Below are 72,089 nucleotides of genomic sequence, written 5' to 3'. Positions count from 1 at the left end.
AATGCCCGAGCCAAATATGTACCTGGTTTGTTTGTATTCATGTAGAAATTGTGTTTGGAGCGTTTGAGGGATTTATCAACTGACTCAGTGAGAAATAGATTGTATTCCAATCTAGATTTTTCCAGATGAGATTTTGTACTCTGAGATGGATTATCTTGAAATGATATGTAGGCTGCATTAAAATTGAGTTCTAGTTTTTTTGCTAGATTTTTGCGTTCCCGTTTAAATAGTGCCATTTGTCTTTGTATTGTACCACGCAAGACAGGCTTATGAGCTTTCCACAGTGTTATTGGGGAGATGTCTGTTGTATTATTAATTGATATGTATTCCTTTAAAGCTTGTTCAATGGCCATCTGATGTAGTGGGTGTTTGAGCATTATGTCCGGTAAGTACCACGTTGGGTCATGCGCTTTTGGTATGGCTGAGGCTATAGTAGTGTATACTGCATTATGGTCAGACCACAGAATCGGAATTATATCTGATGCAATAATTTCTGGTATCATTCCTATTGTTAAAAAAATATGATCTATTCTGGTGAAGGTTTGATGAGGGTGCGAGAAATAAGTGAATTTCTTTTTCATTGGGTTAGTTTCTCTCCATGAATCTACCAGATTGTATTTGGAAAGAAGTTGAGAAAAAGGTAATCTAGAGGTTATTTTGGATGGTGTAAAAGGTGATTTATCTAGAAATGGGAGGAGGACCTGGTTCGAATCCCCACACATTATCACTGTTCCTATTTTGTGTGTATTAATCACTTGTAATATATGTGAGAGGAATGGTGTAGGTTGTTTGTTAGGAGCGTAGTAGGAAATCACCGTGATTGCTGTATCCATTATATAACCCATGAGTATCAGGTATCTACCTTCTGGGTCTTTAATTTCTGATGATAAGGTGAATGGTGTGGATCGGTGAAATGCAATTAGAGTTCCCCTTTGCTTGGTACAGGCAGAAGCCGTGTAAATTTGTTGATAAAAAGGAGAAATATATTTTGGAGTAGAATCTTTGGTGAAGTGTGTTTCTTGGAGGCATACTATGTGAGCCTTCTTGTTATGGAAAGTACGGAAGGCTTTGGTCCTTTTTTGAGGGACATTTATTCCCTGAACATTCAGGGAAAGTATATTCAGTGGTGCCATGGCAACAGATCAAATAGTTTTGACTTACTTTTTGTTATGCAGAGCTGACTGCGCAGATCAACCTGTGTGGACTGAAGAGATGAATAGATAGAAAAGAAACCAGTGAATTCTGGAGTAAAGAGTAAACAAAAAACATATGAGATTAGATGATACATTGTATAAATTATTTTTTGCAAGTAATCACAATTTACCCATGAAAGAGAATAAATATCTCTCTCAGGGGAATAAGTGCCTTCGTCACACTCCCACATAATATGGTTGGGAGAATGAGGAGGGCTAACGGGGGTACACGGATCTTCCGCTTACAGGAGAGAAGTGCTATGTCAAAAGACATCAAAATGATGTTTCATTAATTGGAGTGCAGAATATAGTTTTTGTTGAAATTATGGTTAGTCTTGCCCTAGGCTAAATAATTCAGTTAGAAAGGTACTGTTAATAACTTTGGTATTGATGAAGATAGTTTGAATTATTTTGGGATTTTAACCCTTTTAGAGTAAACAATTACATATTTTATTCATATGTAACTGTTTAGATATGTTAACTCATAAAATTGAGGTTGTATTGCTTCAGATTAGAATAAACAAAAACATAATTCTAGGAACTAGTTAGGTAATAATATATTTGTTTTAAGAAAAGAAAGAAAAAGCTTCCATTACTTCTGGATTATTGAACATATTTGTCCTAAAAAGTAATAAATCTATTGTTATTACCTGATAATATATAACTGAACATGAATTTCCTTAATTCACTTATATATTCTAAGGCTATATGAATCAGAAGTAATAAGAAATATAACTGGAATGTAACATGATCCCACACAGTGTGTGACTATCAGAATGCAGTTACATTCAGTTATAAATATAGATTTTTTATAGAGAACCATCTCTTAGTATAATAAATGAAGAGATATCAGGAATTAGGATGTCAGTCCATTGAATCTTCTTGGTCCATGGATGATGTGGCCTCTTTTGTGAGAATGATGATTCCCATTTTGTTCTGATATTTTCTGGGTGCTGCCTGAAGGTGAAGATGATGCCATTCTTCTGCGTGTGGGAGAGTTGCTGCTTGTGGGTTCTGTCAGATTTAATTTTAAAAGGGTTTGTTGTAGTTCATCTGCTGATCTGCTTCTGTAAATTGTACCTTGGTAGTTAAATCTGACTGAAAAGGGGAAGCCCCATTGATACATAATGTTGTGGCGTTGCAGTTCCATTAGTTGGGGTTTCATGGATCGTCTTTTAGTAATAGTAAGTTGGGATAGGTCAGCAAAAATGTGATAATTGTGTCCTTGAAAATTAAGTTCCTTTTTTTCTCTTGCAGCAATTAGTATTTGTTCTTTCGTTCTGTAATAATGAAATTTTGTGATTATATCACGTGGGGGTCCATCTTTCTTTTTGGCTGTGAGGGCTCTGTGTACTCTGTCCAGTTCTAAACGTTCAATAGGGATATCTGGCTTTAGTTCTTGTAATAGAGCAGTAATAGTAGATTGCAGGTCTGTCACAGTTTCAGGTATTCCCCTTATGCGCAAGTTTGAACGTCTGGCTCTATTTTCGTAATCTTCGAGCTTAGTTTGAAGTATTAAATTCTCTTTTTTTAATTGTTCCAATTCTGTTATATTTTCTTGGGTTGTAATTTCAATTTCATCCATTTTTATTTCTAAGGCTGCGGTGCGGTTTCCCAGCTCTCTTATTTCTTTGGTTAGGCTTTTTGTTATTTGGTCTGAGGTTTGTTTTAAAGCCTTATGAAGCATCTTTTCAAATTGTAATAATATTACTGGGGATACTGAGGAGGCTTGTGGAGAAGTTTGTGAGAGGATTTGTTCTGTATCTGACTCAAATGGAGAGTCTTGCTGTGACATTTTCTGTCTGTGAGAGCGCCCTGATGCTGTATCTTGTGAGGTGACTGGAGCTGCTTCAGCTGCAGTGAGTGCCTGTGAGCTCTTTGTGAGGTGATTTTTATTTCTGCCACGGTTTCCTCCCAGTACCATATTTCCTGCCCAAACTTTCACAGTTTGTTCCCTGGGGCAAAAAGGTTCAAATTGATACCTTTTGAGCCTGCAGGCTCCGCTTTGTCCTTCTCTTCTCTCCTCAGCGGTGTGGAGCTCTAACAATGCATGTCTGCTCTGCTAGGCTCCGCCTCCTGCCTCTCCTAACAAATCTTTCAAACCAATACGTTTGAAATTATCAAAAAATGTTTATACTTGTAATCCAGTTAAAATAGTCCATAAATTTCACTCACATCTCGCAACTTTATACAAGACAAACAATGAATTTAATCCTACAGAGGCTGAATCCTTCTTCTCAAAAATAACCTTACCTGAGTTGTCTCAGAATCAAAAAAGCAGTTTGGATGAGCCTATAACTATAGATGAAGTTGCTAACGCCATAAAAGACCTAAAACTTAACAAAAGACCAGGCCCAGACGGCTACTCGGCTTTATACTATAAAACATTCTCAGAAATACTCTCTCCCATTCTCACTGAAACTTTTAACAAACTTCTAGAAGGACATTCTTTTCGGCAAGAAACACTAATGGCAATTGTTTGTATGATCCCAAAACCCCTTTCTGATGATACTTCCTGTGTGAATTATCGGCCTCTCTGTTAAACCTTGATATTAAATTATTAGCAAAAATAATAGCAAAACGCCTCAATAGCATTATAGGAAAATTAATACATAGAGATCAAGTAGGCTTCATGCCAAATAGACAGGCAGGCGATAATATACGCAGGGCAGTGTTATTGGCACATATTGCTAAAAAACGGAAAATCCCTTTATGTTTTCTATCTCTCGATATTAAGAGGGCATTTGACACAGTATCCTGGCAATATATGCAATATTCATTACAAAAATGGGGTTTTGGACCCCACTTTTTAACATGGATCAAAGCATTATATAATAAACCCAAAGCCTATATAAAATATGCTGGATACAAATCTGAAGCCTTTAATATCGAAAGAGGTACCCGACAGGGTTGCCCATTATCTCCCTTATTATTTGCCCTTATACTCGAACCCATGGCCCAATACATCAGAACAAACCAAACTATAACTGGCATTGAAGTAGGAGGTATTACACACAAATTATGTATATTTGCAGATGATATATTACTTTTTCTATCATCACCACAGGTCTCTGGTCCTAACTTAATACCAGCTCTTGATGGATTTGCAGCCCTATCCGGCCTTATGATTAATCCTAAGAAATGCCTAGTGCTTAATATTTCACTCACAAACATGGAATTGATCCCGGCTAGGGCTGCACTCCCATTCACATGGGCAGAAAAATCAATCCCATATCTTGGAATTCATTTAACAGCATCTCATTCTGACTTATTCTCAACCAATTATCCTCCTGTATTAAGACAGATCACAAATCTAATAAAACAATGGTCGCAACTTCCTTTATCCTGGATAGGGAAGATTAATGCAATCAAAATGACTATTCTACCCAAATTGCTTTATCTATTCAGAGTCCTCCCTATTCCAATTCCTTCCTTTTTTTTTGAGAATAGTACAAAAAAGAGCAACTTCATTTATATGGGGCTCTTCTAAACCACATATACACACACTACATCTTCCCAAAAATAAAGGAGGCCTGGGATACCCTAATTTTACTAACTACTACAGAGCAGCACATTTGGCCAGTCTGTCCAAATACCATGCAAAACAGGAAATCCCATTATGGGTATTTATAGAGGCTTCAGAAAATGACCCTCTATTAATATCAAACTTGTTATGGCTTGATCCTAAAGACCGCTTTAAAATTCATAATCCCATAACTAAACACTTCTTATCTCTCTGGGATAAACTAAAAACCAAATATCAGTTACAATCTCCACACAATCCTCTCCTTTCTTTTATCAGAAATCCGTCCTTTTATCCGGCATGGATCTACCCAAATTCTTTTAAAGCTTGGACAACATCAGGCATTCAGACACTAAATGACTTCATAGCATCTAAATCATTCCTTTCATTCCCATCGCTTAGAGAAAAATATGATCTACCAAACTCTGAGATATTTAGATATCTCCAAATCAAAAATTTCTATACACCATTCCTAAAGGGGGATACACCATTATCCCAATTATCCATTTTTGAATCAATCTGTACAAAAGATCCATTTGCTAAAGGTACAATTTCATCACTTTATAATCAATTATATGGAGTAGTAAATCTTAATAGACCCTCTTACGTTCAGAGGTGGGAGGAGGACCTGGGACGAACTTTAGAAGACGCGGACTGGTCTAACATATGGCTCACATCTAAGTCATCCTCACCCAACATCCTAGCACTGGAGACAAATTATAAAGTCCTAACTCGCTGGTACCTTGTACCCGCTAGAGTGGCAAAATATTCACCTAATACCTCAGCTCTTTGTTTTCGAGGATGCCCAGAAATAGGCACACATTTACACATATGGTGGACGTGCCCAGTAATCCAAACCTTCTGGAAGGAAGTCTTCGTGATTGCATCTAAAATATTTAAAAAAATAATACAACCAGATCCATATATAACTTTACTTAATCTAAAACCGGAATGGTTAACACTCTCATAATTCAAACTTATGATCCAACTAATAACAGCTGCAAAACAAACAGTGGCCAAAGCATGGAAATCTCCTACGTTGGTACTAGCAGAAACAATTCACAGAATGAATAATACAATGTCCCATGCTAAGATGGTAGCCATCGATCAAAATCAAATTCCAAAATTTGAAAAACTTTGGCATCCTTGGATAAAACAACAGTTCCTGTCAAATTTCAATGACTCTGTCCTGTTGCCATGGTAACAGATTAAATGACTTACAGGGACACCCATTCTAAGCCTTCAAAGAGAACTAAAAAGAATAATAAACTGACGAGCAGGGCAACCTTGTGGACCATACCTCTGCCTTTCTACCCTTTTTCTTCTTTCTCTTTCCTTTTCTCCACCTTATGATTAAAGCTCATTATCAGAATTTATTTGACCTATATACACTCTACCTGTAAACAATATATATAGTAGGTATAAATCATTTAAATACCTACAAAAGTAACTAAGGAAATGATATATATCTTTAATTTAGGTTTACGTGAACCCAATGTTTAATATTTGAAATTTCATGATATTTACCTATATAATCCCTACTGTAAAACAATGAGCTTACTTTATAGATCCTTGTAAACTTATTTTTTGTATCTTTATAATATTGTATACTCAATAAACTTCTTTTGACAAGGAAACCTCCTTCTGCGCCACCTGACCCACAGGACTACTGGATCTGTGGCTGATAAAACCCCCAGATACTGCATGGATTCCTTCAGCATCATAGAAGGCCTGGCCATCACTGCTTTGTCTGAGACTGGATCCCCTGGACCTTCCTCTGAGGAAGAGAAACACGACCCCGATCCGTGTTGAATTGTACTCCCAAATACTCCAACGTTTGGGTCAGATGCATCGGGCTCTTCCAAAAGTTGACCAACCAACTGAAACGAGTTAATGTTTTGCAGGTGAATTCACATGAACTAGAAGGAGCCCATTTGACAGACCCAGAAGTAGCATGTCATCTAGATAATGAAATATTTGCACTCCCTTGACCGTGAGAGTTGCAACGACAGCAGACAGTAGCTTTAAAAAACGTTCCCAGAGTCGTGCAGAAACCGAATGGGAGAGATTAAAAATGAAAATGAAAGCTTTCCACGGAAGGCCTGAGAAAGCAATGGTGAGATGCGTCTATAGAGATATGAAGATACGCATCCGCCAGATCAATGGAAACCATCCGGTCTCCTGACTCCACAACCGAAACAATCGTTTCCAATTACTCCATTTTGAATGGTGGAACCTTCATGTAAGAATTCAGGACTTTGAGGTCAAAAACTGGTCCGAAACCCCCTGAAGCCTCTGGGACCAAAAACAGAGAGGGAACAAACTCTTTGACCCAATTCGTGCCTTGGAACCGGAAGGATGGCCCTTGCTGCCAATAGCTCCCCTATATATCCTTGCAAACATTGCCTCCGTTCCAAATCTGTAGGAAGTCCAGTTTCTATGAACAAGGTCTGAGGGGGCCTTGTTCTGAACTCGAGACGATAACGTGATCGAATGACGGCTACAATCCAGGCATCATGTCATTTGTCCACCCAAACCCCCCCTGAATTGGGCTAGTCTTGCTCCTACTTGAGAGGGTTAAGCAGAGACAGCTTCAGAAGGACTTATTTGAAGCCTTAGGCTCTGTCCCCACTACTGCGATTTGTTGTGCGAACTGACACAAGATAAGTCACATGACAAGTCAAAACCCATGTATTTCAATAGTCCAATTGGTGCGACTTAAGTCACCGCGACTCCCAAAAAAGTTTTTTTGCACTACTTTCTTCCCACATCTGTGCGATTTGTTCTAACATGGTTTTCACAGGTCGAATGATATCGCATCACAAATCGCACAGCAAAGTCACAGTGTAAATCGGGAGACTCTGGGGATTCAGCAGTGGAAACAGCCCCAGGAGTTTTGTTGGCCCTGGGCTTGGAAGGTTGAACCAGCTTCTCTCCACTGTCTGAAAAACTGTCTGTAAGCCCTGGCCTCTCTGAATCCTTCTTTGGATCTCTTGTTAAACCGAAAGGGCTTCTGTGTCTTAAAGATCCATTATCTTTGCTGTCATCTTGACCTGGTCGACAGCCACTACTCTACAGCAATCTGCAAGGAGAAGAACTGCCACTTCCCAGACTTTCATCCAAACATCCATCCACCAGTTCCGCTACCCACACTCTAAGGCTGGATTCACACCCATGCACTTCCAGCGCATTCCGCAGAACGTGTTCCATAGGAGACCATGATAAACGGACGGTAGCGCAAATATGCAAAACGCACCAAAAAACGCACAGGTGCAAACCCAGCCCAAGTGCTGCTGCCACAGGAGTGAGTGCCACCGCTGGTCTGCAGGCTGCTGTCCAAACTATATGACCTTTTAGGTCTGCGTTTACTTTGCGATCCATAGGATTCCTAAAAGAGACCAAATACTCCAGCGGAAGCGTAATGTGGTGGGCGAATATATGTAATGAAGCATCCACCTTAGGCGTAGTGTCCCAAGGGGTACAGCTTCGATACACCATTATGCACATTGAGCTTCTTCTCAGGCCCCCCCCCACTCATCGTCAATTACTTTTTTAATTTCAGAAATGAAATGGGAAGGAGGGTAACGATCTCTTTAAATATGGGTAGTATCTTTGCTGTTTATTTGGAAGCGAAAAGTCTTTCCTTAACAGCCTCCACCAAGGGGTGAACCAGTGCAAAAATCAAACGTATGCGATTCTGAGACCATCTCAGCCCAGATGGATCCAAATCGCTATCGACTTCAGAGTTAAAACGCACTGAAAACACATGATCTGAATCTGCAGATGGTGAAGATACAGCAGGATGAGCAGGATTCCTTGAAACACTCTTTAACCCTTCCTTGACTGTGTGCTTAATGTAGGATTTAACATGGCGTGCTTTCGCACCATTGTCCTGAGCCGTCTGATGTCTTGACCTCTCTTGGCTTGGGTCCAAGCGACTAAAGTGAGGTAAGAGCGAGGGAGATCTGGAATTCTGTGACAACAGGCATCTATCCAGCTGCATGCGACTCTGCGATTTGTCATGTCTAGTTCCTTCTTTACTCTTTTGAGGCTGGAATGCTGATTTGGAACCTCTTTGCGGGAGTTTATCTTGCAGTGGGCCCTTCTCTCTGTAAAACACAGAGGATGTGCTCTCTTTAAAAAAAAAAAAAAAAACTACAATTAAAATAAACTTCTCCATCCATATCTTCGGTGCTTAAGGCGGCTAGGCCGGCAGGCATAATTCCTCAGTCCTAGAAGGTACAGGATAATAAAAATACTCTGACAGACAAGTAAACACAGCAGAAAGTACCTGGAAGGAAGCTTACCAGAGCAGGGAAGCAGATTGACCAGCTGGAGGCTGAGATAGGAGGACAGAATTAGCAATCAGCAGTGAGCATTCTGGTGTTTGCTAGACAACCCAAAGAGGAAGCTACCTCTGACCTCACCTGCACAACTCTGAGCTTCCTGAAAGGAGTACGTGGAGGAGGTGAACTACAAGACCCAGCGAACCAAACCATGACACACAAAAACATGGAAGGAGAGAGTGCCAGCACCTGCCTAACGAAGGTATTTATAGTCATTTATACTGCCAGTGACCTTTGCCAATAATACACAGTCATTTATACTGTACCATACAATCCCAGCACCATGGGAACCCACCTCCTCAGGAGATTTACAGCCTATATGGGGGGGTCTTCTGAATCGGGAGAGGTTGAACCCAACAGGATGGATGGATGGAGAAGAGAAATAAATAAAATAAATAAAAATAAACTTTAAAAGGTGTCCGGAGCGAGGACGAAAAAAGAACACTGGTGTGGGCAGCCAGCCACCCTTTGTGGGCTAGAAAAGAGGTGGTCCTGGAGGGATCAGAGGGGGCGAAGCTGACCCATAGTAGGCTGACATGGGGAGGTCCAGGAAATGGAATATATGTTGTGTTGTCTAACTCTGAGGTCTGTTGTCTCCGATGTTGACAGCCCACCTAAATGACCCCCCTTCTTTCTGACCAGGTCAGTAAAAGTGCAAAGCGAATTGTATTGACATGCAAATTACCTGAGCCAAGATAATTATCTAATGCGGCGTACACACAAGCAGACTTTCTGGCAGACCAGGTCCGACGGTCTTCCCGACAGACTTCCGGCGGACTTACGACAGACTTTCCGAACAAACTTGCCTACACACGACCGAACTTTCCAGCAGACTAGGTCCACCGGTCTTCCCGGCGGACTTTTGACAGTTTTGAGTTACGGCGGATTTCCGATTGAATGGACTATAGAAGGAGCTGTGAGCCCCGAGCGCGTAGCCTGCATTATCTCCTATCTGTATCTGGACACTTCCTGTGCACCGCTGACATCACTTCCGCTTCCGGGTTCCAGGGTGGTTAGTGTGGAGCATCCACACACTGGACACCGCTGTCTAGCCTCTCTCAACCAGGAACCAACATCCCCTGAGATGAAGGATCACCAGTGAAGCCTGCACACCAGCACATCCCAGGACAATACAACCCCTGATGGACATCGCCACCCCATCTGAACTGACTTACCAGTAAGTGTATGTATTACACCTTCACCATATAACAGTGTCAGCAGAGTTGGCGCCTCCACACCCCCCTTCCCTTTTCAGTACTATGCTCACAGAGGCTATGGACACCCTCTGCTGCCTCCTCTCTCCCCCCCCTCCTTTTTTTGTTCTAACATTAATGTTCTATCAGAACCATCATTATACAATTCCATTCCTGACATCACAAAATCTGAGCGCCGGAAAACTTTTCTTCTTCAAACCTGTATTTGAAACCTGCTTCCTGCCCAGTGACACTGTTTTTACATGGCTATTTGTTACCAATTGTCTAATGTGTCTGTGGCGTATCTGTCACTAATATCTGTGTGTTTCAAGGGACACTGGTCGGCTTGTGTACCCGCTACTGTTCAGTGATCCCGGCGCCTCAGTGCTGCAAAGGATTTTTCTTTGCCCTTTGGCCAGTTGTGTTTGGTAGCAGAAGTTCCTCGAGTTGGATACACATTATGCAATTTTTGTTTTCCAATTTCCTTTAGATTTACCTTCAGATGTGTAGTACGAGGGCCTGCCTGATGGCATACAAGTTGAGAGTGTATGGGGCTGGCCTCGTATTGTATAGTTTTGGGTGAGTCTGGAGAAGAGTTGTGCAGGAAGATGGTGTGGGGTGTGATATAGAAATTTGGCTGCACACAGAGCACACAGCCAAATCTCCTGTTTCTAATCATAATAACAATTTCGTCTAATGATATAATACCATCTCACCTTTTGATCATAAGTCTCTCCTCTGGTGTATCTCATCATCTGGTGTGTGCCTCATGCTTACAAATAGAATCACAACCTCATGCTTCCGGTTCAACTTCCAAGATCCCACTGCCGACAGCCAGCCTCAGCTGTCTGAGTGAGCCACTTTATTAGCATATCAATAGGAGGTCCCGAAGCTCGAGGGTTCGGCCTCCAACAGCCAAACACACCTCTTACAAAGATTGTGACCTCACAGGATATCAATGACCATATACTACCTCCAGGTACAGGGGGCGTGGCTATGGGGACCAAATGTGCCCCCTCATACGCCAACCTGTACCTGGGGGGGTGGGAGAGAGAACTTTTTGACACGGCCCATCCCATTCCCCTCCTGTCCAAGGTAACAGCTTGGTACAGGTATATAGATGATATACTACTTCTGTGGTCAGGTACCAAAGAAGAATTGATGCTGTTTATGGATCATCTAACCCAGAACTCTTACAATCTCAAATTCACCATGGAGTGCAGTCAGTCTCAGATCCACTTTTTGGACCTTCAGATTAATCTGCACTCCAATGGTCAGATACACACCGCTTTATACCGTAAACCCTCCTCGGGAAACACTATTCTGCACGCCAGTAGTGCCCATCCCAAGTTTCTCCTCAAAAGTATCCCTTTTAGTCAGTATCTCAGACTCAAAAGAAACTGTACCCTTGAAAAAGATTTCTTTCAAGCTTCACAGGAACTATACAGCAGACTTATAGACAGAGGATACAGCCACTCTCTTCTAAAGAAAGCCTTCAACAAGGCCAAAAAACTAGACAGAAAGGATTTAGTCTTCTCTAAAAAAATCTTCAGACACTAGGCAGCCTGTACGTCTAATCACGCAATACTCAAAACAACATATCCAAATTAGACATATTCTAAATCAGTTCTGGCCCTTGCTAACTGCGGATCCTACAATTTCTAAATACGTTAAAGCCCACCCTGATATTACCTACCGTAGATCCCCTTCACTTCGAGATCGACTAATTAAAAGTCACCATTCGGTAGACACATTACATGGCTCCACGAGCACTGGAACCTACCAGTGCGGTAAATGTGATGTTTGTAATTTTGTAACCAATTCCAAGGAATTGGTTCTTCCTAACGGACAGACCCACAGTATTAGACATCGAGTTACTTGTGCGACCGTGGGAGTCGTCTACTTGGCTCAATGTCGATGTGGCTCATACTACATCGGCAAAACCAAGCGACCCTTCCAGGTCCGCATTCGAGACCATATTAGACCTCTATCCAAAAAAATTATCACTACAGCCATAAACAGGCATATTGCCACTCAACACAACTTTGATCCCCATGTTATCCAATTCTCCTCACTTGAACATGTTCCTTCACATGCCAGAGGCGGGAGCATTGATTACAGGTTATTACAGTTGGAGACCAAGTGGATCCACTCTTTACAGGCTACCAAATATCCTGGACTCAATGAACACATTAGCTTCAAACCTTTTCTGTGATATAATGTTATCTTCCAATTGCCCATTCCTTGTTATCGAATCCTTACAGCTATTTATCTATATAACTGTTTTTTGTTCTGTCTACTTACCCCATCTCCAGTTCCTTTTTCACTTCTCCTTTTTTCACTTCTCCTTTTTCTTTCCTCTCCCCCCCCCCCTTTCCCTCCTTCCTTCCCTTTCCCCTCCTTCCCCCCCCCTCGTCACTTCTCCCTTTCTTCATCCCTCCCCTTCCCTTTTTTTCTGTTTTTCTTTTCTCCTTACATTTCCTCTTCCCCCTCTCCATCATGGTATAATATTGTGTCTCTTCTACACTGTTTTAGTTATGTTATAAAAGAGAAGAAAACAACCATTTTTGCATTTATATACATTGACATCTGTCACTGATACATAATTTAATAAGTTTTTTTGTCATGTTGTATAATTTGATACCAACATATCTTGTGGTTGTGCTTTATGGTATATATGATTATATCACACTCATTGGTTCCTTTTTTGTATGTTTTGTTACATTATGTTTACACTGGGACCATGGTATTGTATATGTACTTGTGGATCTATGTGGCTGGACCACGTGGGCCGAGGCGCAGGGGCGTCCCCTCCCCCCCTATTGACCTATGGGGCGGCTGGGACGTTTGGGTACCAATCTTCCCTTTCCTGCGCCTCTCTCCACATTCTGTCTCCCAACCGGGGGCCTCCATCCCCGGATCTCGTCATTGCCTGTTTCCCTTTCTCTCCCCGGGGGGGCCAGACTTCGGTCCCCTGAGTTGGTGGGCGTGGCTAGCATTGTTGTTGTCTGTACGGACGCCAAGGGCAGTACATCTCTTGTCTGCCCAAGGCGTCAGCGCACTGCCTGTTCCATCCGTTCTCCAGCAATCCAACTGCCTAGGGAGCTTTGGGTCGCGCTGCCGGACTATCTCTGACGGCGCTCCCCACCTCCCATTGGCCACACTGGACCTCGGTGTTTGGAGCCTGCGCCTGCAGTGCATCCTGGACCTTGTAGGCCCCGTTGTGCTGCCGTGTGCGCATGCGCGGATGCCTTTACTCAGCGTCCGCACACCTGATCATCCTTTGATCGGGTGTGGGGGGGATATATAAGCTGGCCCGTCCTTGCATCCAGCTGGACATGACCGACACCTGCACAAGCCTGTACACACTGGCAAGGTAATTCTTAACTGCTTCTCATCTCTCAGCACCTCTAGATAACTCCCATCTGCATTCCTAACTAAGCTCTCACTTACCCTCTCCCAGGATCTTCTACTATAGACAAGTTTTCATCCATCATTTTTCACATACAACATGAGCAGCGATCCTCCACAGGCATTTGCCTCATAAATCATTTACAGGGTAAGCCCTCCTTCCATTACTACTTTTCATTCCTCTGGAGAAATGCTGTTCTCTTTTCAGGTCATATAGTTTATCTTCTACTTTCCTTTACTCTATGTGTATATTTTTTAGATTAGCATCCAACACCTTGTCAATCAGCCTAGCTTGTCTCTCAATCCCTCTTCAGGCGATTTGGTCCCATCAAACAATCTGTTTTTAAAACGTAAGTCTTTTTGAGGCCTTGTTGCCCTATGTATTTTACGTATGGTCGCTGACCCTATTTATATTTCGGATAATTGTGTGTTTTACACACATTTCTTGCTTGCATAGTCATTACACACTCCTAATCCATAATATATTTGATTGCCAGGTCTTGTATATGCCCCCTGCAGACATAGATACGGTGCGGCTTTGTTTCTCTTCGGCTGGGGTCCCTCCGTTGGGCCACCCCTGGGTGTCTGGCCTTCAGGTATGCTCTTGGTCCTGGTGTTGTGGGCCTCCCCTTGTGAGTCAGTCCAGCCATGTATCCTAATACTTATCAGTGTTTACACCTATGTATACGTTATATGGTTTAATTTTTTGTTTGTTTACATGATGTCCTTTTGTATTTCTACGCATAGATTCTTATATATTCAAACTAGCTCTCACCATTCCCTGAGGAAGCCAATGCTTTGGCGAAACATGTAGGAAACTGAGCTCTTGCTTTGAAGGCCGTCCACCCTTGGCCCACTCTACTGCATTTTGGTCATGTATTTTATATATGTCAATCTCAGCTAATGATTTTACGGTTTCCTGTATGTATCGAACTCTAAAATTTGTGAAATAAAGTATTTTTGTATTTTTACACCTGCTACCTTACTTTCTTATCTTGGCTTTCTCTGGCACCGTGATAATCCCTTGTTCTCCCTTTTTGATTAATTACCAATATAATTTGGGATGAGGTGCTGTATCCAATTTAACCTATCTAGCCATACCCTCATTTTCCATATAAGGATTTAACACAGGAAAATGCAACAACCAATGAACAATGACTACAGGAGTCTTATGGGTGTGTCTGAGCAGAGACAGGGTGCCTGTATGCTTTTAGAAGCCACATGGCTTTCAAACATTAACCCTGTCTCCAACCAGAGCCCAAAAGACTCCCGTATTTCCGTTGATAGAAATCCCTATTATACATTGTTCCAGAGAACAATGTATACCTGGATTATTCTACTGTCTTTGTGGACGAGAGATTATCGGCAGGCGTACACTCATTGGGCCACAAATGTGTTGATCAGGCACACAGGGGCAACACGAGAGCACACTCGTTAAACCGATAATGTCTTTGCAGAGCGAACACATCCCCACCAGACGATCGTTCTGTGCATCGCACAGGGGCCCTTAGCTGGTGGACACGTCCCCACTCCACAAACATTTCTCTACATCCCCAAAGAGCTTTTCACTACCAAACGGATCTCAACCATCGTTGGTCTGCCCCAGTTAGCTATTAGAGGGGGCTGTGATTGAACACACACTGGGAGACTTATGACAATACATTAATATAAAATTTTCGACAACAGGTGTTACCAGCTCGTGGCTGTTCCAAGGGCCCTCACTTTGGTTATATGTGTGGGCATGCTGTATTCTGCTCAGTTAATACCCATAGGTGTCCTTCCTGTCCTAGACTCCTTGCATACCTTAACTAGTGGTCTGTGTCCTGCATGCCAGGAAGACCAGTGCCCCATTGTTGCACTATGCCCCTGTCATTCATGTGAGTCCTGTCTGACTAGTGTAGACAGTTTATTTTGTAGGGGCGAAGGATAAAATGGTCTGATTACCGAATTGATAAAGGAGGGAGAAGGTGTGCAGCCTCTATAAGGAAACAAGTGTACCTGGTGGCAGGTGGTTTTCAATCTGGGTATTCAGACTATTTCAAATCCTTAGGAAAGAGAGGCTTAATGGACTGGCTCTGTCCAGCATCACTTTGCAAGGACAGGCAGGTGGGGGTAGTATCCAGGTTGCCTATGAGTCGTAATAGATTGGTGGATGACTCCGTTCCAGGATCGTCAAAAATCTAACTTGCACTGTTCTCATCCCTAATGGCAGGGATGGAACATTGTGCAGATATCACGGTCAATCTGGGTACTATCCTATCAGACTCTACTGTGTTACACCCTGGAGTCCATCTTGTTCTGATGGTTTGAGTCTGGACAGCCTCAGATGACTGGTACTGATGAGGGTTGGAGAAAGGAAGGTGTTGTGCTATGGGAAAAGGCAACAATGCTGGCACAGAGGGGGTCAAGTCTAATGGGTGCTGGGGTAGTGTCCCAACTGGTCCTAAATAAAGTTAAAAATACTTGAGACCTGAGACCAGGGTACTGGTGCTGGTATCAAACTTCCAGTGATGCCCTATATTCTGCATACGGGTTGAACTGTACTCAGCGTGGTACGCTACCTCAGGGAGTCTACTGCACATTTTTCCCTGTCCTTGGAATAGATATAGCAGGGACACAAGGGCGGACCCCTATTACCCCAGAGAAAAGGCTTGATATCAAACCTGATACCCCCATACATTTACAGAAACCTCCTCTGGGATTTGGGGCTGAGTTAAAAGTTAGGTAGTTGGGTAGTTTGGGCAACAGGTATAGTGCCAACAGTTTGTGCAGGGCATGAAGAGAAGGGCCCGGTTTATGAGGGTGGGAGGAGGGTGGTACAAAAATAATAGCGGCTGGGAATATGGAGCTGGCTGAGGTAACATTTTAGGTGGAGACGGGGTAGGCTTTCCAGAATAAAAGTTTTTTAGAGATCACCTAGGTGTGAAGAGGGTAGGGCCTGGCTGGATATATTGGGGTGGGGAGTTCCAGAGGTTCTGGAGCAGTCCTAAGGGTTGAGCGTGGGAGGAGGTAACAAGGGAGCTGGAAATCAGGATGTCTTAGGAGGAGTGAAGTGGACGATTTGGGTGATATCTCAAGATCAAAAGAGGTCAATCCAAATATCTCAAACTAAGCTTTCTTAGTGGTAAAAGTTTATTCAGGTACAGTCTTAGGGCCACAGCTTTAGTAAACTCCATCCTGTTGCTGTCCTGATGTCGGTAGCAATTAAGAGACCGAGGTAGAGTATTGTGCGCATTTAAAAAGAGGACCCTAGAACTATATTTTTTTGTTGTTTTGTGAAAAAGCCTCTAAAATAATTTTGAGCAATAAAATGCAGTCGGGTTTGACTAAATTTTAAAAGTTTTTGGCAACCATTGTATTGTTATCTCCTTTTTTTAATATTTTTTTTGTAGCCGAAATTTTTAGTGACAGTGATCCTGTTCACCTGTTGATCACTAATATGGGAGAGGAGTTATCTATTTTTATTTTTTGTTCCTCTTTATTTTTTATGTTTTTTTGCTAAAGTTGCTGCTGCAACAGCTGCAATGTATTATTTTTCAAGGCATTTTATAATAATTTTTCAGGACAGTTATATATTGTTCGTTTGTTTTTATAAATGCAGATTCAATGCTCTTTGACATAAAGTGCTGGGTTGAAGCAGCATTAAACCTGTATGTTTGTTTTTCTGCTTATTTTATTTTATTTTTTTTTCTATTCTTTCTCGTTCCTACTTTCTTTGTTTCATATTCTTATCTTTAATTACTTTAAGTGATGGTACCAGTCCATTCGCTGATTATGTTCTAACCTCTTCTATATCTTTAAAAGTAAATGTATTAGTCTTCTGAAACTTTTGTTTGAATATCAGAGATGAGCTGTGAATTGTAATGCCCTGTACACACGATCGGACTTTCCGACGGAATATGTGCGATCAGAGCTTGTTGACGGAAATTCCGACCGTGTGTGGGGTCCATCGGACTTTTTCCATCGGAATTTCCGACACACCAAGTTTGAGAGCATGCTATAAAATTTTCCGACAACAAAATCCGATCCTTTAAATTCCGATCGTGTGTAGACAAATCCGACGGACAAAGTGCTATGCATGCTCAGAATAAATTAAGAGACGAAAGCTATTGGCTATTGCCCCGTTTATAGTCCCAACGTACGTGTTTTACATCACCGCGTTCAGAACGATTGGATTTTCCGACAAATTTGTGCGACCGTGTGTATGCAAGACAAGTTTGAGCCAACATCTGTCAGAAATATTTCTTTTCTGTACAATAGTAAGTTTGAATAAATTAGATTGTTATCCTTTTCGCACAGTTATTATTCGTTCTTAATTTCATTGGTTATAGTTGCAACCACAGGGGTCGATTCTTATGTAAACAAGGTTGTATTCACTTATTTGATGTTTGATGTATCAATAAGCGTGTAAGTGAGGTAGGTATAAAGATCTCCATATCAGAATGCAGCCTCACTGTGCCCGTGAACGCAGCCTCACTGTGCCCGTGAATGCAGCCTCACTGTGCCCATGAATGCAGCCTCACTGTGCCCGTGAATGCAGCATCACTGTGACCATCATTGCAGCCTTACTGTACCCACCATTGCAGCCTCACTGTGCCCGTGAATGCAGCCTCACTGTGCCCACCATTGCAGCCTCACTGTGCACATGAATGCAACATCACTGTGCCCATGAATGCAACATTATTGTGCCCATCATTGCAGTCACGCTATGCCAGTGAATGCAGCCTCACTGTGCCCGTGAATGCAGCCTCATTGTGCCCACCATTACAGCCTCACTGTGCCCATTAAGGCAGCCTCACTGTGCCCATCATTGCAGCCTCACTGTGCCCATCAATGCAGCCTCACTGCCCATCAATGCAGCATCACTGTGCCCTTCAAATGCAGCCTTACTGTGCCTGTGAATGCAGCCTCACTGTGCCCATCAAATGCAGCCTCACTGTGCCCTTCAAATGCAGCCTCACTGTGTCCATGAATGCAGCCTCACTGTGCCCGTGAATGTAGCCTCACTGTGCCCATGAATGCAGCCTCACTGTGCCCACCATTGCAGCCTCACTGTGCCCATCATTGCAGCCTCACTGTGCCCACCATTGCAGCCTCACTGTGCCCACCATTGCAGCCTCACTGTGCCCACCATTGCAGCCTCACTGTGCCCATCAATGCATCCTCACTGCCCATCAATGCAGCCTCACTGTGCCCATCAAATGCAGCTGTATTGTGCCCGTGAATGCAGCCTCATTGTGCCCATCAAAGGCAGCCTCACTGTGTCCATGAATGCAGCCTCACTGTGCCTGTGAATGCAGCCTCACTGTGCCCACCATTGCAGCCTCACTATGCCCACCAATGCAGCCTCATTGTGCCCATGATTGCAGCCTCACTGTGCCCACCATTGCAGCCTCACTGCGCCCGTGAATGCAGCCTCACTGTGCCCATCATTGCAGCTTCACTGTACCCACCATTACAGCCTCACTGTGCCCATGAATGCAGTCTCACTGTGCCCACAATTGCACCCTCACTGTGCCCATGAATGTAGCATCACTGTGCCAATTAATACAGACTCACCATCACCTGGTAACACACACACAGCGGGCATCTCGGCGGCCGCGCTGTAACAAGGTCCTGCCCCCCTAGACTGGGTCGTGTGATAGGTGGAACACTGATCCAATCTACTATTACACGAGCTGGTCTAGGGGGGGCGGGACCTTGTTACAGCACGGCCGCCAGACACAGACCCAGCCAGCTCTGTGATACACAGGAGGGGGAGGAGAGAGGGAAAGAATGGAGCGCTGCAGCCGCAACTCAAAGCGGCCCCAGGGCAGGTGGCCTACCGGGAAATTTCCTGGTATCCCGGTAGGCCACTCCGGCCCTGCCCCATCTTACTACGGGTCAGGGGCCCTTCATGGCTTCTTGCACTGGAGTTTATAGATACGCCTCTAGGCAATATCATGATTTGGTTGCATACCATATTAGAGCAAAATTTACCTAAATGTTCCCTTTGTATCAAACTGTCCTGTGATTAGTCTCAAATTGTTTGTTCTTAAAAAAAAATCTCTCTGTGGAATCTTCTCAAGCTCAGAACAATGTGGGTAGTCAATTAATATTTAGTAGCCTGTACAAGGGCTGAAATCACATCCAAGTCAGACCAAAGTAGTTTAGAAACCTTTCCTAAAGTCGGAGCGACTTATGTAGTTTCAGTTAAGACTCATAGGGAAACATTCAATTTGACATGTCATGCAACTTGGGGTCTTACAAATCATATCCCATGTTGCAGCAGTGTGAACCGAGCCTTTATTAGGTGCAAACATGGATGAATCTCCTGAATGGAGGAATTGTTGTCCCGGTTAAGTGTTGAAGTTTTGCAAACATGAAAATAATCTCATTTTGTCCAGATGTTCTGTTCCCCTTATAATTCAATTAAGCATACACTATGTCTTCACAATAAACATTTATGATGCTGGAAGTCTTGGTAAATGTTAATGTTAATGTTCTCTCTGGTTGAGGCTGTGTGAATTCATTGTCTGGGACTTTGTTCTGTACACAAGAGTGTTTACAGGCTAATTAGCCCACTTTCTGCCTGCTGGGACAGTTCATCCAAAGTTTCCCTTCTCTTGGGAAAAGCCCATTTTGTTTTGAGCATTATTCACTGGTTGTATATTTTATATGATTGATAGATTCTATGTATCAATACCATGACACATTGGTCTGGTGACAGGCTGACAGCGGGACTGGTGTGGCAGTGATCAAGAACACTTTTGTTCGCTTACACAGATCTGGTGACAATACAACTGATGTGGTGGCAATCCAGAACTCTGTTGCTGGCTTACACCAATCTGATGACACTGCAACTGGTGTGGTAAGGACCAGAAATGCTGTTGCTGCCTGCACTAATTTGGTAACAGTTGGACTGGTGTGGCAGCAATCAGGAACGCGGTTGCTGCCTTACGCTGGCCTGGTGACACTGGGACTGATGTGGCAGTGATCAGGAGCACTGTTGCTGGCTACACTGCCATGATGATACTGTGACTTGTTTAGTGGTGATCAGAGGCACTCTGGCTGACTGCACTGGCATGGTGACATTGTTCTGTGTGGCCAGCAATCAGGGACACTGGCAGGCTGCACTGGCATACAGTGTCTCCAGAGTGACAGTGTATTAGGGTGGCTAGTGATCAGGGACACTATAGAAGCATTTGGAAGATCCCAATGGCCAATACATTATGGTCAAAGGCCCCAAATTCTGAACAGGTGACTTTCCTAGATAGGAATCGGGACAAAGCCAATGACCCTGATTATGGGCGGAGATTTTATTTTCTGTATGGATCCCTGTATAGACACCTCCTCTGGCAAGGCTACCCTGCCCATAGCTGCTCAGAAGCATCTTTCTTAATCCCTTCAGGTTCTCCGATTGATAGTTGGTGGATTTTTCATGTTACTGATAAAGATTTTTCCTACTCTTCCTAGGTACATCAGACGTATTCCCATATAGATATGCTTCTGGTTGACCAGGGATACTTAGACAGAGTACTCTCTACCACTATCCATCCAATTACTCTTTCAGATCATGGCCCTGTGAGGTTGGTGGTCGCCCCTCCTTCGAATTAGCCCTGGGCATGGCATATTAATAAAAATCTCTTAGATGATGTAGCAGTGACAGGATCGAAACACACCACGCTGCAGCGGTATTTCATGGAAAATTACACGAGGGTGGCTTCCAAGAGGGTTATTTGTGAAGCCCATAAGGGGGTGTTTATTGCAAAGGCATCCTCCTTAAAGAAACTGTTGAAATCTGAGGTGTCCAGCTTATTATCTCAGATTACAGATGTCTCTCATCGCCATAAGCAAGGGAATGATCCATAGGTCGGTAGCCAGTTGGTGGAGATGCGGAGGTGACTTAAACAGTTTCTAGACACACAGATCCAACAGAAATTGTGCTTTGTTGCCCATAAATTTTATGAGCAGGGCAACAAATGTGGATGCATGTTAGCTAGTGCCCTTAGGTGCAAATCTGGCAGTGCACAGGTACCTTATATTCATGGGGATAAACTTTATTTCCCTTCCTAAGCTGCCAAGCAGTTCCGAGATTTTTAGCATTACCATTTGAGAGCTGAGGAACCAGCTGAGGCCACACAGAGGCGCAGAGATCAGATGATTGCATATCTGGAGGGGATCAAAATCAGTGTCTGTCATTGCAGATCGCTCTGGATTTAGAGCACAATATTACAATATAACCTTTTAAGTGAGTTGTAGAGATTTCACAACCTCAAATTTTAAGATTAAAATGGGCAAATCAGTAATTATGCTCTTAATGCCCCCCCGGGAGGAGAGAAAGGTGATGGAGGACTCTTTTCCTTTTAAGTGACAGATGGCCCCTTTTCCTATTTAGGTATTAGTTTAACAGCTGATCCTTGTGACTTGTTTATAGCTAATTTACCACCCCTCATAGATGCGATAAAAGCAGATTTGACTAGACATGTGCATATCAGAAAAATTTGTTTAGTTTCGTTTAGTATCTGTTCGTTTCCGTTGATTCGTAACGATTCGTAATTTTGTAAGACGTGGGTTTTCGGATTCGGACTTGTTCGTATTTTCGTAAGCGTTATTTTTTTTGTTGATTCGTATTTCCGTTAGTTTGATATTCGTTGATTTGAAAATCGTATTTTTGTTATATTTCATTCATATTCGAGCGCGTTCGTATTTTCGTAAGAGCTATATTTTCGTTAATTTGAAATGATTCGTATTTCCCTGAGTCTAATTTCTGTTGATTTGAAAATCCCACTTTCGTAGATTTAATTACATTCGTACTTTCGTTAGAATACATTTTCCGTTTATTCGAAACACTACTCGTCGTAATTTTGTAATTCGTACTTTCGTGGGATTGACTGACTCATTTATTCGTACTTTCGTAACATTGTTTTCATAGATTCGTAATCGGAGCATAAATCGTAATTTTACGTAATATGTCAGAATGGAGCTACGCTAGCTACTAACGTGTTTAATGGATTCGTACTTTCGTAAGTACATCGCGGTTATTCGTAATTATTCGAAATCTCGTAATTTACTTTCGTTTTCGACACGCGGCTATAGCCTCCGCCCCTGGATGCCATTTTGAGAGGGTGTACAGTGGTTTGGCAAGGGAGGAGCAGAGAGCAGAGCAGAGTGGGATTGTTAGATTTTGTGGTTGTTTTTGTGTGGTGGTTTGGTATTTTTTTTTGCAATTAGAATGTCTGGGCGTAAGAATGGATGTGTGAGTCTTGTGAGTGAGAATGTTGGTGTTAGTCAGTGTGTTGATGTGAGAGTTGTTGGTGTGACTGAGAGTGGAGGGGAGGGGAGGAGTGGAGTGGAGTGGAGGGGAGGCATGAAGTGGAGCAGAGGAGTGGAGTGGAGGAGAGGAAGGGATCGGAGGAGAGGCGTGGAGGGGAGGGGAGGCAGGGATTGGAGGAGAGGCGGGGAGGGGAGGCATGGAGGGGAGGAGAGGCAGGGATCGGAGGGGAGGCGTGGAGGGGAGGCAGGGATCGGAGGGGAGGAGTGGAGGGGAGGCCTGAATTGGAGGAGAAGCATGAAGTGGAGGAGAGGCGAGGAGGGGAGAGGAGGCGTGGAGGGAAGAGAAGGAGGCGTAGAGGGGAGGAGAGACATGGAGGGGAGAGGAGAGGGGGTGAACGGAGGCGCAGAGTGAAGCCGAGGCATGGAAGGGAGCATGGAGGTTTAGTGGAGCGGGAGAATGGCCAAGAAAGGAGACATGTGTCCCCTTCTATGTCAGAGAGTGCGGACTCAGATGTGCAGCAGAGGCAGCGAACCAAGAGACAGAGATCAAGGGGACCCGTATATACCAAAGAGGAGAATGCTGCATTGGTTGCTGCAGTTTTAACAGAAAAACTGACACTCTTCAGCCAATCCGTGCCAACATCTGAGAAGACAGCAGCCTGGGGATGAGTCCAGGACTCTGTGAATGCGGTCTCCAAGTTTCGCAGGCCCACCACTGGCGTCAGACACAGGTAATTATTATTCTAATATTCTTTCACTCTTAGAACACACACTATGTAAAAAATACACAGTGCGGTAGTCAATAAAAAGTTCAGCTTAACAAAAATATTTATTTGGCACAGCCACATGAAGAACAGTTAAATACATGGAAATATTGTAACGTGTATGTGTGTGTGTATATATATATATATATATATATATATATATATATATATATATATATATATATATATATATACACATATATATAACCATCACTATGTGAAATGAAAGTTTTTTTTTTTTTTAGAAAAAATAAATCTCTTTGGTTTTTAATTTATGTAATTAATAATGTTTATTTTCATTTGCAGGTTCTATGATTGTCGGTCAACGGTTAACAAAAAGATGGAGAAGCTTCTACTAGGAGAAAACATTGGAGGAAAGCCTGTTAAATTTCGAGAATGGGAGGCAGAGCTAAGAGATGGCCTTCTGGCAGAGGATGTCCCTGGATTCAGCAACAGGTGTCCACATCAGAGAGCTGGTGGTGAGTAAAATGAAATATATCATTATATATTGCAGTTGTATGGTTGTTTCAAGCTCTTATTTTTTATTACTACGCATGTATGACTTTTTTTTTTTTTTTTACATATATGTTTTCCAAATCGAGCAACATCATCTGTAGAGCGATCAGCTCCAAGCACATCCTATCAATATTCTGGTGAGTACCTAACACAAAGGATATATAGGTATAATGAACTTCTATTTAACATTTAAAACAGGCATCACTAAATGGCGGACTGTGGGCCGGATGTGGACCAAGTCACTGTGCCATCCGGACCGTCATAGTCCAGCCATTTAGGTGTCGGTTCTGTCTCCTCAACTGTCACTATCACAGCGGAGAGCAGGAGGCAGAAACGTTCTGCAAACAGAGCCGAAGACACAGCAGCGCTGAATAGTGGGCGGGAATGGAGCAGCTGAAGAGAACTTTCAAAGTTAACCAGCAGGTGATTGGTTGCTAAGCAGCCCTAACAACCAATCACCTGCTGGTTAACTTCAGCAACTCCTGCTCTCGCCCACTATTCAGTGGTTCTGTGTCTCCGGTTCTGTGTGCCCAACCAAGGTAGGAAGGGGCAGAGCTGTGGAGGCTGTATTGTGACGGGGGGCAGAGCTGCGGAGGGTTGTGTATGTGAAGGAGTATCGAGTTGCAAGGGGTGAAGATGTGAAGGGGGGGACAGAGAACACAGCTGTGCTCAGGTGCTGTGAATGTGGGGGAAAAGATACCATTGTGAAGGGGTTTCAGATCAGAACACGACTGTGAAGGGGAAACTGTGATGTGAAGGGGGACTGAGGAAACTCAAGAGGGGGGGTATAGTAGTATGCACCACTCAAAAATTCCACTTGCCTGCTCACATTTTGCGAGTAGATTTTGAGGGCTGGCGAGGAAGGGCTGGGAGCAGGGGGGCGAGCACCGCCGACAGCCTGGGTTGAATGGGAGTCCTTCTCCCAGTGATCGCAGGGGGGAAGAGAGAGGAGAGCCGCCCCGATGACCAGAGCTCAGGGAACACAGCGATAACAGCTTTCATTTCACATTGCCGTGTTCCCCACCGCACACTGCCACATACATCCCCTCCTCCTGGACTTTGATAGACAGATCACCTGTCCAATCCCAGGACAGGTGATCTGTCAATTAAAGTTCCCCGGCCAGGGGGCGGGGCTGTATGTGATTGAGCAGCGGGAACACAGCAATTGAAATGAAAGCTGTTATTGCTGTGTTCCCTGCACTCTGATCATCCAGGCGGCTCTCCTGTTCCTCTCCTCCCTTGCACAGGTAGGCTGCATTGGTGGGCAGAGGCTGCATTGGTGGACACAGGCTTCATTGGTGGGCACAGGCTGCATTGGTGGGCACGGATAAAGTTGTTGTTAATATTTATTTTTATAATTTAATTCTGCATAAAACATTTAAGTGTAATTTCATGAGATTATTTATGAGGGCGTGTTTAGGGGTGGGGCAAGGTCAGGGTTGGGTGGGGCAACTGTTGGCGAGTAACCCTTGAGGCCTGGCTAGTAGCTCAGGACTTTAAATTTTGAGCCCTGATAGTATGATTATGGGGGCTGTAGTAAATTATATGTGAAAGTCTATTCACAAAAATCTTTTGGTAATTAAAAATTTGCCCAGAAATGAAGCATCTGTTTTAACACATCAGCAACTTCAGATTAGATTTTACAGTTCCAGTGCAAATTAATTCACCTCAGTGCACTTTTTTGTGAATAACCGCTTTGATAATCAAAAATGTTGTTGTACAACATATACCAGGCAAAAATAATAAATAAAGCTGTTGACTTTTTCTTGAACATTACTTTGACTCTTGCCTTTTTTTCCGTCTTTAGCAGAAAGCTGTATTCCGGGCCCTCCAGCGTCATCTTCTGGCAGGACCATTGCTCCTCAGGGTAAGTACATAAGCTGGTAAGAAACAGGACACACCACCAACACCATCATCATCATTCATCTATCTGCACATTATTTACACACAGGCATTATCATGTCATACACATAAAAGATCAATTTTCAAATTCATACAAACATGACACCTCATACCTTTAGAACACTACTGTGAAGGGGAAACTGTGATGTGAAGGGGGATTGCGATATGAAGGGGGACTGAGGGAACTGATGTAATCATTGGATTGGGAAATAAAAGAGAGCGGCTGTTATGTGATAGATTAATTTATAGCACAAAGATGTGATTCAGAACTCTGCCGCAATGAAACTTTTTTCTGAATTTTTATTTTGTTTGAATGAATTTTAATTTAATGCCCCTGATTTAAAGTGGTTGTATAGCTCTTTAGCACTTTTTTACCTACAGGTAAGCCTATAATAAGGCTTACCTGTAGGTAAAATTAATATCTCCTAAACCTGTACGGTTTAGGAGATATTCACCCTGCATGCAGCCGCTGATGTCGGTGACGCATGCACTCTGAAGTCAGAGAAAATCAGAGCTCCTTGCTGGAAATTAGCTCCCTCGGTGCTGACCATGACGCGATGCCGACGTTTCGTTAGAAGGTAAATATTTCTTTGCTTTACAGGTTTTTATTTTTTATTTTTTTGCAGGTATAAAACCGCTTCAAAGGTTTACTGCAATAGTATACCAACAGTACCATATCCCAGTCCCCTGGTAAAAGGAAAAAAACCTTTATGAGCAGTTTGCCCTTTTACCTGCAACTTGCTGGGACCCTTTATAACTTTATCTTGAACATTACCTTGACTCTTTCTTCCATCTTCAACAGAAAGCCCGAACCGTATCCCTCCAGCACCATCTTCTGGCAGAAAACAGCGGCCCAATACTCCTCAGGGTAAGTACACAAGCTGCCAATATAAAGAAACAGGACACACCATAATCATCTACACATTACACACAGGCATTCTCATATAAAACACATAAAAAATATTACCATCCATTTTCTAATTCATACACACACCTCATGCCTCAATCACTTACATAGTTACATAGTAGGTGAGGTTGAAAAAAGACACAAGTCCATCAAGTCCAACCTATGTGTGTGATTATGTGTCAGTATTTAATTACATATCCCTGTATGTTGCGGTCATTCAGGTGATTATCTAATAGTTTCTTGAAGCTATCAATGCTCCCCACTGAGACCACCGCCTGTGGAAGGGAATTCCACATCCTTGCCGCTCTTACAGTAAAGAACCCTCTACGTAGTTTAAGGTTAAACCTCTTTTCTTCTCATTGTAATGAGTGGCCACGAGTCTTATTAAACTCTCTTCTGCGAAAAAGTTTTATCCCTATTGTGGGGTCACCAGTACAGTATTTGTAAATTGAAATCATATCCCCTCTCAAGCGTCTCTTCTCCAGAGAGAATAAGTTCAGTGCTCGCAACCTTTCCTCATAACTAAGATCCTCCAGACCCTTTATTAGCTTTGTTGCCCTTCTTTGTACTCGCTCCATTTCCAGTACGTCCCTCCTGAGGACTGGTGCCCAGAACTGGACAGCATACTCCAGGTGCGGCCGGACCAGAGTCTTGTAGAGCGGGAGAATTATCGTTTTATCTCTGGAGTTGATCCCCCTTTTAATGCATGCCAATATTCTGTTTGCTTTATTAGCAGCAGCTTGGCATTGCATGCCATTGCTGAGCCTATCATCTACTAGGACCCCCAGGTCCTTTTCCATCCTAGATTCCCCCAGAGGTTCTCCCCCCAGTGTATAGATTGCATTCATATTTTTGCCACCCAAATGCATTATTTTACATTTTTCTACATTGAACCTCATTTGCCATGTAGTCGCCCACCCCATTAATTTGTTCAGGTCTTTTTGCAAGGTTTCCACATCCTGCGGAGAAGTTATTGCCCTGCTTAGCTTAGTATTGTCTGCAAATACAGAGATTGAACTGTTTATCCCATCCTCCAGGTCGTTTATAAACAAATTAAATAGGATTGGTCCCAGCACAGAACCCTGGGGAACCCCACTACCCACCCCTGACCATTCTGAGTACTCCCCATTTATCACCACCCTCTGAACATGCCCTTGTAGCCAGTTTTCAATCCATGTACTCACCCTATGGTCCATGCCAACGGACCTTATTTTGTACAGTAAACGTTTATGGGGAACTGTGTCAAATGCTTTTGCAAAATCCAGATACACCACGTCTACGGGCCTTCCTTTATCTAGATGGCAACTCACCTCCTCATAGAAGGTTAATAGATTGGTTTGGCAAGAATGATTCTTCATGAATCCATGCTGATTACTGCTAATGATATCATTCTCATTACTAAAATCTTGTATATAGTCCCTTATCATCAATAGTTTACATACTATTAATGTTAGGCTAACTGGTCTGTAATTCCCAGGGATGTTTTTTGGGCCCTTTTTAAATATTGGTGCTACATTGGCTTTTCTCCAATCAGCTGGTACCATTCCAGTCAATAGACTGTCTGTAAAAATTAGGAACAACGGTCTGGCAATCACCTAACTGAGTTCCCTAAGTACCCTCGGATGCAAGCCATCTGGTCCCGGTGATTTATTAATGTTAAGTTTCTCAAGTCTAATTTTAATTCTGTCCTCTGTTAACTATGGAGGTGCTTCCTGTGTTGTGTCATGAGGATAAACACTACAGTTTTGGTTACTGAAGCCCCCCGATTCATTCGTGAATACTGAGGAGAAGAATAAACCAGATGTCCTTCCTCATTCTTTATGGGGCCAATATGGTCTGTCCTGCCTTTTTTACTGTTTACATACTTAAAGAATTTCTTGGGATTTTTTTTGCTCTCCTCCGCTATGTGTCTTTCATGTTCTATCTTAGCCGTCCTACTTGCACCCTTACATTTCTTATTGCATTCTTTATAAAGTCTGAATGCTGAGGATGATCCCTCAACCTTGTATTTTTTGAAGGCCTTCTCCTTTGCTTTTATATGCATTTTTACATAGTAATAGGAGTTAAGCCATCCAGGATTTTTGTTCGCTCTTTTAAATTTATTACCCAATGGGATACATTGGCTAATGCCCTTATTTAATATGCTCTTAAAGCAAACCCATCTCTCCTCCGTATTCTTTGTTCCTAATATTTTATCCCAATTTATGCCTTTTAGCAAGGTTTGTAGTTTAGGGAAGTTGGCTCTTTTGAAATTCAGTGTCTTTGTGTTCCCTTCATGTTTCCTATTTGTGTGATTTATACTGAAACTAATTGACCTGTGATCGCTGTTACCTAAATTGCCCCGTATTTCCACATCTGTGATCAGGTCTGTATTGTTGGTAATCAGTAGATCCAGTAATGTTTTATTTCTAGTTGGTGCATCTACCATCTGACCCATAAAATTGTCCTGCAAGACATTAAGGAACTGGCGAGCCTTAAATGAATGCGCGGTTCCCTCCGCCCAGTCTATGTCTGCATAATTAAAATCCCCCATTATGATAACACTTCCCATCCTTGCTGCTAATCCAATTTGTGATAGGAGATCCGTCTCCACTTCCTCCCTCAGGTTAGGGGGCCTATAGCATACTCCCAGTATTATTTTCCCCTTAGCTTCATCCCTTTGGAGCTCTACCCATAAGGATTCCACCTCCTCACTAGCTCCCTCAGTGATGTCATCTCTCACATTCACTTGTACATTATTCTTGATATATAGGCATACCCCTCCCCCTTTTTTACCCTCTCTATCCTTGCGGTATAGGGTATACCCTTGAATGTTTGCCAGCCAATCATGAGAGCTGTTGAACCAGGTCTCTGAAATTCCCACAAAATCCAAATCCTCCTTGTGCAACAGTATCTCTAGTTCACCCATCTTGTCCGCCATGCTCCTGGCATTGGTGAACATGCCACATAGTTTAGACCGGTCGCATATTGTCCTCGTATTGGGTGTTTCAAGATTGCAACTAGGACTTGCTACTATACTCACCTTGTGTTTTTTTGCTTTGGTTAACCTACCACTAATGCCCCCAATACTACCCTCTGGAATATCTTCCGCGCTGGCTATCACTGTCTCTGGACCCTCCCCCCCCATCGCCTAGTTTAAAAACCCCTCTAACTTTTTGGCCATCTTCATTCCCAGCAGATCTGCACCCTCCTCATTTAGGTGCAGTCCGTCCCTTCTATAGTACCGGTTACCGACTGAGAAGTTGGCCCAGTCCTCCAGGAACCCAAACCCCTCCTTACTACACCAGCTCTTCAGCCACTTGTTTACTTCCCTAATCTCCCTCTGCCTTTCTGGTGTGGCTCGATGTACCGGTAGTATTCCTGAGAATACTACCTTGGAGGTCCTTTTCCTCAATTTAGCACCTAAGTCCCTAAAATCGTTCTTTAGGACACTCCATCTGCCTCTGACTTTGTCATTGGTGCCAACGTGCACCATGACAGCCGGGTCTTCCCCAGCCCCTCCCAGTAATCTGTCCACAAGATCCGTGATGTGCCGAACCCGAGCGCCCGGTAGACAACATACTGTTCGGAGCTTCAGGTCTTGGTTACAGATTGCCCTCTCTGTCCTTCTAAGAATTGAGTCCCCTACCACCAGAATCTGTCTTTCCTTTCCCTTTGCTGCCCCCCCACTCTCACTGGAGGAGTTCTTCCCCTGGCAGCTAGGAGAGTCCCTCATCTCCAGCAGTGCTGGTCCCTGACTGGTTTCACTAATGTCACTCAATGGAGCGTACTTATTGGGATGCTCCAGTCCTGGATCGGCCTCTCTGGCACTTCCCCCTCTACCCCTCCTGACTGTCACCCATCTACTCTTTGCTAGTGACTGCACCTCTTTGTCTCCACCCGCCTCTGTGCTGGCCCCTGCTGGCACCTGCCGTGTACGTTCCTGGCTCACCTTTAGTATGGAGGGACTTCTCAGTGCTGACAGTTGCTTCCCCAGATTCAGAACCTGGGCTTCCAGGGAAACAATGTGCTTACATTTTGCACAGCAGTATTCGCCCTCGATCGGATGATCAAGGAACGCATACATGCGGCAAGATGTACAAAGAGTCGCCTCTCCACACCCGCCGGGCATCGTACCTATTAAATTTAGTGAGGATTTGGGGATTTTACCCTGTCCAAATTACCTAACAGCTAGCTTCCTGGCACTAATACTCAAGACAATACACAGGTACACAACAAGACAATACACAGGTACTCACAGACCTACGTGCAATCGCAGAACAGTCGCAGATCTACGTGCACTCGCAATACTCAAGTATACAGTACACAATACACAAGTACTAACGATCCACACACACTACTCAGACAACACTCAGATACTCACACTACACAGGTACTATGACCCCTGTTATAACCTCCTGTTTTAAACTCTGGTTTTTATCTCCCAGTTATAACAGCTCCACTTACACAGAGTTCCACAGCCTCAGACTGAGCACGCTCAGACTGAGTCCTACACCCAGTTAAATAGGCACCTGTGAGCAATTAACCACCCCCCTTAATTGATAGACTGATGGAACCAGAGAAAAAAAAAAAAAAGCTATTTAAAAAGTGACAGCAAAAGGCAAATGAAAAACTAAAAGGAAAAGCCCCAAAAATGCAACCCAGCAAACAATCAGCAAACAATCAGCAAACAAACAAACAGCAAGCAAACAAACAGCAAGCAAACAAACAGCAAACAAACAGCAAGACTTGTACACTCTAACTCTGGTTTTTAACTCCCACTTATACCAGCTACACTTACACCGATTTCCACAGCCTCAGACTGAGCACGCTCAGACTGAGTCCTACACCCAGTTAAATAGGCACCTGTGAGCAATTAACCACCCCCCTTAATTGATAGACTGATGGAACCAGAGAAAAAAAAAAAAAAAGCTATTTAAAAAGTGACTTCTCCACAAAATCATCCAAAGAAGTGTTATCTTTTAATATATGAAACAAAGAGAAGCAAAAATATAAATTTTGATAAATACCGTATTTATCGGTGTATAACACGTACACTCGCACAGGCGTATAATACGCACCCCAATTTTAAGAGGGAGGTTTAAGTAAAAAATGTTTTCACAGCCCCCTTTGCAGTACACAGTCCCCCTCCCCCTTCACAGTACACAACCCCCCATCTATTATACAGCCCCCCCTCCCCAGTACACAGCCCCCCAATCCAGTATACAGCCCCCCTATCCAGTACACAGCCCCCCATCCATTATAACCCCCCCATCCAGTACACAGCCCCCCCATCTATTATACAGCTGCCCTCCCCAGTACACAGCCCCCCAATCCAGTATACAGCCCCCCTATCCAGTACACAGCTCCCCATCCATTATACATCCCCCCATCCAGTACACAGCCCCCCATCCATTATACAGCCCCCCCATCCAGTACACAGCCCCCCATCTATTATACAGCCACCCTCCCCAGTACACAGCCCCCCAATCCAGTATACAGCCCCCCCATCCAGTACACAGCCCCCCATCCATTATACAGCCCCCCTCCCCTGTATACAGCCCCCATCCATTACACAGCCCCCCTGCACTCCCAGGAGACCCCCATAGTCTCTACAGTTAATAAAAAAAATAAATGTCAGCTCCTTCCACACTGCTCCTCCTGTGTCACTCCTATTGCAAAATGAAGCTTCCATATAACTCTTTTTTTTAACAAAGAAGTTTATTTAGATTTTCACAAAACAACAGTCTATTTCAGGTTAGACTTGAATACAGACAACTTACATAGTTTCCTTTGCATATCTGAACAGATGAAGAGAATTAACCATCCATTTTCGAATTCATACACACACCTCATGCCTCAATCACTTCTCCACAAAATCATCCAAAGAAGTGTTATCTTTTAATATATGAAACAAAGAGAAGCGAAAATATAAATGTTGATAAATACCGTATTTATCGGTGTATAACACGCACACTCGCACAGGCGTATAATACGCACCCCAATTTTAAGAGGGAGGTTTAAGTAAAAAATGTTTTCACAGCCCCCTTTGCAGTACACAGTCCCCCTCCCCCTTCACAGTACACAACCCCCCATCTATTATACAGCCCCCCTCCCCAGTACACAGCCCCCCAATCCAGTACACAGCCCCCCATCCATTATACATCCTCCCCATCCAGTACACAGCCCCCCATCCATTATACAGCCCCCCCATCCAGTACACAGCCCCCCCATCTATTATACAGCCGCCCTCCCCAGTACACAGCCCCCCAATCCAGTATACAGCCCCCCTATCCAGTACACAGCCCCCCATCCATTATACATCCCCCCATCCACTACACAGCCCCCCCATCCATTACACAGCCCCCCTCCCCTGTATACAGCCCCCATCCATTACACAGCCCCCCTGCACTCCCAGGAGATCCCCATAGTCTCTACAGTTAATAAAAAAAATAAATGTCAGCTCCTTCCACACTGCTCCTCCTGTGTCACTCCTATTGCAAAATGAAGCTTCCATATAACTCTTTTTTTTTTTTTTTTTTTTTAACAAAGAAGTTTATTTAGATTTTCACAAAACAGTCTATTTCAGGTTAGACTTGAATACAGACAACTTACATAGTTTCCTTTGCATATCTGAACAGATGAAGAGAATTAACAGCAAAAGCAGTATCATGTTGACATGAGCTTTGTGTTAGACATTTGAAAACATATTACAATCAAACCCATTAAGGTACTTATCTAAGGTGGGGGTGAGTGGGATCTTACTGAACATCCTGAGTTGATTCACCCCAATCTCACATCTTCAAGGAGAGACCTAGAGACCGATATGCGGGGGGGGGGTGTGTTAGGTGTAGTGGGTAATGATCCTCACTCCTCAGTCAATAGTCAGGTGCTTTGCCTTCACCCACGCTGCCCGAATCTTCCCAAACTTTTTGGGGCAGTTTCTTCCCATGTATGTAATTCTGTATAGTGGCAACGCCTTATTTACCAGGGATTGCCAGAGCTGTTTGGTGGGTGGTTGGGATTGATTCCAGTGCAATAAGATCACTTTCCTAGCAAATAATGTGGTGTAGAAGATAGTTTCTTTCCCCATGAGACTTCAAGAAAATAGCAGATACCCAGCAAAAGAGGGATTGGGCTATATGGAACTTTTATTTCCCCTACAGAGTTAATATCAGTGAGTATACTTTTCCAAAATTCCACCACTCCAGGGCAGGACCAGACCACATGGAAGAAATCAGCATCATCTGAGCTACATCTAGGGCATCTTGCCATCCTATCAGGATAAATTCTTGCCAAACGTGATGGAGAGTAGTATGCCCGATGGAGAAACTTCAATTGCATAAACCTATCTCTTGCTGAAATTGCAAGGGGTAGATATTGCTGAATTCCTTCTTCCCAATCCCCATCCACTAACTCTAATATCCAACCGCCACAGCTCGCATAACTGGGAAATTTTAGATGTGTCTCGGGTCGCAAGCATGTTATATAGTGTGGACAGTGTTTTCCCACTATCCGGAGCTTTAAGCGTACTTTCCACCGGCGACATTTCCAGAGCCAGCGGACCAGGGAACTGGGACCGGAACGCATGGCGCAATTGAAGGAACCTAAAGAACATATGATTCGGTAGATCTTTTTCTCTTTTCAAAGCATCAAAGGAAATTAGCTGTCCCTGTGATACTATATCCCCAAGGGTTGTAACTCCGTGTCTAGCCCACACGACCGGATCGGGATGGAACGAAAATGAGGCAAACGAGGGTTGCCCCATAATGGAGTCGCTGGGGACCAGTCACTGGGTCCCATGAGCTGTTTACGAACCGTATCCCACACCTTAAGGGTCGCTCTCATGGGGAGGGTCACATGTATATTAGATCTAGGACCTCTATGCACCAGATTTCTCAGCTCCGCGTAGGAGCCGAGCAACGCCGCCTCTGTGGTGGAAGCAGGGTTGGCCAGTTCTTCTGAGAACCACCACTTTACAGTCACCAAGACCGCCGCCCAGTAAAATTTCAGGAAGCAAGGCAAGGCCAGACCCCCCAGGGTCCCTGGTAGTTGTAAGGTTGATCTAGCTATTCTAGGAGCCTTCCCATTCCAAATAAACAAAGTAATAATACTGTCCAAGTGTCTAAAGAAGGTTATCGATATGGAGATCGGGGTTTGTCGGAATAGATAAGTAAATTTGGGCAGTACCGACATTTTTACTAAGTTGACTTGGCCAACCGGAGTTAGTGGTAAAGATTTCCATGTGGAACATCTTTGGCATAAATGATTGACCACAGGATTTAAGTTAAGGTTGATATATTTTTTTAAGTCTCGATGAATTTCCACACCTAGATATTTAAACTGGGGAACCCTACATAGCTGCCCATCCGTCTGTAGGGAGACGGATCCAGCGTGAAGAGGGAACAGAACTGACTTTCCCCAATTTATACATATACCAGAGAACTTCCCAAACCTGTTGATTACCGGGAGGGCCTCCTGTAGGGAAGTACCATCATCCCTAAGGTAAAGTAAGGTGTCGTCGGCATATAATGACACCTTTTCTTGTATGGGTCTCCTTGTGATCCCCGGACCTCAGGTGTGGCTCAGAGGAGGGTGGCCATAGGCTCTATCGCCAGGGCAAAGAGACCCGGCGAGAGCGGGCACCCCTGTCTAGTTCCCCTGCCCAAGGGAAAGGTCGGGGAGAGTACTGTGCCTGTGCGTACTTTGGCCATTGGGGCCTTGTACACCATCCTGACCCATGAGATAAAGACTGGACCGAACCCGAATCTGTGGAGGACCTCCCAGAGGTAGCCCCACTCCACAGAGTTGAAGGCCTTCTCTGCATCAAGAGAGGCCACAATTTCGTCCTTAACATCTCCCTCCCCAGAGGCCAGGACCGCATACAACCTACGGATGTTTATGTCCATGCCTTTACCTGGCATGAAACCTGATTGGTCTTCATGGATAAGGGTAAGTATTATTTCATTCAGAAGTTGGGCGAGAATCTTAGTCAGTACTTTCGCATCTGAATTAAGCAGAGATATGGGCCGGTAGTAGGGGCATAATTGGGGGTCCTTCCCTGGTTTGGGTAAAACCACTATGATGGCTTGTGCCATGGATGGTGGGAGCTCCCCAGTTCATAGGGTCTCTGTAAACATTGCATGCATCCGAAGAGCTACCTCTCCCATATATTGTTTATAAAATTCGGGGGGGAGACCATCTAATCCCGGGGTCTTTCCCATCTGTAAGGAACTCAGAGCCCATTGGACCTCCTCCAGAGTTATTGGGGCGTCCAGGCTCTCCCGCGCTGCAGTTGTGAGGACCAGGAGCTGCACCCCGTCGAGAAAGTCAGAGAGCTCCTCAGGAGAGTATTGTATCCTAGAGGAGTACAGGGACAAATAGTATTCAGCAAAGCAGGCATTAATATTCACAGGGTCTGACACTAGAGTCCTGTCGTTCTTGCGGATACGAGCTATTGTTGAGACCGGGGACTGCTCCTTGGCCAACCAGGCTAAAAGCCTGCCTGTTTTTTCCCCTTGTTCAAAGATTCTTTGTGTTTGGGCCAAGTGGCGTTTGTACGCCTTGGCCACTCTAATGCCCTGTACACACGGTCGGATTTTCCGATGGAAAATGTCTGATCGGAGCGTGTTGTCGGAAATTCCGACCGTGTGTGGGCGCCATCGGACATTTTCCATCTGATTTTCCGACACACAAAGTTGGACAGCAGGAGATAAAATTTTCCGACAACAAAATCCGATCGCGTCAATTCCGACCGCGTGTGGCCTGTTCCGACGCACAAAGTGCCACGCGTGCTCAGAAGAAATTCCGACACGGGACAGCTCGTTCTGGTAAACTTAGCGTTCGCAATGGATACAGCACTTTTGTCACGCTGCAATGTAAAAAATGGTTTAATACAGCGCACTCTCTTCTTTATAATGTGACAAGAATTAAGTCGTTTTGATGCTCATATTCACACACACTTCTCACAAACTTCTTTCGTTACTATTTATCGGGATTCCCTCAATATATTTTGATTTCTCACATCTGACAACATATTTGTTTTTTTTTTTTTTTTTACTTTAATGTAGAATCTTTTTTTGTGTTTCTCTTTTTTTTTTTTTTTGGTGATTTTGATTTGTACTCCCGAAAATGTTTGTGTGTTTTTTGTGACAAGTTCCCACAACACCATTGATATGTTGTTCGATTTAATCTGTAGGAGGAGATTGTTTGGTGTTGTTGTCCCTTGTTAATTTCACATTGTACTTTAGAAATGTACCTGAATACTCACCAACAAACTGTCCTTTTTGGATGAAAACACACACACAGGAGAGTAGAATTTACCTAAAAATATTTTATTAAGGGGTCACAACTATAAACAAAGAGGGAGGCAACGCTGGAGAAACTGCAGAATGGGGCGAAGCCTTGGACCCCCAGGGCAGACATCAATTATTTAAAAGCAAAATTGGTGGCCTGAGGAGTCCTTATCTAAGGGAGGGCAGTCTGGTCCAGAAGTCCCAGAGATCCGGAAAGCAGCAGATGACATCTGTGTCCCCAGGCTGTGGTCATACGAGAGACTGCAGCTTCTGTCAGACCAGACTGAACCCAGGGTCATCACTCTGTGGTCTTCTTTCCACGCTTCCTTCCACGCTGTGGCTGTGGTGGTGGAGTTGTGGCAGCAGGAGGAGGAGGAGGAGGATCGTCCCTCTCCATGACATCCGTCTTGTGTGTCAGTTCCCCACTCTCCCCCTTCCGAAGGACTTTATAAATCAGGTCCTCAGAGATCTTGCGTTGGCCCTCCTGCATGCCCAGCAATTTGGTGGCAGCCATGCAGGCAAAGGCCTCTGCAGGACTGGGGAAGGCTCTGAGGGACGCCGAAGCCTCCTGGATCAGCCTGTATGCTGAATCCTGCACAGGACTGGGAGTGGCCTTCCTGGCCCTTTTATATGGCAGGCGGAGGGGAGGGACCTGAGACTCAGTCATGCTGCGACTTGTCCCAGGCTTCTCTTGGCTGACACTTAGCCCCGCCTCCTCCTGGCTGCCACTAATCCCCGCCTCCTCCTGGCTGCCACTAATCCCCGCCTCCTCCTGACTGCCACATTCCACAGCCTCCTCCTGGCTGAGGTCTTCCTGTGTATGAAAAAGGGACATAGTTTTAGTATTGTTTTCATCAATCACACACAATTTTCACCTCCTGACTGCTGCAAATTCAATGTTAACAAATATAACAGACTATCCTTCTGAGCCCAGCATTTTTCATTCTTGTCCCAATTATTTTTGCCCACTACTGTCTATTGATATGTAAAACACTTTTTTTAATCAGCAATTAGTGATCAATAATAACATCTAGGAAACATAATTTATTTATTGCCCAGAAATCAGTAGAAGAATGCTATACCTGACTCCAGCTGGGCTCCTCCACTTCTTCCTGGCTGGAAGGCCCAGGTTGGACATCGGAAGCCTCAGCTGGGATGGAAGGAAGCGTGGAAGGAAGAGTGGAGAGGGATTCCCTGACTTCAGTGTGGTCTGACAGAAATCGCAATCTCTCATAGTACCACAGCCTGGGGACATAAACGTCATCTGCTGCAGCTCCGGACCTCTGGGAATCTGTGACCTTCTTGCGCTCCCTAAGATAAGTGCTCCTCAGGCCCCCAATTTTAGCTTTTAAATAAGGGATGGTTGCTGTGGGGACCACCGGCTTCACCAACTCCAGCAGTTTCTCCAGCGCTGCCTGCCTCTTCTGTTTGTGATTATAGTGGGGGTGTCTCACTTGCCACAGACAGGGCAGCTCCCTGTACTTGTCTATGAACAGGGGCAGGAAATTGTGGTCGTTGAACCCATCCATTTTCTCTGCAAGACACAACACATGACAAACCCTAAGGTCAGGCCAAACTCCCCTAATCTTGTTACAATATAGGCTTCAATTTCGAAGCAGTATAGGCCCAAGTTTAGATCCTACCTTCGTTAGCACGATCGGCGTCTCCGATGCTCCTTCCTCCGCTCACAGATCGTACGTAAGACGCGCGCGTTACGATTTATACACACTGCGCATGCGTATAACTCCGCCCGCCCCTGACGTTCTTTCTATTTAATTCCCCGCCCCTTTTCGTTCGGCGCAGTGGAGGAAGAGCACATGGCGGAGAGACAGCAGGATAGTGCTAAGTACAGCAACGAGGAGGAGGAGGAAAGGCTGGAGCCTGAAACGTCCCGATCCAGAAGGAGATTGAAGGACTCAAATATGTCCTTTGGGGAGATGTTGGAAATGGTGGACATCCTGAAGAAGGCCGACTATGATGGAAAGTATGGGCCTTACCCCAACCCCAATGTCCGAAAGGCCAAGATCATGGCGAATGTGGTCAGGAGTCTGCACCGGAAATTCGGGGTACGACGATCGAAAGATCAGCTCAGGAAGCGGTGGTCGGACCTGAAATTACGAGAACATGAGCAGTACAGAAAGATCCGGAGAGTGCTGCAAAAAAGTAAGTAGTTGTGCTGTGTTCCTATTCTTTATGTTTATTACGTTCGTGCTGCTCCATGTGCTTTTAGGAACTGTTGTACAGTTTAAAATGGCAACTTTCATGTTCATGGGCACATTATTCGTTCGGATCACACATTTTTTTTTTCGGACTATAAAATACCATTGTTTAGCCCATATGCATTTGGCCACCATTTTGAGGCCCTATACTTGTCTTCAAAGAATTGGGTTGTGTAGATGGCTTTGTTACTAGAATGAAATGCAAACTAGATTGTGTGTAAGGAGAGGACACTCAGCAGCTGTTTTCACATCTGGACACTGGAGCACTAGTGTGGGACCCCAGAATACCCTTTTTATTAGGGGGGCCACACAGGTGCTCCAGTGTATACTATAGGGGGGTCTCCATCTGTGAAGCTTGTACCAAACAGGTAAAGTATTGCAGCTTGACAAAGGACACTAAAAAAGCGACATCTTGGAACTCTGCTAAAATAGATCATTGTACCCCACTTCCAAGCAATGTTTCATCTTTATAGTTCTGACATCAAATATCTGTGTGCTAATTATACCATTTTTGTTTTACATAGGGGAGAAAAGACTCGGAGGACACCCCTCATCCAAGGAGACCAGAGCCCCCCCCCCTCTGGAAGAAGGGGAAATACCAACACAAGATGAGCAGGAGGAGGAAGACGTGGTGGAACTAGTCACCACAACAGGTGAGTGTCTGCAACCACAGGCTCAGATAAGAGATGGATGGCGGCATTTTTTTTAGACCTAATTTATTTTGGGTTTCCTTTCTTTTTAGGTGATCGTGAGGTTGTGGATGAAGATCCTTTCACATCCGAAAGTGCCCAGATCCTGATCGGGGAGATCATGGGGTGTAATTTACAATTGGAAAACATCAAGCAAAACATCAATGATGTTATTCCAAAATATAAAAACATCATTGATGTTTTGGGGCGAGTTTAAAGCCCCTCCAAATCACTTTCTTCTTTTGTCTGCTACAATGTGCGAAATGTTTTTGTGATTTTTCCCAAAGCCAAATTTGGAGGATGCACACAGTGTGCCAACATGTGCTATCTGCCATCACGGGAGATCAATGGACGCGTTTTGGGGGTGCAACCCCTTCCTCAATTATAAAGTAGCGGTGAGGAAGGGCTTTCGCCCCCAAAACACGTCCCTTCATCCCCCGTGATGGCAGGTAGCACATGTTGACATTGTGAAATTGGTGTGCATCTTCCAAATTTGGCTTTTCCAGGGGTGATTTCCCCCCATCTGAACGCAATATCAAACCCAGTTCCTAAATTCTCATGTCTGATATTGCCTTCCAGTTCTACCAAATGTGAACTTTGTAAGATCAAGATTTGTGTCTTTCTTGTGGGTTTTACACAGGCCTGTTTTCTATAAAATGCACATTTTGATTTTGGATAATGACACCACAAAATATGTTATACAATAAACATGTCGGTTTGTCAGAAAAACCTTTGGTAAATGCACATGTGATTGTGCTGGTATTAAAAAGATTGTTCATCAAGAATGTGTGGATTATTGTCTCAATGCTACAACACTTTTGGGGTGATGTAATTGTTGTTTTATGAGAAAATGGGGGTAATTTCCTAAGGGCAAATCCTCTTTGCACTACAAGTGCAGTTTCAGTGCAGTTGCAAGTGCACTTGTAGTGAAAAGTGTCTTTGCATTTAGTAAATAACAGCCAACAGTGCTTTGTATAAGGTTACACAATCACGCCATTTTCTGCACTCAACACATTTCTGTCAGGGTCAGCTAAAACAAACACAAGCAGTAAATGTCCACAAAGAAGAGCCTGGGGGGAGATGCCTGTCGAGAACTTGAGGTCCTGCAGGCTTCTCCCTGTGGCCAAATACCGCAAGGTAGCGACCAACCTCTGCTCCGGAGTGATGGCTTGCCTCATGCAGGTATCCTGCCTGCTGATATAGGGGGTCAGCGAAGCCAACAAACGGTGAAATACGGGGTCCGTCATCCTGAGAAAGTTCCTGAAATCATCAGGATTATTCTCACGGATCTCACGGAGCAAAGGCATATGACAGAACTGGTCACGCTGAAGCAACCAATTCTTGGTCCATGAACTCCTCCTCGCCCTGTTCATGGACTGGACTTGTGTCAAGGTCAGGACCCCAACACCAAGCCCCCGCACAGCACGAACTGTACGAGGAGTACGCATACGAAACATGGCTAGAAAACGGTCGGCTGCTCAGAACGAAGTAACAGAACGCACTGAAGAACAGCAAGGCCTGTGAAGAGCGACCTGAAAAACAGCAACGAGCAGACAAGATCGCACAGAAAACTCCGATACGAACTGACGCCACGCACTGAAGAGCAGATACAAACCCACAAGCACAAACTGAACAGCAGAAAACGATCTGAAAGCCACGAGTCTGAAAAAGCGCGAATCGTCTCTCACCAAACTTTTACTAACACGAGATTAGCAAAAGGAGCCCAAAGGGTGCCGCGCTTGGTTCTGAACCGGCCTTTTCTAGTCTCGTCGTACGTGCTTGACGTCACCGCGTGGTTGTCGATCGGAAATTCCGACAACTTTGTGCGACCGTGTGTAGGCAAAACAAGTTTGAGCCAACATCCGTAGGAAAAAATCCGAGGATTTTGTTGTCGGAATGTCCGATCAATGTCCGACCGTGTGTACGGGGCATAAGTAGCATTACTTCCTGATAGGCTACCCTCATATCTTGCGCTATAATAGGGTTAGAGGTAAGGGTATATCTGGTCTCTAGGTCTCGGGCCTTAGCCTCTGCCTCTTCTAATAGCATCTTGTCATTCATGCGTTCCTTAGCTATGGATGACATATAACAACCTCTGATGTAGGCTTTAAAGGTGTCCCATACTGTCCCTGGCGTAGAGGAACCGGCGCTGGTTAACCAAAATTGTTTAATCTCTTTGATCATCTCCACTTCTATAGTAGGATGTTCAATCCAAAACCGACATAGTCACCATATTCTATCTGCTTGTGGGGTAGTGGTTTGCAGTGTACATAGCAGCGGGGAATGGTCAGAAATTCCCCTTGGGAGCATTTCAATACCTATAATCTTGGGAAGCATGGGTGAACTGGCATAGAGAAGGTCAATACGGGATAAAGTATTGTAGGAGGAAGAGTGGCACGTGTACATACAATCTGATGGGTGTTTCCATCGCCACACATCCACCAATCCAAACACCTGAGACCACCGAGACAACGCTGAATCTGTGGCTGGGACCGGTGATAGTTTATCTAGAGAAGGGTTAGGTGGGATATTAAAATCCCCCGTGAGGATCACATTATCGGTGGGGAACTGTGCAATTAGGGTGGTAATTTTCTGTAACAGGCAAATATTAACCGGTGGAGGCAGATACACACCCACCACAACCATGGCCATTGTGTCTATGATAGCGTGTATCAGTACATACCTGCCCTCTGGGTCTATAAGAATATCGAGGGGTTCAAAATTGAGAGATCTGTGGATCAGTATGCTAACACCCCTGGCGTAGTTAGTGTTAGTGGCATGGTAGTGATGTCCTACTCACAGTCTCTTTAATCCCAACACTCTACCTCCCACCAAATGCATCTCCTGAAGAATGCAAATATGGGGCGTGTATTTCCTAAGATAATCAAAAACTAAAGCGCGCTTGATTTTATGGTTAAGACCTCTAACGTTCCAGGACAAGATTCTTATCTGAGCCATATCTCAAGATGGCAGATAACTTCCCCGGAGAACCATGTACATTTAGAACCCATAGGGGGCCTCCTCCCATCCATCACCCCTCCCGCCAGGGGACTCACCTGCCGCCCATTGGCAGGGATCAGATCAGGAAACTTTACAGCATAACCTAAACCCTTGCTGTTATAGAGCCGTCTGTATGGAGATATACTTGAGCATTTAAGCAAAAAAAAACAAAAAACAGTAACAGAACAAAAAAAACAGAACTTCCCTCCCATCCCACCCCACACCCCATTAACTGAACCTCGGGGTGTTTGAGTACCCATAACAAACATAATGCAGGAGAAACCTCCTAGGGGGGCAGTGTGTTACAATTGACACACCTAGGACCTGATTTTCTTTACGTGAGATCAGGGACTACACTAATCACAACACCTGCAGGCCATCACTGATAATAAAAAATGAAAAAAAAAAAAAAAGGGAAAAAAGAAAGGGATTTTCTTTTTCAAGGGGAACAGAGCAACCCGTCAGCATTAGAGTAGCCACGTGCACTTAGATAACTCTAATGCCCCGTACACACGGTCGGATTTTCCGATGGAAAATGTCCGATCGGAGCATGTTGTGGGCATGTGTGTGGGCTCCATCGGACATTTTCCATCGGATTTTCCGACGCAGTTTGAGAGCAGGCTATAAAATTTTCCAACAACAAAATCCGATTGCGTGAATTCCAACCTTGTGTGACCAGTTCCGACACACAAAGTGCCACGCATGCTCAGAAGAAATTCCGAGACGGAACAGCTCGGTCTGGTAAAATTAGTGTTCGGAATGGATACAGCACTTTCGTCACGCTGCAATGTAAAAAATGGTTTAATGCAGCGCACTCTCTTCTTTATAATGTGAGAAGAATAAAGTAGTTTTGCTGCTCATATTCACACAGACTTCTCACAAACTTCTTTCTTTATAATTTATTGTGATTCCCTCAATATATTTTGATTTGTCACATCTGACAAAATTTCTTTTTTGTTGTTTTATTTATTTTTATTTTTTTTCAAGGCTGATTTTATTTTAGTTGTATTTTTTTTTTTTTTGGGTTTTACTCCATATTTTTGTGTGTGTTTTGTGTGTCAAGTTACCACAACACCATTGATATCTTGTATTATTTAATCTGAAGGAGGTTGCTTGGTGTTGGTGTCCCTTGTTAATTTCACATTGTATTTTTGAAATGTACCTGCCTCCTCACCAACAAACTGTCCTTTTTGAAGGAAAACACATATAGGCGAGTATAATTGAAACAAAAAATCCTTTATTAAGGGCTCAGAACCAAAGAGGGAGGCAACGCTGGAGAAACAGCAGAATTTGGCAAAGCCTTTGACCCCCAGGGCACACATCAATTCTTTTCCAGCAAAATTGGTGGCCTGAGGAGTCCATATCTAAGGGAGTGCAGTCTGGTCCAGAAGTCCCAGAGATCCGGAAAGCAGCAGATGACATACATGTCCCCAGGCTGTGCTACTACAAGAGGCTGCATCTTTTGCCAGACCAGACTGGACCCAGGGTCATCACTTTCTGGTCTTCTTTCCACGCTTCCTTCCCGGCTGTGGCTCTGGTGTTGGAGATGTGGCAGAAGGAGGAGTAGGACCTGGAGGAGGAGGAGGAGTAGGACCTGGAGGAGGAGGAGGAGGAGTAATAGGACCTGGAGGAGGAGGAATATGTGTGAGGTTACAAATGTGGGTAGCACATGTAATTTGGCCCCTCAACCCCTTATTGAGAGCTTCCAAAATTAAGGACTCACACAGGAGTCGTTGGCCCTCCTCCATCTGCAGCATTTTGCAGGCAGTTAGGCCAGCAAAGTCCTCCTCCACACTGTGTGGGCTTCTCAGGGCCTCTGCAGCCTTCCAAAATAGGCCTATGGCAGCCTCCTACAGGTTACTCATCTTCCTGCCACTTTGTCTTTGAAGGTGTAGGGGAGGGACCTGGATATCAGGCAGCCTGCTTGGCCCGGCCACCTCCTGGCTGAGACTTGCCTGTGTATGAAAAAGGGACATGGTTGTAGTTTTGGCATCATCAATCACAATCATAATTTAGTACTCCAAACTAACATCCAGTTATCATCATTGATTGGACAACCAGAAATATTTAGAGGAATGCTATACCTGGCTCAAGCTGGGCTCCTTCACATGTTGCTGCCTGGAAGGCCCAGGTTGGGCTTCAGAAGCCTCAGCTGGGGGGGAAGGAAGCGTGGAAGGAAGACTGGAGAGTGCTGGCCTAGGTTCAGTCTGACCTGCCAGAAAATGCAGCCTGTCATAGTACCACAGCCTGGGGACATAAATGTCATCTGCAGCTCCTGATCTCTGGGAATCCTGGACCTTCTTGTGCTCCCTTAGATAAGTGCTCCTCAGGCCACCAATTAGGATCTTCAAATAGGTGATGTCTGCTGTGGGGATCACCGTCTTCACAAATTCCAACAAATTATCCAGCGCTGCCTTCCTCTTTGTTTGGTTCTTATATTCCGGGTGGTTTATCTCCCATAGACAGGGCAGCTCCCTGAACATATCAATGAAGATTGCCATAAAGTCCTCATCTTTCAAGATATCTATTTTCACTGCAAGACACAACACAAGACAAACCCTAATGTCAGCCTAAAGTGTTCTAAACTTGTGCAAATACAGGCCTCAATCTAGAAGCAGTATAGGCCTAATGTTAAATTTCACCTTCGTTATCACGATCGGCGCCTCCGTTACTCCTTCCTCCGCTCACAGATCGTACGTACTACGCACGCATGTGACGCTTTAGAGACACTGCGCATGCGTGAAACTCCGCCCACCCCTGACGTTCTTTCTAGTCTATTCCCCGCCCCTTCTCGTTCGGCGCAGTGGGGGAAGAGCACATGGCGGAGTCAGAGCAGGTGTCTGATATTTACACCAACGAGGAGGAGGAGGAGGAAAGCCCGGAGGCAGAAACGTCCCGATCCAGAAGGAGACGATATAAGGCATCAAATATGTCCTTTGGGGAGATGTTGGAGATGGTCGACATAATGAAGAGGGCAAACTATGATGGGAAGTATGGACCTTACCCCAACCCCAATGTCAGAAAGGCTAAGATCATGGCGAAAGTGGTCAAGAGTCTGCACCGGAATTTTGGGGTACGTCGATCGAAAGATCAGCTCAGGAAGCGGTGGTTGGACCTAAAATTAAGAGAGCACGAGCAGTACAGAAATATCCGGAGAGTGCTGCAAAAAAATAAGTAGTTGTGCTGTGTTCCTATTCTTTTTGTGTTTATTACGTTCGTGCTGCTCCATGTGCTTTTCTTAACTGTTATCCAGTTTAAAATGTCAACTTTCATGTTCATGGGCACATTATTCGTTCGTATCAAACATTTTTCTTTCGGCCTATAAAACACCATTGTTTTGGCCATATGCATTTTCCCACATTTTTTAGGGCCTACTTTTCTGAAAATAATTTGGTTGTGTAGATGGGTTTGTTACTAGAATGAAATGCAAACTAGATTCTGTGTAAGGAGAGAACACTCAGCAGCTGTTTAGACATTTGGACACTGGAGCACTAGTGTGGGACACCAGAACACCCTTTTTATTAGGGGGCCCATACAGGTGCTCCAGTGTATACTATAGGGGTGTCTCCATCTGTGAAGCTTGTACAAAACAGGTAAAGTATTGAAGCTTGACAAAGGACACAAAAAATTCTACATCGTGGAACTCTGCCAAAACAGACAAATGTACCCCACTTCCAAGCAATGTTTCATATTTATAGTTCTTCCCTCAAACATCTGTGGGCTAAGTATACCATTTTTTTTTTTACATAGGGGAGAAAAGACTCGGAGGACACCCCTCATCGGAGGAGACCAGAGACCCCCCACCTCTGGAAGAAGGGGAAATCCACCTAAGACCAGCAGAGCAGGAGGAGGAAGACGTGGTGGAAATTGTCACCACAACAGGTGAGTGTCTGCGACCACAGGCTCAGGTAAGAGATTGATGCCGCCATATTTATAATACATGTTTTTTTTTTGTTTCTATCTTTTTAGGTGATTGTGATGTTGTGCATCCAGATCCTTTCACCTCGGAAAGTGCACAGATCCTGATTGGGGAGATCATGGGGTGTAATAGGGACTTGGAAAACATCAAGAAAAACATCAATGATGTTCTTCAAAAAAATAAGAACGTCATTGATGTTTTGGGGAGAGTTTAAAACCCCTCCAAATCCCTTTGTTTTTTGGTGTGCTACAATTTTAACATTTTTTGAAAAATAGTAGAAAAGCCAAATTTTGAAGAGGCACACAGTATGTCAACATGTACTATCTGCCATCACGGGAGATCAATGGATGCGTTTTGGGGGTGCAACCCCTTCCTCAATAATAAAGTAGCTGAGATGAAGGGGTTGCTCCCCCAAAACACATCCCTTGATCCCCCGTGATGGCAGCTAGCACATGTTGACATTCGGCTATTTGTGTGCATCTTCAAAATTTGGCTTTTCCGGGGGTGACTTCACCCCATCTGAACGCAATATCAAACACAGTTTGTAAATACTCATGTCTGATATTGCCTTCAAGTTCTACCAAATGTGAACTTTGTAAGTTCAAGATTTGTGTCTTTCTTGTTGGTTTTAAACATGCCTGTTTTGTCTTTAATGGACATTTCTACTTTTTCTAATGCGACCCCAAAAATTGTTATACAACAAACATGTTGGTTTGTTTTAAAAACCTTTTCTAAATGCACATGTGATTGTGCAGGTATTAAAAAGATTGTTAATCAAGAATGTGTGGATTATTGTCTCAATGCTCCAACACTGTTGTGCTCTAATTGCTGCTTTCTGTGACAATGGGGGATATTTCCTAAGGGCAAATCCACTTTGCACTACAAGTGCAGTTTCAAGTGCACTCGTAGTGCAAAGTGTCTTTGCCTTTAGTAAATAACACCCAACAGTGCTTTGGAAGGTTACACAATCACGTCATTTTCAGGACTCAACACATTTCTGTCAGGGTCAGCTAAAACAAACACAAGCAGTAAATGTCACCAAAGATTTGCTTAATTTTTGGTTTTTTTATTTGAAAAAGGTTTCGCACATTGTCTGGCATATTGATAGCCCCCCTACCCGCAAAGAATTCAAGGTATCTTAGCCGGACATCACGGGCACTCAGGGAGGGCAAGCCAGGACTGCCACTTTCAAGCACCGTCAGGGTTGGTTCATTTTGAATTCCGGCCTCAGGCCCAACTGAGCCAGCATAGTTGGCAGAATTTTTCCATAAAAAGTTGTGTAGAACACAGCACGCCAGGATAATATGATTCAGTTTATACTCCACCATATGTATGGGTGTAAGAAATAGGCGGAACTGGCTGGTCATGATTCCAAACGTGTTCTCCACCACTCTTCTGGCTCTGGCCAGCCGGTAATTAAAAACCCTCTGGTCCGGGGTGAGGGTCCTCATCGGGAATGGCCGCATAAGATGGTCCCCCAGCGCAAAGGCTTCATCCGCAACGAAGACGAATGGGAGTCCTTTCACATTGTCTTCTGGAGGTGGCAAGTCCAAGCTGCCATTCTGGAGACGCCTGTAGAACTCCATCTGGACGATGACTCCACCATCGGACATCCGGCCATTTTTCCCCACGTCCACATACAGAAATTCATAAGTAGCCGACACCACTGCCAACATCACAATACTATTAAACCCCTTGTAGTTGTAATAGTACGACCCCGAGTTGGGTGATGGGACGATGTGGATGTGTTTCCCATCAATTGCCCCTCCGCAGTTAAGAAAGTCCCACCGCTGGGCAAAGTGGGAGGCCACAGTCTGCCATTCCTGTGGGTTGGAAGGAAACTGTGGAGCAAAACAAAAAAAAATAGTCTTTTTGCACATAAACATGGAAAGCAGATTAGACACAAACATTCTTGGCCAACATCAAGATAACATTTATTTATGGGAATTTTTAGAGACCAAAGTATAAGGTACACCGATCAGATTCCCCCCCCATGGGCCATTTCTAACATTATAGGGGGGGGGACTCTTGGACAGGTAACACTCTCCACTTCATTGAGAGATGAATGCCTAAACAATGGGTATTACTTTGAACAGCCCCTCCTTAGTTACACTATTGGCAGCCCACTGGACAGGTAAGAAGTGTCATAATACAAAGATATAAATACACACTGTACACATTTGAGCACATTTGGACATTCTGCTATTACCTATCAAGATAATAATAGGATACAAAAACTTGAAACATTACCATTTTAAATTATTCAGGCAGGCCCTTGCACTACATGCTTTGGGGAATTCATCCATAAAGCTGAGCACAGAAGAGATGGGTATAGTGTGTATGGGTTTGGTGTCAGTACTAGGATCCCTTTAGGACCCAGCACAACTCACCTGACACAGCCTTTACCTGGGAAACAACAATGATTGGCCAGCTCACCTTTAAATAACTTGCATCAGCATTCAATCATTGCTCGTGTTAGAGTTTACCTTGTGTTTGATCCAGTTGATATCTGCTCTGTGTATTTCGTGTATGACCCGGCTCGTTTGACCCTGTTTGCTTGCTTCTGATTCGGTACCGTTTGGACTCTGATCTTCCTGTGTATGACCCAGCTTGCCTAGACTACGTTTTTGTCTGATACCACTAGTACCTTCATCTGCAGCGGTGAACTACAAGCACCAGACATCTATCCTCCACCTGCAGCGGTGAACTACAAACACCAGACACCATCAATCCTCATCTGCAGCGGTGAACTACAAGGTCCAGCAAACATCTACAGCGGTGAACTACAAGTCCCAGCTGACCTGCTCTGCTCAGACCTGCTCATGGTATGTGCTCTTGTTCTTTGAACTCTTTGCATAATCAGAACACCTGAACTGTTACCTGTTATATGCTCTAGCCTGACATTAACACAAGCCATACATAATAAAGGAAACCTATCATGGATCCTGAGCAGGCTCAGTTGTTTGCACAGGAACTTTGCCGCTTATCCCATCAAGTTCAGGAAATGGCCACAGAGCTCACCAAGGTGCAATCTCCTTCTATTACCACTGCTACAAAAACTCCATCTGAACCAAAAATTCCTTTGCCTGACCGGTTTTCTGGTGACCGTAAAGGGTTTTGCAACTTTAAAAACAGCTGCAAATTATATTTCAAGTTAAGGCCATCCTCGTCTGGCCCTGAAACTCAGAGGGTTCAAATCATTATCTCTCTACTACAGGGTGACCCCCAGGCTTGGGCCTTTAACCTGGAACCAAACCATCCAGCCTTGCTAACAGTAGATGCCTTCTTTGAAGCCCTAGGGTTGCTTTATGATGATCCAGATCGTGCTGCTACTGCAGAATCAACCCTGCGTAACTTAAAGCAAGGAACTACCACAGCTGAAATGTATTGCTCAGAGTTTCGCAGGTGGGCCCCGGAATCTGGCTGGAATGATGCAGCACTCCGCAGCCAGTTTAGAATGGGCCTTTCAGATGCAATTAAGGATGCTCTGTTCAACTTCTCCTACCCAGCCTCACTGGAGGAGGCTATGAGTCTAGCCATTAGAATTGACCGCCGCCAGAGAGAGAGGAGACGAGAACAAACTACAGCTGTGGCAAACTATATACCTCCCTTGCCGCCTGACTATTCCACCTCCAGTGCCAAATCTTAGGAAGAACCCATGCAGTTAGGCTCCACCCGGTTATCTGCCCAGGAACACACGCGCCGGCGTAACATGGGACTCTGCTTGTATTGTGGCCTCAAGGGTCATATGCTCCGTTCGTGCCCTACACGTCCGGGAAACTCCAGGACCTAGGTAATTGCGGGGAGGTTACCTTAGGTCTGCTCTCATCTCCCCAGGGGGACAATCGTATTCTTTTACCCGCTGTCATTCACTTTGGGACAGGGGCTCATGAACTGCTGGCCTTGGTAGGTTCTGGAGCCGCTGAGAATTTTATTGATAAGACTTTGATTACCTCTTTGTCCTTGGAAACTCATGCGCTAGATTGCCCAGTCCGCCTGATTTCCGTGGATAATCGTCCTCTCTCACAAGATCTAGTGCTCCAAGCCACCAAGCCTTTCCAGTTACAATTGGGGGCTTTGCATTGGGAGAAGACTTCATGTCTTGTCATTGACTCTCCATCCACTCCTTTGATCCTAGGCCTTCCTTGGCTTCAGAAGCATAATCCTGTAATTGACTGGCGAACAGGAAATATTCTGGCTTGGTCCAATCAGTGTAAAAAGAACTGCATCCAGCACCCTGTTCGACTGGCTACCTGTCAAGTGGGAATGGAACAGATTCCACTTTGTTATAAGGACTTTTGGGATGTGTTTTCTAAAGGGATTGCTGACACTTTACCACCTCATTGCAGTTATGATTGTCCCATTGACCTCTTGCCTGACACTACACCTCCTCGAGGGAGAGTCTTTCCACTGTCTGAGCCAGAGAATCTTGCCTTGCAAGAAGACATCCAGGAAAACCTAGCTAAGGGTTTCATCCGTCCCTCCACTTCTCCCGCAGGAGCAGGATGCTTCTTTGTCCCAAAGAAGGATGGGGGACTGAGACTTTGTGTTTATTACAGAGGTCTAAATAAAATAACTGTTCCCAATCGGTATCCTCTTCCTCTCATCACAGAATTGTTCTCTCAAATCCAGGGAGCCAAAATCTTCTCCAAACTGGACTTAAGGGGAGCCTATAATCTGGTGCGCATACGTGCAGGCGACGAGTGGAAGACAGCCTTTAACACCAAGGATGGTCATTATGAATGTCTTGTCATGCCTTTCGGTCTCAGAAATGCACCAGCTGTCTTTCAGAACTTTATGAATGACATTTTCCGTGACATGTTGGGTCGCTTCATGCTTGTATATTTAGACGACATTTTGATATATTCTCCCAATCTTGAAACACATCAGAAACATGTCTGCTCAGTATTGGCCCGATTAAAGACTCACTCCCTTTTTGTAAAGCCTGAGAAATGTTCATTCCATGTTAAACAAGTACCTTTCCTAGGCTACCTAATTTCTGACACAGGCCTCACCATGGATCCAGCCAAGATTCAAGCCATTTTAGACTGGGCACCACCTTCAGACCTGAAGGCAGTTCAGCGCTTCCTGGGCTTTGCAAATTTCTATCGAAAATTCATTAAGAACTTTGCCACCATTGCACATCCCATCACCTCTCTCACCAGGAAGACTCCAACTACCTTTAAATGGACTACTGAAGCCCAGGCAGTCTTCACTCAGTTAAAGAAAGCCTTTACCTCTGCACCAATCCTACGCCATCTTGTTCCTGAGCTACCTTTTATTGTGGAGGTAGATGCATCTGAAGTAGGGGTGGGGGCGCTTTTGTCACAAAAGGATCCTGTAAATGCCGCCATCCACCCCTGTGCCTTCTTGTCTCGGAAATATTCCCCAGCAGAGCGCAATTATGATATAGGCAACAGAGAACTTCTAGCCATAAAGCTCGCTTTGGAGGAATGGAGACATTGGCTGGAGGGAGCTCGCTATCCATTCATAGTTCTGACTGACCACAAAAACCTTGAATACATCCGTTCTGCTAAAAGACTGAACTCACGTCAAGCCAGGTGGTCATTGTTCTTCTCCAGATTTGACTTCACAATTTCATATTTACCAGGACCAAGAAACATTAAGGCTGACGCCTTGTCTCGCAGCTTTCTTTCAGAGTCTCCTCCTCCGCTTCCTCCACAACCCATTATCTCTGAGGATAGGATTTTGGCTTTCACCCAGACTGACATCTCTGAGGCCTTGTTACCTGCACAGGCTGAAGCCCCTCCCTCCACTCCCTCCGGTATGCTTTTTGTGCCCCTGGCTCTTCGTTTGCAGGTATTGCAGCAGGTACATGCATCAAAACCTGCAGCACATCCGGGGTTTAGACAAACTTTTGAGATTATCTCTCGCAACCTCTGGTGGCCATCGATTAGGCAGGATGTGTTAGCCTTCGTCCAGGCCTGTGAAGTTTGTGCCAGAAGCAAGAGCAGTACCTCTAAGCCGCCTGGTCTCCTTCGTCCTCTACCAATACCTACCTGTCCCTGGACCCATTTATCTATGGACTTTATCACTGACTTGCCTCCGTCCCAGGGATGTTCCACGATCTGGGTGGTGGTAGACAGGTTCAGTAAAATGGCCCACTTTGTTCCGCTTCCGAAACTTCCGTCTGCTAAAGAACTGGCATCTTTATTCATTAAACATGTTTTCAGGCTCCATGGGGCACCAATCAACATTGTCTCAGACCGTGGCTCTCAGTTTATAGCCCAGTTTTGGAAGGCCCTTTGCTCTCAGCTAGGGATTAAGTTATCATATTCTTCAGCATATCATCCTGAGACAAACGGCCAAACAGAAAGGACTAATCAGACTCTAGAGAAGATGGTACGTTGTCTGATGGCCAATGATGAGGTGGAGTGGGTCAACGTCCTGCCATGGGCAGAGTTTGCCTTTAATAACTGTGCCAGCACATCTACAGGGACCTCTCCTTTCTTCTGTGTTTACGGGTTGCATCCTCGTGTGTGCTCCTTTGATCTTCCACCCTCTGATGTGCCAGATGCCAACACCACAATAGAAAATTTCTCCAAAATCTGGTCCGATGTTAATCATGCTATTTCTCGCTCTGTGCTGGCTTTTAAGAAAATGGCAGACAAGAGGCGCTCAAAGGCACCAGGATATAAAGTTGGTGACAAAGTGTGGCTATCATCCAGGAATCTGTCCCTGCATGTTCCATCTAAAAAACTTGGCCCAAAATTCATCGGGCCCTATGAAATTTCGGAGATTGTTAATCCTGTATCCTATAGATTAAAACTCCCCCCATCCATGCGCATTCCAAATGTCTTTCATGTTTCATTGTTGAAACCTGTTCATTCCAGCCTCCAAGTAAATGAACCAGAACCTGTGGATGTGTTGGACAGTCAGGAATATGAAGTGGCATTTATTCTTGATTCCAGACGAGTGCGCAATTCCTTACAATATCTCGTTCATTGGAAAGGTTTCGGCCCAGAGTATCGATCTTGGGTCCCAGCTCGTGATCTTCATGCTGACCGACTTAAGAAGAAGTTTCATCTTCGTTATCCAAGTAAGCCTGGGGGTGCAGGAGCAACCCCTCGAGAAAGGGGTGGTACTGTCAGTACTAGGATCCCTTTAGGACCCAGCACAACTCACCTGACACAGCCTTTACCTGGGAAACAACAATGATTGGCCAGCTCACCTTTAAATAACTTGCATCAGCATTCAATCATTGCTCGTGTTAGAGTTTACCTTGTGTTTGATCCAGTTGATATCTGCTCTGTGTATTTCGTGTATGACCCGGCTCGTTTGACCCTGTTTGCTTGCTTCTGATTCGGTTCCGTTTGGACTCTGATCTTCCTGTGTATGACCCAGCTTGCCTAGACTACGTTTTTGTCTGATACCACTAGTACCTTCATCTGCAGCGGTGAACTACAAGCACCAGACATCTATCCTCCACCTGCAGCGGTGAACTACAAACACCAGACACCATCAATCCTCATCTGCAGCGGTGAACTACAAGGTCCAGCAAACATCTACCTACATCTACAGCGGTGAACTACAAGTCCCAGCTGACCTGCTCTGCTCAGACCTGCTCATGGTATGTGCTCTTGTTCTTTGAACTCTTTGCATAATCAGAACACCTGAACTGTTACCTGTTATATGCTCTAGCCTGACATTTGGCAAAGTCAGCAGATAGATGATTGAGGATAGATAGAGAATTGATATCAGCTGACTTAGCAGTTGGGGGGAGGGAGGGTTCCAAATGATTTGGGGACCCCCCCAAAAAAAGCCTCTGGCACTCTGCCTGAATTTAAAGCACAAATCACATTTCAAAACATTTTAGGGGTGTTTGGGGTAAAGCACTGCTATGAAGCTGATAAAATACATTAATTGACTACATGAGGTGAATATAGAGAGCATGCTGGGGAGGTAAGTGAAGGTAAATATATATGAAGGACAACAAAAATAATTACAAAAATATCAAGCATGCATGAGGACAAAGGGGACATTCACAGCATATTACAATCATGGTAATTAGGGAATGAGGAAAGAAATACAATATATTATCAAACATTAAATACAATAAAATGTGATATTAAAGGATACAAATCGTACCTTCATTTACTCCTTCTGCAGGACCTCGTTGATGGCAGAACAGGTCTCTGGGATAATGATCCCCAGAGCCTGGGGGGGAGAACTTCAAGTCCTGCAGGCTTCTCCCCGTCGCCAAGTACCACAGGGTGGCGCAGAGCCCCTGCTCCGGAGTGATGGCTTGCCTCATGCAGGTATCCTGCCTGCTGATATAGGGGGTCAGCAAAGCCAACAAACGGTGAAATATGGGGTCCGTCATCCGGAGAAAGTTCCTGAAATCATCAGGATTATTCTCACGGAGCAAAAGGCATATGACAGAACTGGTCACGCTGAAGCAACTAATTCTTGGTCCATGAACTCCTCCCCACCCTGTTCATGGACTGGACTTGTGTCAAGGTCAGGACCCCAACACCAAGCCCCCGCACAGCACGAACTCTACGAGGAGTACATATACGCAACAAACGAAGTAACAGAACGCACTGAAGAACAGCAAGGCCTGTGAAGAGCGACCTGAAAAACAGCGACGAACGAACAAGAACACACTGAAAAGTCAATGGTACTCGCTGCACGCACTGAAGAGCAGATACAAACCCACAAGCACAAACTGAACAGCAGAAAACGATCTGAAAACCACGAGTCTGAAAAAGCGCGAATCGTCTCTCACCAAACTTTTACTAACACGAGATTAGCAAAAGGAGCCCAAAGGGTGCCGCGCTTGGTTCTGAACTGGCCTTTTCTAGTCTCGTCATACGTGGTTTACGTCACCGCGTTCTTGGCGATTGGAAATTCCGACAACTTTGTGCGACCGTGTGTACGCAAAACAAGTTTGAGCCAACATCCGTCGGAAAAAATCCTAGGATTTTGTTGTCGGAGTGTCCGATCAATGTCCGACTGTGTGTACGGGGCATAAGGGTACAAACTTAGTTTCAAACACTGGTAAATTTAACCTGTAAAGAATTGAATTTGGTTAGTCAAGAAGAATCGATCATTTATGCTTATATTGGAGAGCTAGTCCATAGGGAGGATGTCCCACTCTTAACCCTTCCCACAGTTTAGTACCTCCATAGGCGAAACACAATTCTGGTATATATGGCAGTGTGACTTGCATTCTCCCATCTCTGGCAGCAGGGGCGCCAAGATAGAAGCAGAGTATATTTAACAGTTCACGACACCCCCAGCCCTCACCTCTTCTCCACCCCAACAGTGTCAGTTTGGGCATAGGACCCAACATCCGCTCTCTCCCTTTGCAAAATCTATAGCAGGTATAGAGTTCAGGAGTTCTAAGTCCTCCGTCATCCAGAGATTCATGAGTGGGGGGAGAAGGGGGAAGCCGCAGCAGACAGTCAGATGTCTCAGGGTAAGCAAGGCACGGCAGGCCCCCCTCAACCCCTGCGTACAGGAATGCCCGGCAAAGTAATATTCAAAATTCCACCATGACACTAAATGGTGCAGCAATGCCATAGTGTAAATCCTGGCACCACAGGAGTCATGCAAGCCATGTCCACCGGTCATCCTGTCGCATACGATGAAAGGGTTAACAAAGATAAAGAACTTACCGCCGGACATCATGAAGTAAGTAGAAGGGTAGTTGTGGTAGTCTCCAGTCGAAGGATCAATGATTGCGTGGCAGGGATTCAAGCCATCTGGACGCCTCCTCCGGGGAAGTAAAGAATTTTGTGGTTTCACCGTCCACCACTCTGAGCCATGCAGGGAATAGCATGCTATATTTAAGCCCCTTAGTGCGCAGTAAGGCCTTGACCTGGTCGAATGTCCTGCGCTGCCTCTGTGTTTCTACCGAGTAATCAAGGAATAACATGATCTTCACATTTTCAAAATGCAGTTCCCCCACTTTCCTTGCTTCCCTCAGGATCAAATCACGGTCTCTAAAGTTCAGCATGCGAAATATGAAGGTGCGTGGAGGTGCTCCTGGTGGACCCCGAGCCGATGGCATTCTGTGGGCTCGTTCCACCACAAAATTAGTAGAAAACGGTGCTTGTGGAAGGAGATTGCGCAACAGCTGCTCCGTATAGGCCTCCGGATCCCTTCCCTCCACTCCCTCTGGAAGTCCCACCAGGCACAGGTTGTTTCTGCGATTTCTGTTTTCCTGGTCCTCAGCACGCAATTCCAGTGTTTTCATTTTAACCTGCAGTATGCAAAGGGAGGCACTGTGGTCTTGGATTGTATCTTCAGTATCCCCTACCCTCCGCTCTGCCTCCGACAGTCTGTCTCGGTATTTATCCATATCTCTTCTTATGAGGCCCATTTCTGATTGCATTTGTTCTATTTTGGTAGTTAGGGTAGTTTGGCAGCCTGTTATAGCCTGCATAAGTGCCTGGAACTGATCAACTCCCATCTGGGACGGCTCAGCATGCGGCTCTGTGTTTGAGCGCGCCGCTCCTCATGGGTCCCGGGCCGGCGGCTGTGTTTTAGAAGCCGTTTGTTTTTTCCTCTGGGCACCAGAGGTCCTCCCTCTCATGCCCGGTTTCAGTCTCAGCTTGCCAGGTATGTCAGGGTATTGCTATGCTTATATTCCCCGATCAGCCGGAGTATCGTGCCTGTTAGCCGTAAAGCCCTGTCTCTCACCTCCCAGCAGGGCACTCCACGTGTGTCACAGGCGGCGGCGGCGTCCCAGAGCCGAATGCCGCTATCCCTGTGCTCCGGAGTACTTTCCCTACATGCCCAGTCACAGCCTCAGCTTATTGGGTCAATCAGGTTGTCTGTAAATCCCGTACAACCGGATAGAAAGGCCTGTCAGGTGCGGAGCTCCCGTCCCACACGTCCTATCGGGTCGCCATCTTGACCACGCCCCCCTTCCATATAACTCAACCCGTTTTTTTCACATGACTGATCTCCTCTGATGTTACATAGCTGGTCATGTGACTGCTCTCCTCCTCCAATCAAAGCTACAGTCGGAGCAGGAGGAGAGCAGCCAGAAAAAACGGAGCTATTGAGATATTTACAAGCTGCATTTTACAATGACACTGACACAGGAGGAGCGGTGTAGAAGGGGCTGGGAAGTGATTTTTTTTCTCAATTTCAGACTATGCAGGGAGCGCTGTCCCAGGGCCAGGAGAGGTGGGACTGCCGGCCTGACACCCCCCCCCCCCCCCCCAATGTGTGGCTCCTGGGGCGGACTGTGACCGCCTGTTTACCCTTTGTTTTTAGGGGAAAAAGTGTGTGTTATACGCCGATAAATACGGTATATAATAAAGAAAAAAAAGCAAACACAATTTTTGTTTAATGCTTTCTCTGCCTCTGCTATTTGATTAAAACTGTGAAAAATCAATTATAAATGTGCTTTGACTTTTTTTTGTTTAAAGTCAAGAGAAAACAAACTATGGCTATATAAGATATAAATGAAATTTAAACTAATGGGTAGATTTAGCTAAATAAGTTGTAACCGTATTTACCCAGATAAACCTTTTTGGTATTCTCTCTTAATCATTAATACAACTTATCCCCCTTTCCCAACTCGAGCTTTCATACGCTCCATAATTAATTATTACTACTACTTTCAAGTCTAATCTCAACAAATCCATTACTTTGAATGCTATCATCAACATTGCCTATCTCATCTATTTCAGATCAGCAAGACCAGCCTGAGGGGAGAGCGCAGTGCAGCCCGCACTTGCCTGTCCTTATTTTGGAGGGCCTGGAGATTGAGCCAGAGATAACCCCTATGATTCCCCAGACTCCTGCCTTCTCCCCATGGCCAGAGGAGGAGGACAGGGGCCAAGGTTCCCACATGCTGCCACCTCCTGCCCTGATGCCACCTCCTGCTGTACCGCCTGGCCCAACTGTGCAGGAACTCATTCTGAGGGTGCTTACAGAACAAAGGCGTGACAACAGAGGAATACAACGGGATATCCAGAGGCTTACTCGGACCATTCATCAGTTGAGCAGACAGCAAACTGACACTTTAGAAATAATGTTGGCCCGGGTAAGCCAACAGTACAACCAGGCAATTGAGCAATTTAGGATTTCTTTACTTGAAGCTATTTCCAGACACATTGCTCCATTGCCTGGGGGCTCCTCTGAAAATTTAAGCAGCAGAGAACAGTCTCCTTCTGAAAGCTGAAGGCTACACTTTCCTCTGCCCCAGGACCCATGCCAGCTCAGCTCACATTTTTAGGGAGCATGCAGACTGTTTGTTTTTACAGTTGCTGGTTTTGGCTTCCAATGTTTTTTTCTGCAGCCAATTAACTTCCCAGCATGTTATCCTATGTGTCCATGGCTGTTATCAGCAGTTTTTGGCAGGGGCGTTTTTGTGCTGTAAAGCTATTCAGCGTTTATCTGCATTTTAGACCCCTAAGCTTTTGGGGGAATATAGTTGAGAAAAACTCATTCTACAGCTGTAGCATAGGTACATCTTTCTGCAGTGTTTTCTTATCTAGCTTCAAAGCACAAAGTCCTGTGGCTTTCTCCTGCTCCGTTCTTCTGTTATCAGAATGATAACTTCGGACAAGATCTCCCACAACTTTTAAAAAAACAGACTGAAATGTGTGTCAGGGTGTGTGCTATAAATAGATTAGCAGAGAGCTGGTCTATTCACAGCACAGCTCTGCAAGTCTCTGTCTGCCTATGTGGAGGGGGGTGTGTGCCTTTCCTCCAATCAGCTGTCACACAGTGTATGGCAAGAATCACACCCACAGGTGAATCAGGAAGAGAAATTCTAACAGGATGTACACTTTCTAAACAGTATATAAAGCTGAAGGAAGCATATATACATGTAGTGCTTGTGTAGGGAGATTTGTTTAATCTCTGTGTATAATCTGAGGCTGTTCACTTCACTGGGTATGTGAGGGTGTACATCTGCTTTACCATACATGTAAATAAAAAATAGACCTTAATACATATGTGTTTTGTTATTTTTATAAATTATTTTCTTACTGTAAATAAAAATATTTTTGGTGTAATACTTTGATAGTTTGATTATTATTATAATGTTTTGGTTTTTTTTGTTTTTTTTTGTTTTTTTAATACTATCACATATCTGCTAAATTATTAATTTATTCCCACACACACATGGTAATAATCATTCAGAACTTCAAACTCAAAGTCCACAATAGTTAAAAAAAACAGTTCCTACTTCGTTTAACTATTCATTTAGACTTTATGGTGCCCCACTGCTCTTAGTGTTCTTTTAAAATATGTTAAGTCATTTTCCAAAATTGTGTTATATTGTAGTCCAAAGTTGCTGAAATGGATTTGAAATAATAATATTCACCTATTTGAGTATTTATCTTCTATATTTAGTACAACGGTCTTAATTTTATGATTAAAGGGACATGCATCACTTTTTTTTTTTTAATAACCATCAAACAAAGATGTTTTAGAGTAGACAATCAAAATTTAATCAGACTCTCGAGATACTGCCTCATACACATTGCAAAAATTCCCTATGTGCTTTTCTCAAATTAGAAAGAGGTGGAAGGAGATGAGATGGTAGATATCAGTAAGAAACACATAGTACACCAACTCAAATAAAAATCTGATTATACTTAACCATCCCAATATAAAAACAATCGGTCAGCTCACTGTATATGTTATAAAATGTCATATGTTTATTAGTATTAAAACAGAAAAAAGAATCAAACAATAAAAATTGGCACCATTCATGCAACAGGATTCATACTCCTAAAAAGCCATGTCCAACTATCTGTAATGTGTATATAATTATGACCACAAGTAGAAAAATAGATATATTGGTTTCAGTTTTACCCCCTGGCCCATGTTGCCAGTGTGTGGGAGTAGATAGATGCATAAGTGTGGTCCAATATACTGGATCAGTACTCCTGCAAGGGGCTGCTTATAGGGAGCTATCCAATAAACAGAATGATATATAAACAGCTCCTTGCAGGAGTACTGGTCCAATATATTGGACCCCGCTGCGCTTATACATATATCTACTCCCCCACACTGGCAACATGAGCCAGGGGGTGAAACCAATATATCTATTTTTGTACTCCTGCTCATAATTACATGTACATTATAAGTGAGACATGTTTTTTTATGGGTATGAATGCTGTTGCATGAATGGTACGTATTTTTAATGTTTGATATTTTTTTTGTTTTGATAATAATAATAAACATCTGAAATTAAAATACATTATAGGCATACGCACGTAGTGTGCTATATTGATCACCCTTATCTCCCCATGCACACAGCCAACGTTACAGTTTCTTAGACTGAACTCAGCATCTAGTCAAGTGGCAGAAAGTGCGTAGTGAAAGCTACCTGCACTTTTTGATGCTAAGTCCATGGATGAAACATACTTGTCTATTCACTAAAGGGAGAAGTGCTTGAGAATTTAACAGATAAGACCGGCAACTGCTGGTTTGCCTGCCCTACAAACTGGTGCTGGGGGAGGAATACTGGACAGTGAACATACAGGGGAAGCCGGGAGATACTAGACACAGGAGCTGGGGGAGGGGGTATTGGAAAAAAAATAGGTGGAAAAAAAGACACTGAGGGGCTGGGGAGGTAGCGGGGGACAATATATGTAGGCAGTCAGGAAACACGTGGATCCCACCCATTGCACTACCTCATCTTTTAAAGACACGTGGAGGCAATTTGCAATCGTGTATCTTTGAATAATATCGGTATGCAGGACAGCCGAGTGGCAGCCCAGGCAGAGGAGCTTCTTCTCATCCTGTACCTGATCAGACAGGCAGTTGGTAAATGTTGGGATCTATATGAATGATAGGAGTCAGATAACACACTTCCATCTATCCTACAAGAATGTGTGTCACCATTAACAGAGGTCTTACCTGTTAGGCCATAAACACTGTAAAACACTGTACTTTGTGATACATGAGCTTTAAGTGAGTAGAATTCTTTGAAAGGTCCAAAGGGCAGACTGGAAAACTGCTGCGGCACCCAGCAGTGGTGACTCTAGGAACAAAATATAGGGGAGACACATAAGATACCTCATTCAAATCTGGGGAGGGGGCGCAATAATTTTGTGCATTTAAAAAAAAAAAGTATATATATATATACACACACACACATTATATGTGTGTGTGTGTGTGTGTGTGTGTGTGTGTGTGTGTGTGTGTGTGTATATATATATATATATATATATATATATATATATATATATATATATATATATATATATATATATATATATATTGTGAGGGGTTAGCTCGGCAGCGGGTGTGTGTGACCCCCTGGATGGGTTCACCACACAAAATCAGGCACAGCAGACAGCTTGGTAGGTGAAACAAAAACAAAGGTGCGGTTTATTCAGACTAGATGCATTGAAAAAATAACAGAAAAACAAAAGAAACATGAAAAGAAATCCTGGTCAGCTTGACCGCTTACTACACACGTAGTGTCCCTAACTAACAACTGGGTGCAGCCTTGTGCTGCCCCAGACCCTATCTCTCTTTGAGAAGTTTTGCCACACAGGCGTTAACTCACCGCAAAGCTCAGATACCACACTCCCCAGTCTACACAATCACAGAACTGGTTCCAGGATGGAGCATCTCCCTAAGCCTGCTGGGGTGATTTCTATAGGTCTTAATGAGCCCACTTACTTCAGCTGGGCTCATTAACTCTTCCCCTGCAGGACTCCCAGCACTCCCCCTAGTGGTATAAGTCAGCATAAAGCCTGAATCTAGGGCATACATATATTCCATCCTGGATGCAACCAGGTGATTTTACCTGCCTGCTGTCACATACCCCCCCCTCTTGTTTCAACCTTGGGGTTGGAACACACGCAGTCAGGCACGCATGTACTCGAGACAAAGCATCCACATTCCCCATTTTAACGCCAGGGCGATGCTTTACTGTAAAGTTGAATTCCTGTAGGGCCAGGAACCACCTATTTATCCTTCTATTGGTCTCCTTGTTTTGAGCCATCCACTTTAAAGGAGCGTGATCAGTTACCAGGTCAAAGTGCCTACCTAATAGATAGTACCGAAGGGAATCTAGAGCCCACTTCACAGCTAAACACTCCTTCTCAATTGTGGCGTAATTTACCTCATGGGACTTCAATTTCCTGCTGAGGTAAATGACTGGGTGCTCTTCCCCGTTCCAGACCTGGGACAACACTGCTCCCAACCCAACGTCTGATGCATCAGTTTGTACAACAAAGTCCTTAGAGAAGTCTGGGGAGTACAACACTGGCTGGCTACATAAGGCAGTTTTTAATGACTGGAATGCTGCTTCAGCCTCCGGGGACCATTTGACCATGACAGACTCTTTCCCTTTTGTCAGGTTGGTGAGGGGCACAGCCTGAGAAGCAAAATGGGGGATGAATCGCCGATAATAGCCAGCGATTCCCAGAAAGGCTCGTACCTGTTTCTTGCTGTTGGGACGTGGCCAACTCTGTATGGCCTCGACTTTATTGACTTGAGGCTTTATCACTCCCCTCCCAATAGTGTACCCCAGATATTTGGCCTCCTCCTGTCCAATGGTACACTTCTTTGGATTGGCCGTAAACCCAGCTTCCCGAATGGAGTCTAAGACTGCTTGCACTTTTGGCAGATGTGAGACCCAATCTGTGCTATGGATAATCACATCATCCAGGTAAGCTGCAGCATACTTCTGATGGGGCCTCAGAATCTTGTCCATTTTCCGCTGGAATGTTGCAGGTGCATTCTGTAACCCAAACGGCATTCTCTTGTATTGAAACGCCCCATCTGGGGTTACAAACGCAGTTTTCTCCTTGGCCGACTCGGCCAGGGGAATTTGCCAATACCCTTTGGTGAGATCGAGAGTTGTCATGTATCGGGCTGTTCCCAGCCGGTCGATCAACTCATCTATACGCGGCATGGGGTAGGTGTCAAATTTTGTAACTTTATTCAATTGTCGAAAATCGTTACAAAACCGCCAGCTCCCATCAGGTTTGGGCACTAGTACGATAGGACTGGACCAGTCACTCTGGGACTCCTCTATCACACCCAATTCCAGCATCCTTTGAACCTCCCCACGTATTGCCTCCCGTCGGGCCTCTGGTATTCTATAAGGTTTTAGTTTTACCCTTTCTCCTGGCGGGGTAATAATATCATGCTCTACGCCAGATGTTTCTCCCGGCAGCTCAGAGAAAATCTCTTTGTTGCGAAGTACAAACTCTTTAACCTCCTGTTTTTGGGGTTTCGATAAGGTGACTGCGATTCCAACCTCAGGAACAAAGCAATCAGACTGGACCGGTGACAAAGTCTCTGCAACTAGGGATTCCCTATCCCTCCAGGCTTTCAGCAGATTGACGTGATATACCTGTTCCAGCTTTCGCCTTCCTGGCTGTCTGACCCTATAGTTCACCTCGCTCAATTTTTCAAGAACTTCGTATGGACCTTGCCATTTGGCCATGAATTTGCTTTCAACCGTAGGGACTAGCACCAATACCTTATCCCCCGGGGAAAAAGTACGGGTCTTGGCCCCACGGTTGTACACTCTCTGCTGTGCTAACTGCGATTGGGCCAAATGTTCCTTTACGATTGGCATTACCTGTGCAATTCTATCTTGCATCAGGGCGACATGCTCAATCACACTCCTGTGGGGAGAACTCTCATTTTCCCAAGTTTCCTTGGCGATATCCAGCAGTCCTCTTGGGTGTCTCCCATAGAGTAACTCGAAGGGTGAGAAACCCGTAGAGGATTGGGGTACCTCCCTAATGGCAAACATCAAATAGGGTATTAGACAGTCCCAATTCTTTCCATCTCTATCCACCACCTTCTTTAACATTTGTTTTAGGGTTTTGTTGAATCTTTCAACCAACCCATCTGTTTGGGGGTGATACACAGACGTACGTAATTGTGTCACTTTGAACAACTTGCATAGTTCTTTCATAACTCGGGACATAAAAGGTGTACCTTGGTCTGTAAGCAGTTCCTTACAAATACCCACACGGCTAAAAACAAGTGATAGTTCTTTGGCTATGGTTTTGGCCGAGGTATTTCGAAGAGGAATCGCTTCCGGATAACGGGTGGCATAGTCCATTATAACCAAAATGTACTGATGCCCCCTAGCGGACTTCATTATCGGACCTACCAAATCCATTGCGATCCTCTCAAAGGGGATCTCAATGATAGGAAGAGGTACCAGCGGGTTACGGAAATGTGGCATAGGTGCCGACTTCTGACACACAGGGCAGGAGGAACAATAATTTTCTGTTTCCTTCATGACCCCAGGCCAATAGAATCTCTGCAATACTCTCTCTCTGGTTTTCTCTGTCCCCAGATGACCTCCAAGAATGTGCCCATGGGCCAATTCCAACACCAACTTCCTGTAAGGTTTGGGCACCACAAGTTGCTCAACGGTTTCTTCTGCCCTTTGAGCCACTCGATACAGTAGGTCCCTTTCCACAGTGAAGTACGGGTAAGTGCAAGTTTTTTCTGGGTTCACTAACTCGCCATCTATTTTCACCACATTTTCCCGTGCCTTTATTAGGGTGGGGTCTTTTAACTGTTCTGTGGCAAAATTTTCCCTGTGAACCTCAAGATCTGAAAATTCCACAGACGGCATGTTTTCATCTGAGGATGTTGGCTCCTCCCCATTTTCTCGAGTTTCCCCTGCCAATACCGACAAGGGAAATTCTGGAGAGTCCTCACCACTCTCAGAGGAATTCTGGTCATCATCTTTCTGGTCTATAGGGGCACCAGTGGGGGGCTCAGGACAATCCCAGAGTTCCCAGAACATTGGAAAATCCCTTCCCACAATGGCATCATGTGGTAAGTGAGACACTAACCCCACCTGATGAGAGAGGTTACCTTTGTGGGTCTCAAAAAACACTGAAGTTACAGGATACTCTCGGGTGTCCCCATGCACACAAATAACAGCCACCTTGTTATTCCCAGAGACCACTGTAGTAACTAATTCCGCCTTTATCAATGTCACCAGGCTACCTGAATCCAGCAACACATCCACATTTCTACCATTAATACACATTTTACATAAATGTTTCTCAGGTCCCCGAATGGCAGTACAAGCGACTGTCGCAAACATCGACTGACGTCTGTCCCTTATAAAGTCACATTGCATAGGTTCATCCACAACTGGGCAATTAGCTGAAATATGTCCCTCTTGCCGGCAGCGGTAGCAAATAATCTTTTTCGCTGCCTCTTGCGGCCTGGGCTTCCCGGGCTGCTCCCGCCAGACATTAGGTTGAACCCCCACCTTCTCACTCTCTCCACCCTCACCCCTTGGAGTCATCTTACCCGCCACGGGGGATGGTCTGGTCTTAGGGTGGAAAGTCCGTGAGTCCCTGGAAGAGGTGGTCAGGTTCTCTGTAGCCAAGTACCTCTCAACCAGATCCACAAGCTTATCTGCAGTTTCTGGGTCTCCATGGCTTACCCACTTTTGGATGGCAGTAGGAAGAGCTCTCAGGAAACGATCCATAACAACACGTTCCACAATGTTTGGTGCGGTCAAAGTCTCTGGCTGCAGCCACCTCCTGCTCAGGTGAATGAGATCATACATTTGAGACCTGGGGGGTTTTCCAAGCCGGAAAGTCCAGTTATGTACACGCTGAGCCCGGACGGCCAGGGTGACACCCAGCCGTGCCAATATTTCTGTTTTTAGCACCACATAGTCTTTTGCTTGGTCCGGCTCTAGGTCATAATAGGCTTTCTGCGATTCCCCTGTTAACAGAGGGGCCACAAGTCCAGCCCACTGCTCCTTAGGCCACTTTTCCCTTTCAGCAGTCCTTTCAAATGTGGTCAAAAACACCTCCGGATCATCCTCTCCAGTCATTTTTGTCAGTAAACGGCTCACACCAAAGGATGCAGTATTAGTGGAACCACTTGCCTCACTGGTCTGCGGCCGTTGCTGCATTAATGTCTCGATTTGTTGTTGGAGTCTCTGCTCTTGCTTTTGTAACAGCTCTATGAAGCGGGCCTCAGATTGCTGCTGGGCTTGTTGCTGAGCGTCCAGACTCTGCAGTTGAGCTTTCTGCTGAGCTTCCAGACTCTGCTGAAAAGTTGCATTTATCTGCTGCTGGCTTTGTTGTTGAGCTGCAAGGCTCTTTTGCAAACCTGCATTTGTCTGCTGCTGATTTGCATTTGCTAGAGCCAGCTGTCTCAGTATCTCCTCCATGCTGGCCTTTAAAAAAACTGCCCCTGCTTCTCCACCAACTGTGAGGGGTTAGCTCGGCAGCGGGTGTGTGTGACCCCCTGGATGGGTTCACCACACAAAATCAGGCACAGCAGACAGCTTGGTAGGTGAAACAAAAACAAAGGTGCGGTTTATTCAGACTAGATGCATTGAAAAAATAACAGAAAAACAAAAGAAACATGAAAAGAAATCCTGGTCAGCTTGACCGCTTACTACACACGTAGTGTCCCTAACTAACAACTGGGTGCAGCCTTGTGCTGCCCCAGACCCTATCTCTCTTTGAGAAGTTTTGCCACACAGGCGTTAACTCACCGCAAAGCTCAGATACCACACTCCCCAGTCTACACAATCACAGAACTGGTTCCAGGATGGAGCATCTCCCTAAGCCTGCTGGGGTGATTTCTATAGGTCTTAATGAGCCCACTTACTTCAGCTGGGCTCATTAACTCTTCCCCTGCAGGACTCCCAGCACTCCCCCTAGTGGTATAAGTCAGCATAAAGCCTGAATCTAGGGCATACATATATTCCATCCTGGATGCAACCAGGTGATTTTACCTGCCTGCTGTCACAATATATATATATATATATACACACTTCTGTCTATCCTACAAGAATGTTTGTCACCATTAACAGAGGTCTTACCTGTGAGGCCACTGTACTCTGTGATACATGAGCTTTAAGGAACAAAATATAGGGGAGACACATAAGATACCTCACTCAAATCTGGGGGGGGCATATATATATATATATATATATATATATATATATATATATATATATATATATATACACACATACACATGCATTATATATATATATATATATATATATATATATATATATATATATATATATATACTTCTGACACATAAGATATAAGATACCTTATTCAAATCTGGGGGGGAGGGGCGCAATAATTTTGTGCATGTAAGAAAACTAAATAATTTATATATTTTTATATTTTATATATATATATATATATATATATATATATATATATATATATATATATATATATATATATATATATATATATATAGTAATATAATTAATATATAAATATATACACACACAAGTGTCAGGAGTATCGAGCACTCAAGCTCCTCATTCGAGCTTCCGGGGTTTTGGTTAGGGCACTCTCCTTGACTGTATGTCAACTTTTAAGGTGATTAATGTGGCCAGTCTCTGGGTGGAAACCAAACCTGTTGTAAGCCTGCCTTTTACCAGAACTGTCATAGAAAGCCATCTGCCTATCTGCCAACCGCAAGTACCTGTTTGCTTTGCTCAGTTAGCACCTGCCCCAGTGTGGTAGTCAGGCACTATAGCATTGTGTCCATAGGCGTGCCCACGGGGTGTGCCGGGTGTGCCTGGGAACACCCTAATCCCCTGAGCAGTGTTTAGTCCCATGCCGTCTGTATCCTGAGATCTGCCTGGGCTGATGTGCAATGAGTACCCCGCACTGCCTGTGAGGCAGTATAACATTGCTGATATTGGGGCTTGTAAGATCCGCTTAGTGTGACACTGACTGTATAATAACTGCATGCAGAGAGAGAGCGGACCTGTCAGAATTCATGTATGATGTCGGGGTGGGCGGGACCGAGCAGGTACCGAATACCAGCCAATGGGATGTGTATGTAGCCACGCTCCCTTTCTTAAGCTGCTCAATTATTAGCTGATGTTCAATAGCCGCTCGGTCCTGCTCGGATGTCACACAGGCACAGCGAGCAGAGTGAAGCCGCCTCCCCCTCCAGTGTTTATGTGTACACAGGGGGAGGGGACCTGCTGTGCCTGTGCCACGCTGATCTGAGGTACTGAATGGGATGGGGGGAGGGGGGTCTGTCTGTGCTGAAGGGGGGGTTTATGCTGAATGGGGGGCTCCATCTGTGCTGAAGGGGGGTGTGCTTAATGGGGGGTCCATTTGTGCTGAAGGGGGGGAGTGCTTAATAGGAGGTCCATCTGTGCTAAAGGGGGGGTTTGTGCTGAATAGGGGGCTCCATCTGTGCTGAAGGGGGGTGTGCTTAATGGGGGGGTCCATCTGTGCTGATAGGGGGTCCGTCTGTGCTGAAGGGGGGTCCGTCTGTGCTAAGGGGGGTCTGTGCTGAATGGGGGGGTCTGTGCTGAAGGGGGGGTCCATCTGTTCTGAAGGGGGGTATGTGCTGAATGGGGGGTCCATCTGTGCTGAAGTTGGATATGTCTGAATGGGGGGGATCTGTGCTGAAGGGGGAAGTTCGTCTGTGCTGAAGGGGGGGTCTGTGCTGAGGGGGGCTGAATAATGTAAAGGGGTCCAGTGGTGCACAGTGGGGTGTTTTTACATTTTAACATGGGGGGCTGCCAGATATAGGATCCGCCCGGGTGCCAAATGCTCTAGGTACGCCCCTGGAAACCCCCCCTCTCATCTGTCAGTCCTTCTGACATGCCACCTGTCTATGCCAGTCAGTGCCGCCTGTCAGTTTGTGAGTGCCAATCAGTGCTTCCAATCAGTGCCACCTGTCAGTGCCAATCAGTGCTAGTGCTACCTGGCAGTGCCAATTAGTGCTTCCAATCAGTGCCACCTGTTAGTGCCAATAATTGCCAAGTGCTTCCAATCAGTTCCACCTGTCAGTGCCAATGAGTGCCACCTATCAGTGCTTCCAATCAGTGCCACCTGTCAGTGCCAATCAATGCCAGTGCCACCTGTCAGTGCCAATCAGTATCAGTGCCGCCTGTCAGTGTCAATCAGTGCCACCTGGCAGTGCCAATCAGTACCAGTGCCAACTGTCAGTGCCAATTAGTGCTTCCAATCAGTGCCACCTGTTAGTGCCAATCAGTACTTCCAATCAGTGTTACCTGTCAGTGCCAATCAGTGCCAATGCCGCCTGTCAGTGCCAATCAGTGCTTCCAATCAGTGCCACCTGTCAGTGCCAGTCAGTTACACACCAGTGCAAATGAGTGCCACCTGTCAGTGCCAATCAGTGCCGCTTATCAGTGCTGCCAATCAGTTCTGTTAATCAGTGCCCATCAGTGCACTGAGTGCAGGGATGGGGAGATGAACTCAGCAGCCAGGCACATTGTCCAAGGGGCACAACTGAAATCTGTTGATGTTTATTAATGCCACATGCCGATTTTAGTATATAGGTAATCACTACACTACTATTTACAATAAACTACTGGAGGTAAAAGAAAAAAGTGTAATTGAAAGGCCTGCCGCTAAGCACTGTTATGTGTTCCCACACCACAAAAAAAAAAAAAAAGTGCAGCACAAACTTAATGGTCAACAACTTAACAATAATGGTGGAATCCTCTAATGTATGGAAATCTCAATAAACTTCAATATTATTACAATACCGGTCTCTGTGATACGCAACTTCACATATAATACACATCAAGCTGAAAATAAGACATACTGTATAAAAATAAACTTAGCAGGGATGGTGGAAACCCCTCCTATAGATATTTACCATACAGATTAATCTCAAGTGAAACAACTTTTCAGTTGGGAGGTTCCCACCATTATAGCACTTTGGAATTTTTATTTTTTAGATCGTTACACTTAATTTTAGATGTTTTAGTTACTATTATAATGTGAATTTTTGCAATTGAAGGTAATTTTCCAACACCCTTGCTAAGTCCATGTCTTTATGGACCTTGCTTTGTACACTGGTGCGCAGTCATGTTGGAACAGGAAGGCGTCATCCCCAAACTGTTCCCACAAAGTTGGGAGCATAAAATTGTCCAAAATGTCTTGTTATGCTGATACCTTAAGAGTTCCCTTCACTGGAACTAAGGGGCCAAGCCCAACCCCTGAAAAACAACCCCCCACCATAATCCCCCCCTCCCCCCCTTCACCATAATCCCCCCTCCACCAATTATTTGGACCAGTGCACAGAGCAAGGTAAAGCTTCTTCAGTAGCACTGTTTAATAGTTTTAGTAATTTTATTTGAATCATTGTTACAAAAGATAAAAAATGTCCCAGTCTCCTGTTCTTACCTTGCAGGGAAGTGAGCATTCAGATCCCTGGTGGTCAAGAGGGCTGCTAAATACCAGGGCCAAGGTAGGCCATGAGTTCAGATGTATCTCTCTCTTGGAGCTCTGGGAAGTGGAGGTGCTGCGCTGGCAATGGCATAGATATTAAGGAATAATTTTTGATGTAAAAAACATAAAATAAGTAACACTAGTTTATTTCATATATACATCAAAAGAACATTTTTGCAATGTATGCACTCCTTGACACAGTCCTTTACTGACACACCCTGATATACTCACACCCACTTAAAATATACATATACACACAGACACACACTGACCCATAAAGACAGACACACAGCTTAACAGACAGACACAATGACCAATGAATGAACTGCCTCGTACACAAAGACAGACTGACCCATACATACACAGAGTCACAGAAAAACCCATACACACTCACATTGACCCATACACCCACAGACTGACCCCATACTCACTCACACACACTGACAAATCAATATTATTTATTTACAAAAAAAGTCATACAAGATTATCATTATAACATCCTAAAAGTGGGGTGTACTGTTAATACTTACTATGAAGTGCTCAAAAACTCATGTGTGGATCTATTTGATTCTTCCTCATCCAGGTCTAGTGTTCCGCATGCATGTGTGAGGTCACTAAATTGCAAAAAAAATAGAGAGAGGGATATAAATTAGCAGAAATGATTAATGGAATCATGGAAAGTGAGTAAGGGAAAATTGATAAGTCACTCACATGTTTGAGGGTACCACAGGGAACATACTTTTCCATGATGAAATCCATAGTGTGGTGAGATGTCTTCCAACGTGACCTACAAGATTTCTTCTCTGAGGGCAGGTGGCAG

The 72,089-nt window shown here is 44.6% G+C and overlaps 2 long non-coding RNA genes across 2 annotated transcripts in view; both read right to left on the bottom strand.

Annotated features, from left to right (window-relative positions):
- Positions 1-25,978: 25,978 nt before the first annotated feature.
- On the bottom strand, positions 25,979-62,093 carry LOC141147706 (uncharacterized). The gene is made up of 3 exons (XR_012245113.1): positions 61,968-62,093; positions 26,879-26,984; positions 25,979-26,081 (listed from the first exon to the last, which is right to left on the bottom strand). It is a non-coding gene; the product is annotated as an uncharacterized lncRNA (long non-coding RNA).
- A 9,137-nt stretch (positions 62,094-71,230) lies between these two features.
- LOC141147705 (uncharacterized) overlaps positions 71,231-72,089 on the bottom strand; it is a 1,334-nt gene continuing 475 nt past the window's right edge. Inside the window, exons 1-3 of the long non-coding RNA XR_012245112.1 lie at positions 71,981-72,089; positions 71,800-71,883; positions 71,231-71,347 (exon numbers count right to left, since the gene is read on the bottom strand). The exon at positions 71,981-72,089 is cut by the window's right edge and continues 475 nt beyond it. This is a non-coding gene — a long non-coding RNA (uncharacterized lncRNA). The remainder of the gene's footprint in view (positions 71,348-71,799; positions 71,884-71,980) is intronic.

The sequence above is a fragment of the Aquarana catesbeiana genome, linkage group LG06 (genome assembly GCF_042186555.1).
Source record: "Aquarana catesbeiana isolate 2022-GZ linkage group LG06, ASM4218655v1, whole genome shotgun sequence".
NCBI lineage: Eukaryota > Metazoa > Chordata > Amphibia > Anura > Ranidae > Aquarana > Aquarana catesbeiana.
The sequence above is the reverse complement of the archived record's forward strand: the minus strand, read 5'-3'. Positions and strand labels throughout refer to the sequence as shown.